The sequence below is a fragment of the Ovis canadensis genome, chromosome 3 (genome assembly GCF_042477335.2).
Source record: "Ovis canadensis isolate MfBH-ARS-UI-01 breed Bighorn chromosome 3, ARS-UI_OviCan_v2, whole genome shotgun sequence".
Lineage (NCBI taxonomy): Eukaryota > Metazoa > Chordata > Mammalia > Artiodactyla > Bovidae > Ovis > Ovis canadensis.
In genome coordinates, this window is record NC_091247.1 from 61,096,780 (window position 1) to 61,168,429 (window position 71,650).

At 49.1% G+C, this 71,650-nt stretch overlaps 1 protein-coding gene and 1 non-coding gene across 3 annotated transcripts; both read right to left on the reverse strand.

Annotated features, from left to right (window-relative positions):
• Positions 1 to 3,678: 3,678 nt before the first annotated feature.
• Positions 3,679 to 3,790, reverse strand: LOC138438536 (U5 spliceosomal RNA). The gene has a single exon (XR_011256448.1). It is a non-coding gene; the product is annotated as a U5 spliceosomal RNA (small nuclear RNA).
• A 380-nt stretch (positions 3,791 to 4,170) lies between these two features.
• UXS1 (UDP-glucuronate decarboxylase 1) lies at positions 4,171 to 60,502 on the reverse strand. 2 transcript variants are annotated; one of them, XM_069580382.1, is made up of 15 exons: positions 60,282 to 60,502; positions 47,184 to 47,211; positions 45,928 to 45,976; positions 44,873 to 44,916; positions 40,870 to 40,930; positions 27,739 to 27,919; positions 21,201 to 21,305; positions 18,908 to 18,967; positions 17,208 to 17,329; positions 14,013 to 14,132; positions 13,503 to 13,546; positions 10,062 to 10,122; positions 8,411 to 8,468; positions 6,720 to 6,823; positions 4,171 to 4,616 (listed from the first exon to the last, which is right to left on the reverse strand). In XM_069580382.1, the coding sequence occupies exons 1-15, from the start codon at positions 60,373 to 60,375 to the stop codon at positions 4,485 to 4,487; spliced, it is 1,263 nt and encodes a 420-aa protein (XP_069436483.1). In that variant the 5' UTR covers positions 60,376 to 60,502; the 3' UTR covers positions 4,171 to 4,484. The 2 variants fall into 2 exon arrangements, with proteins under 2 accessions (XP_069436483.1, XP_069436482.1); XM_069580381.1 differs by having other exon boundaries at positions 45,928 to 45,991; positions 60,282 to 60,451.
• Positions 60,503 to 71,650: the final 11,148 nt, after the last annotated feature.

A 71,650-nucleotide genomic window follows, 5' to 3' on the forward strand; every position in this document is an offset into this window, starting at 1 on the left:
CAGCCGTACATATACATATATCAATTCTCCTGCAAACTCACCCCCAATCCAGGATGCCACATAACATTGAGCTGAGTTCCCTGTGCTGTACAGTAGATCCTTGTTGGTTATCCATTTTAAGTACAGCATTGTGCACATGTCCATCTCAAACTCCCTATCTCTTTCCCTACCCTTCCCCTGCAGCAACCGTAAGTTCCGAGTCTATAAGTCTGTTTTTACAGTAAGTTCATTTGAATCACCTCTAGGTTCTAAATATGAGATGTCATACGATACTCTTCCTTCTGTACTGACTTCACTCGGTATGACCCTCTCTAGGTCCATCCATGTTGCTGCAAACAGCACTGTTTCATTCTTTGAACGGCTGAGTAGTGTTCCGCTGTGTATGTGTACCACATTTTTATCCATCGCTCTGTTGATGGACACTTAGGCTGCTTCCAGGTCCCGGCTAAACAGTGCTGTAACGAACACTGGGGTATGTGTATCCTTTCGGATCATGTTTCTCTCTGGATATATCCCAGGAGTGGAACTGCAGGGTATGTTAGCTCGACTTTCAGTTTTCTACAGAACCGCCATACTGTTCTCTATAGTGGCTGCACCTATTTGCACTCTCAACAGTGTAGGGGGGGCTCCCTTCTTCTCCAGCATTTGTTTGTGGCTTTTTTGATGACAGCCATCCTGGCTGGTGTGAGGTGCTATCTTATTGCAGTTATGTTTGCATTTCTCCAGTAATTAGCGATGTCAACACCTTTTCATGTGCCTCATGGCCATCTGTATGTCTGTCCTCTTTGGAGAAATGCCTCTTTAGGTTTTCTGTCCATTTTTGAGAGGGTTGTTTTGATGATGTTAAGCATCATGAGCTGTTTGTAAATTCTGGAGACTAATCCTTTTTCAGTCACATCATTTGCAAATATTTTCTCCCGATCTGTGGACGTTTTATTATTTCCTTTGCTGGGCAAAAGCATTTAAGTCCCATTTGTTTTATTTTTCTATGAGATGGACTGAAAATGATGTTGCTGTGATTAATGTCAGGGTGTTCTGCCTATATTTTCCTCTAGAAGTTTTAGTGTTTGGTCTCACATTTAGGTTTTTAATAATTCTGAGCTTATTTTTGTGTGTGGAGTTCATATTATTTGCAGACTTTTTCATGACAGCCATTCTGAGTGATGTGAGGTGATTATAGTTTTTATTCACATTTCTCTAATAATTAGCAGGGTTGGGCATCTTTTCATGTGCCTCTTGGCTTTAAGTATGTCTTCTTAGAAAAATGTCTCCTCAGGTCTTTTGCCTCTTTTTTGATGGTGCTTCTCTGGTGGCTCAGACAGTAATTTACCTACAGTGTGGGAGACCTGGGTTGGGAAGATCCCCTGGAGAAGGAAATGGCAACCCACTCCAGGATTCTGACCTGGAGAATTCCATGGACAGAAGAGGCTGGTGGCAACAGTCCATGAGGGTGCAAAGAGATGGACATGACTGAGCAACTTTCAAGTCTTGCCTAAATCTTTATTTTTTTGAGCCATATGAGCTGTTTGTAAATTTTGGAGATTAATCCTTTGTCAGTTACATCATTTGCAAATAGTCTCTGGCATTCTGTTGGATGGCTTTTCGTCTTGTTTATAGTTTCCTTTGCTGTGCAGAGCTTTTGAATTTAATTAGGTTCCATTTATTTAGTTTTGTTATTTCTATCACTCTAGAAGAGGGATCAAAAAAGATACCGTTGCAATTTACATCAGAGTGTTCTGCCTATGTTTTCCTCTAAGAGTTTTATCAATACCCAGTGTCACATTTAGATCTTTAATCCATTTTATTTTTGTTAGAGTATTCTAATTTCATTTTTTACATATAGCTGTCCAGTTTTTCCAGCACCGTTTATTGAAGAGACTCTTCATTGTATATTCTTGCCTCATTCGTCATAGATTAATTGACCATGGGTGCATGGGTTTATTTCTGGGCTTTTTATCCTGTTCCATTGATCTATATTTCTGCTTTTGTGCCAGTACCATACTGTTTTGATTACTTTGTAGCTTTGTAGTATAGTGCGAAGTCAGAGTGCCTGGTTCCTCCAACTTCATTTTTCTTTCTCAAGACTGCTCTGGCTATTTGGGGTCTTTCGTATCTCCATACACTGAAAACCACAAAACTGTCACCATTTTTGCTTCAACCATCAAAGGTAACCCAGAAAACTTGAGAAGAGAAAGAAAAGCTATTCCATTTACCCATGTTTTTACTTTCCATGCTCTTCCTTTCCGATGTCTCAAGGTTCCATTTTATTGTTTCCTTCTTGTTTAGAGAGCTTTTCTTTAGTCATACTTCTAGGGCAGGTCTGCTGGTGAAAACTTGTTTTACTTCTGAGAATGTCTCATTTCCCCTCCCTTTCTAAAGGATATTTTCACTAGAACTCTGGAATGACAGTTCTTTCAGTCCACGAGAAACGTGCCACTCACTTCCAGGTCCCCTGGTTTCTGAGGAACTTGCTGCCATTCTGTGTTAAGACATCACCACCTGGAGGAAACGAGTGTTCTCTCTGGCCCATTTTTAGGTTCTTTTCCTCCAGCTCTAGTTTTGAGTCTTACTGTGAGGTCTTGGTGTAGACTCTTTTGGTTTTATCTTATGTTCATCAGCATTTTGAATCTGAGCCTTTACGTGGCTTTGCCAAAGTCAGGAAACTCTCAGCCCTTTTTCTTGGAACATTTTTTTCAGCTCCCCCTTTCTGTCCCTTGTTCTTTGAACATATTCCATGAAAATCATGGGGAAGAAAGTTGAAGGAATTAATCTCAGAAGAGTTCTAGATATTAGCCATAAACAAGGTGAGAGAATTCTGGAGCCTGGGGCTTTGGGGTTCTCCCAAACGCACTACACAGCCGAGCACCATGGAGCTCCATGTCTGTGTGCTTTCCTTGGTGACCCCGGGCACTACCAGTAGTTCCCCAAAAAAGGTGTGTCACTCAGTTCAGGCCAAAATAATGACAACTGAATATAAGAAGCTATCCTCAGTCCTCTCCCTCTCACACCATAACACTCCTACTCTGCATGACAAATACAACAATACCACAGCCCCTCTGTGAGCCCAGAGATTCTGACTGGAAAAACAGGTCTGATTAAAACATACATCCCCAGGAGATTCTGAAGGACAGACAAGCCGAGGTCACCCTGGTAAGTATGGAAACAAGCACAGTGCCTCGAGTCGTGCTTTGATCCCTTTGATGTCCGTGCAGGATATGCCACCACCACGCAGCACCAACTGACTCAAAACTGTGTCGCTTTAACTGTCTACGTGTCCTTCCATTTGTTATAACAGGAACTGAGAAAAACCGAACACGAAACTTTGAAAGAATTCTTAGTGAAAGTGGAAGTTCTCAGTTTCTACAGCACAGGTCGGTAATGGCACTTCCTTTTCTCCATCTGGTCTGTGCTCCCAGAGGATACACAGTGATGCTAACCTTGGTACACACAGCAGAGAACACTGTATGCATAGTTTCAGCCCACATCCATGCATCACCTTACATATTATACCAACCTGGATGTTTACAGGACTTTCTTTAAAATCAAATCCACCATTATTTTTTGTAGCCATTCAATCTTAACATTAAATTCTCTAATATTTTTCTTAACATTCAAAGATGCACCATGCAAAGTAGAAAACCAACTGTTAAAGTGAGCTTACATTTCTTTTTTTTTTTTAGCCTTGCAAGAGCAAGGCCTCAAAAAATTGGGTACACACTCAGAATTGTTCCTCTTAGAAAAATTAGTAAAAGGCAGAAGATTTATATGGTCTGAAGAGAAACCAGAGTATGAGTTTCAATATTTTATTAAAATAGCATATTTAACAACTGTTAACCAAGAATATTAATTTTGTCCCACCCACCCCAACCCCATATGCAGCACAACACAGTAGTGATTTCAAATATCCTTGATCGTGGTAACAAACAGAAACATTTCAAAGTCAAGTTTGCAACTAAAAACTAGACCTTGGAAAAATTCTGCATTAGAAGAAACATCACAAGGCTCTCGAGCAGAATTCTTTTCTCTGCCTGAGAATTAATGCAGTATGCCACCCACCTGACATTACTGCTGGTCTGCTTTTTCTCCTCTATGCATAGAATAACGTCTCATTTATAAGTACCCACTTCATAAATAAATCGGCATTTTCACCTCATTTAATGTTCCTTTTCAGCTTCACAAAGAAACCAGTAAATAAAACTGTCGACGACAGTCACGACATAGGCTCTCACAGCAAGATAAAAAACTTGAAAATATGCAGAGATGCATCGACGCTATTTTACATAAAAAGATTTTAAAAAGTGCAAGGCAAAATCTGCAGTTTTTTAGGGGAGTTTTTAGGCACATCCATTTCTTAAAGCAAGCTTCAGTATGAATTCCAGTTTTTTTCTTCATGACACCTGTTTTAGTTAGTCTTTCTTTAAAAAAAAAAAATACATCCTGTCAAGTGTGAAACAGGGCATCTACGGTCCCGAAAGGCGAGGTTTTCAGTTATGGCGTGTCCGTCCTTTTTTTATCCTTGCCGGCTTTGGTTTGGGGATGTACTGGTTATTTGCCTGGTACTCAAGTTCTTTCCGGAAGTAGTGGATGGCTTTGTTTAACCCTTCCTCCAGCGGGACCTGTTTAAAGAGAGGGTGAGGATGAGGGGCAGCCCCGCCTGCATGGTGCACTGGACCACCAGGTGTGCCCTTCTCCTTCTCAGGAGTCTCCACGGAGGAAGATGCTCAGGAAGGCAGCCAGGTAAGAGCCACACGCCTGACTCTCCTGGGGACACCCACCCTCTGGACCTTCACCCCTGGGGACCTGACACCTTCTGCTCTGTCACCACCCCCATGGGACCCGAAAGCCTCTGCATCATCACCCACCCCTCCGGGGACCTGACACCCTCTTCTCTGTCACAGCCCCACCCCACCCCCTCACCCCAGAAACTGACACCCTCTGCTCTGTCACTCCCAGGGAATCGAAACCATATGCACCTTCACCCCTGGGGACTCTTTACCCTCCGCACAGGGACCCGGGACAACCACTGGGCAGCCTCATAATGTGGAGGCCGCCAGAGCAAACACGGAGCAGGAATCACAGCAGGTGCCCACGCTGTGCAGACACCACGAAGGACAGGGAAGCAGCAGCCCAAGGGCAGCCCACCTGGAGAACCTGGGGGACAGTCAGCCCGGGGAACGGGGGACCCTCACCCCAGGAGGAGGGCAGTCTGCTCAAGGGGCAAGGGACCCACACCCAGGGAGGGGGGGCAACCAACCCAGTGGGGACAGATGAACACACGCTCCGGGTGGAGGGGGGGGCGGGGGGGCGGGGGGGGGCAGGAGGGGTGGGGGGGGAGGGGGGGTGGGGGGGGAGGGGGGGTGGGGGGGGAGGGGGGGTGGGGGGGGAGGGGGGGTGGGGGGGGCAGGGGGGGTGGGGGGGGCGGGGGGGGCAGTGAGCCTCGGGAGAACCCAGACCCCAAGGAGAGGACCAGTCAGCCCAGAGAGGACTCACAGCCCAGGAGGCGGGCAGTCAACTGGGGGGAAAGGGGGTGGGGAGGGGGACCCAGGCCCAGAAAGGAGAGCAGTGAGCCCTGGAAGGACAGTCAGCCTGGGGGATAGAGGGACCACAACCCTAAGGGGGCCAGTCAGCTCAGGGGGAGAAGGGGACCCAAACCCCAGGTGGACTCAGTGAACCCCGGGGAGATGAGGGGCCCATGCCCCAAGAGAGGGGCAGTCAGCGTGGGAGGACATGGGGACCTTCACCCGAGGAGGGAGGCAGTCAGCCTGGGGGTATGCACTCCTCAGAGATGGGGCACTGAGTCCCGGGGGGACAACCCATGTCCCAGGGAGGGGGGCAGCCTACCAGGAGGAGACAAGGAGAGCTTTGCCCTGGGGCGGGAAGGAGACCTTTGCCCAAGGTGGGGAGCAGTCATGCCCAAGAGGGGTGGGGGACCCAGGTCTCAGGACGGGGTCAGTCATTCCCAGGGTCGGGGGACAGGGGATTCTCATCCCAGGAAGGGGCAGTCAGCCCGGGGAGGACCCAGGCTGCAAGGTGGTGGGCCGTCAGCCTGGCGACTGTGGGACCTTCATCACAGGAAGGGGTATTTAGCCCACAGGGTGTAGTCAGTCCGGTTGGGCCAGTCAGCCAGTGGGATAGGGGATCCACATCCCAGGAGGTAGGCAGTCAGCCTGGGGGACCCTTGCCCCAGGGGGGCAGTCATTCTGGTTGAGGGGGGCCCATGCCATGGGGGGTGGGAGTCAGCCTCTGGAACCTGGGGACACCAGGTCAAGGGCACAGCACTCCTGGCTTGGGGAGCCACACTGGGAGGCCGAAGGCCTTTAAGAGGGCAGGAAAAGCTGGGAGGTCTGCAGTTTGCAGGCTTTGGCTTCTCATTTGCCCACCCTGCTTGACCTTGGATGAGGTCAGACAGGTAACGGACACCAAGTTGGCCCCCCTCACCCATGATACCCTGGCTGAATGGACGGCCAGACCCTGCAGGGCTACTCAGTTCTAAGGCTGCACTGTCGCCCCCTCAGTGAGGCTTTTCAAGTGGAGCCAGCGAAATGAGACCCTCGATGGCAGATGCCCCAAGAGTCCAGGTCACAACCCGTAACGGAGGAGGAAGGACACAGGCCTGGAGAGGACCCTGCCAGGGCCACCCCACTCGGCAGTGCCCGTAAAGGATTAACATGGGGAAAGGCCTTCTCCAGGGGGCAGCGATAGCCCCGACCCCATCTTACCACTGGCTCCCACCCCAGCATCAGCTTTGCTTTCTTGATGTCTGGTTTCCTTTTCTGGGGGTCATCCTGGGCTTCAGAAAGAAACTGAATTTCACTCCCACTGCCTGAATTTAAGAAGAAAAAAAAAACAGAATCAGGAACCACTGAGGTGTGATTCTTATACACCTGCACAGGAACACAGATGCAAGTCAAGTCCCACCTGCATGGGAACACAGATGCAGACGGTGTGATGTGTCCAAGTCTTCTCACTCTGACTCCACAGGCCTGAGCCACCCTGAGGTGGGTGAGTGGGCAGGCCCCACACTGACCACCACCCTCAGCCAATATGGCCCACTGCCCACACTCCAGATGTGCCGACGAGCCATCCTCCAGGCATGAACACCCTACCAGAGCCCCTCGCCTGCAGTCAGGCTGCCTAATGAGCAGCATGCAGAGGAGTGAACGTGGGCCAGCCCTGGCCAACACCTTACATGGGCCTGCCCACTGACACCCTACAAGAGCCACCCTGAGCCTACACAAAGATGTCCAGCCACCCTGGACAGACCACATGCAGAAGGACGGGAGCCTGGCCGGTCCAGCTTCCTTGCTGGGCCCACACCCTGCCAGCCAGCGGAATGAAGCCATCCCAGCGACCGTTGGCCAGGCCTGCAGAGGGAGTTCCCACTCCAGAATCTGGAGTGAATAAAACAGCTGCTATCTGGAGCCACTGGTGTTTGGGGCTGGGTGTCACACAGCCGTCCTCCTGGGATTTAGACAAACTTCTCCACTTCAGCGTGAGCACGACTCTGAAGATCTGGGCACGTGCAGGCTCTGCTCCGGGACATGTGGGCAGGTCTGTGGGTCTGCGTTTCTCACAAGATGGTGATGAAGCTGCTGGCTGAAGGGCCTCACTCAGGGTGCCAGGGCCCGGGGTCCAAGGTGAGCTTCCCCACTGGGGAAGGGTGGACAGACCCCCAGTGGAGACGCCAGGGAAGGATGTACACAGAGGCTACTGAGATTTCTGTCTTAGGAAGACTATCCCGTCCTGTCCGACTGTCCAGGCCCACATCTTGCTCACGCAGTTTAGCCAAACCCATTCCAATCTGGTTGTGTCTGAAACTCTGATTTCCTGATCGACCGTGGGAAGCAGACTCTCCTGAGACAGGCTCCTGGGAGCCCCAGGATACCTGTGACAAAGGGCACAGCCCGTGGACACCAGCAGCCCACGGACAGCTGGAAATACACAAACTGCTCGTGGCTTAAGAGCACACCCTCTCTGGAGCCACTCCCAGCATCCACACCGCCTGCCCGCTCGGCCAGGCCTGCACACGGGACCTAAAGCTGGCCACCAGACTCTGTCAGGAGCACACAGGCCAGCGCTGCCCTCCTGCTCCCTGCAGTCCTGTGCTCGTCATGGCCAGCATGTGGCACCAGTCAGCGGTCACCAGTGCAGAAATGCTGACCACGTCACATCTCAGGCACCGGGGACAACTGGACATTCCCTCTACACAAAGACCTGATGTCACCATAGGGACCCAAGCCAGCCCCTTCCCCTTCATCGTTCCATTACTTAAAGCATCTCAAAACAGTGGGGCGCTCCTGACCCAGTTCTGCTTCCCATCCAATTCAGTCAGCGAGTGTTAACCATGCACTGTCCAGACAAGGTGTTACTGACAGGCCAGCTTCACTCAGGGAGGCCCCGTTCTACTCACCAACGAGGTTTTTGATGAGCTGAGCAAATTCTAGGATGGTGTGTTCTTCTGGGTTCCCCTGAGGAGGAGAGGGTCTCTGGTTAGCAGTGTCGATGCAACAGGACGCCACCACCCACGTCCTCCGGGGTGCCTGCAGGCTCACGAAGTCACTGGACTCCCACCTCCGTGAGGGTTCCGCAGGAGGCACAGCACAGCTGGGGGCTACACTATGCCTGTCCCCGCCTTGGCCTTGGTCGGGGCCAGCTAATGGGGACACGTTCCCTGGTCCAGGTACATGATGGTGTCCAGGAGCAAAGGTTCCGTAACAGCAGTGTTGCTAGGCAGGAAAGCCTGGTTCTGCCAGCAGGTTCCCCCGGGACACTCGATACCCTGATGGGGCACCATGCTCACCACCTCGGTAGTGAAGACCCCTGAGCTCAGACACAAAGCCCAGAAACAAAAGGTATTCAGAGATGTGGGCTTCGGGCAGCCAGCAGGAGAGACAGGACGTGGCTGAAGGTGAGCTGACTTCTGGGGGGTTTGAGGAAAATCATTTTCTCCTTCTCTTCCTCCCCTATACCTTCTAGCAGCCTTAGCTCCTTCCGTTCCTAGTACTGCTCATCCCATCATGACAGACCACCATGAAGTCTGGCAATTGAATGTCCTAAGTACTCTTTGTTCTCAATCTCCTAATTTCCTCTGAAGCAAGACGATGACAGAGGCAGGCACGGGTTTTTTTGTTTAACTGCTAACTCATGTCCGACTCTTTGCGAATCCTGGACTGCAGCCCACCAGGCTCCTCTGTCCACGGGATTTTGCAAGCAAGAATGCTGGAGTGGGTGGTTATTTCCTTCTCTAGGGGACATTCCCAAATCAGGGATTGAACCAGCATCTCCTGAATTAGCAGGCAGGTTCTTTACCACTGAGCCACTGGGGAAGCCCCTCGTACCATAAATACATGGAGATTTTCTGCCAGCAAGAACCAAACACGAGCTGCTCTGTAGAGAAGCATATCCTCTGGCATAAGGGGTGAAAGGCTGGAGGAGACAGCAGGATAAACCACCTCCCAATCCTTCCAGGAGTGTCTGGGGCTACAGGAAGCCAGACATAAAGCTGTCTAAGGCGGGTCTGGGCCACCTGCAGCCCTGACAAGAGAGGGAAACCATCCTAATCCTTCACTTTCTATGTCCCTGGAAAGCGAGCTTTATAAAGACTAGCTGCGGGAAAAGAAGGGGATGACAGAGGACATGGTTGGATGACATCACTGACTCACATGAGTTTGAGCGAACTCTGGGAGACAGTGAATGACAGGGAAGCCTGGCATGTACAGTCCACTGGGTCACAAAGAGTCAGACATGACTGAACTACTGGACAACAAAACTGCACGATACATGATGGAGAAAAGATATACTAACACCCCCACAACCAGAAGAGGCTTTGTGAGCTCCAAGACCTGGCCTCCAGGTGGATGGAGTCAGGTTAGTGTTTATTATGCGGTTCATCCATCTGTTGCAGACACCTTACATCTTGGCAAACTCCTGTTTCATTCTGTTCTGTGATTTTTCCTCTAGTGCTGGTTAAGTGGCAAACAGGCGCATGGGCTAAGCTTGCTGACAGCAAGTGAACCACAGCAGGAACTGGACTGCTAAGTGGGCAGTGGGGATGGACTCACCAGGTTGACGGGGCTGCTGACGTTGCTGTTCATGAGTGCCACAAGGCCATTTACCAGGTCACTGGAAAAGAGGGGAGGCCACTCAGGCGCCCGCTGATGCCCACAGGTGTGGTGCATCAGACACAGGCCACCTCCCGGGAGGAGAGATGGGACATCAGAGTAAAATCCTGCACGACAGAGGGCGTGGAGGATACTCAAGTATTCTAGGAGACAAGGTAGTGTTAGGGAGCTGCCTTCTGTGGGCAGGTGTAGGCAGACGACTGGACAGGATGGGTGCTGAGAGATGGGGCTGAGTCCCCTACGCTGTGTATTTCTGAAACTGTTTAACGATTAAAAAGCAAAAGTAGACACACATCCAAAAGAGATGGTGTTTATGCAAGTTTCTGAGGAAAGACGATGTTTAACATGAACCTAGGTAGTTGGCCCATACGGAAAAGCAGATGATTTAAAAAAAAAACAAAAAACAACAAGCTCCCCTGCAAAAAAAAAAAAAAAAAAAAAACCCCAAAAACTCCAGTATGTGAGTCCTATACTGACAAGTCAGATAAAGCAGACAACCCTGAGCATTAAAACGAGTTCCCTAGCGCTCTGGGCCTCACCTCCACCCCAGAGCCCTCAGCTCCCAGAGGGGACGGTCGGGGTGTCTAGATGCTGCCAATGGACCGTGAGCGACTGGGCCATGATGCGGACTGTGAGGAGGCAAACTTCCCCTTACCAAGGTTTGCTTCTTATTTATAGAACCATTAAAGAGTGGTTTTGTCAAAAAAAAAAAAAAAAAAAAAAGTGCCTTTGTAAAAATGACACCTCAGTGCTACGTAAGCACAGGCTAGGGCACTCCCCAAGCTGTGTTTCCGATGAGGCTGTGGGGGTTCTGCACACGCAGCCACTGGGAGCCTCTCCTTCCTCCTCCATCACAACCAGTAAGGAGCACGTTACTGTGCTCACCTCCGAAAGAACATCTTCATTTCCCCCTCTCCTTTAAATCAAGGGGAAAAAAAATCGGGGGGAGGGGGTTGCTATTTAGCAAACACGATTTTCTAGGATCTTGTTTACAACCAGTGGGTGTTTTGGGAACATGCCTGAAGTCCACTCTGCTCTTGCAGATCAAGCACAGATGCAGATAGACACTCGGTGACCCAGGATGTTTCCTCTCTGCTAGAAACGAACACAGGCCCCTCCATCACTATGGCGGTAGTGACCACATCCCAACTCCCCCTCTGATGACACACGTCTCTGCCTATTTGGAATGAAATTGAAAGCTGCTGTTCAGTAGCATCCATGGGTTTTTAACACTGAAATGGAGGGGGAGTGGTCCCCATACTAAGCTGGAAGGTGATAGCATCATGTAATCATTCGGTGGAGGTAGAGATGAGGCATGCATCTTTTATGCAACAAACCATCCACTTCTAAGGTCAGAGTTGCATAGATCATATCCATTTAACCTGAAGTTCTTTTAAAGTGTCATTTTGACAAAGCTACTTTCTAAGACAACACTGCATTGCCTCTGTGATGGGGTGAGGATGCAATCTGCCTACGAGAGCACCAGGCACAGACAGGACAGGACATCGGCGCACAGGCCACCCTGAGACCCCAACAGTCACTCAGAGACTGTGCCATGCTGCTTCAAGGCAATCGTGGATTTTGGAAATGGGTAACTTAGTTCAGCAATGCAAGGTCCCGACACTGTGCCTTTTGATTAGTAACTGTGAAGTAGAAGAGTCTCAGTTTCTATAAACTAGCTTATTTAAAACAGCCTAGCCCTGGTGAGCTGACCATCTTGGCCAAGCCTTGAACAAGGTAGAGTGGAGGCCAGGGAAGCTCATTCCCCAAGTTTGGGGAGGTCGGGGAAGCCTCATGTATCAGGGCCCAGTGACCCCAGAAGCAAGACCAGCAGACAGCAAAGCCCCATGAAGAGATATTCTGCCCAGAAGGTCCCCAGCAACACTCCAGTGACCGCATCAAGGTCTCTAAAACACCAGACACTGGTGTCTGGTCAGTAAGGGGCACATGGGCTGTGCAGGGTGGGCAGCAAGGCGTGTCCTGTCCTGGCTGGGACAGAATGCAACCCACGTATCACATGATGCTTAAAAGACTTTAACCATCAGCAAAAAAAAGCATCTGAGAGGCCACTTTAAATGACTTCATATCTGATTGATGCCTTTGAAATAAGAATGTGTTTTGATTGATGTCTTGTTTACTGTACAGACTCTGGAATATTCCACGAGGTGGTATGGCTGGAGGAGTCTGGGAGCCTTGATGAGGCTGTTGGAGGAGATTCAATGTGACTAAGATGCCAAGATCCCTGAGAAGTGCGCAGAGGGGTGGGGGGGTGGGATGGAGATGTTTCACTAAAGCAGGTGGTATCTGATGCAGACACACCCCTCCCCCCAGCAGTCCCCACACTGACACAGACCTCACCCATTCCCTCAGCGTGCATGGCTCTGGGGTCAAGTGCCCTGACCTGGAAACAGGCTGCTAGGTTGTGCTCAAATCCCTTCTTAGAATATTTGGGCAACAAAGTGGGCCAGTGACAAGATGGTCTCAGGCACTTTGCCCTCCTGGCCAACATACTAACAGGTGTGAGAAAAAAACACTGCTCATTATATACATTTACTCACAACGTTCCTCTGGACTAAATGTGAAAACTCACAAACACTTGCATGGAAAAAAAAAAATCTATAGTGGTTACATGTTTAATTTTTTCTCTCTTTTAAGCCAGGCAAAAGTTAGGGTGACTCCCTGGGCCGGGGTGGGGCTGGTGGCTACCTGCCTCCACTTCCCCTGACAGCACCCCCGGGGTGGCCACAGGGCACCAGGAATGGCGTTTCCTAGTGCACAAGGTACCAAAACACACAACTAGCATGTGCCCAGTGATTCAGGACACCACAGAACGATGCAGGACTCACCACCTCCTGGCACGTGGGAGAACAGTCTGGAAGATGTAACTGCTCACACAGTAACTCTTAGATCCTAGACTGCACTGTAAAACTTGTCACCAACCAAACTGGCTGACAAAAAAGCTAGATTTAGGAGGATGACCGAGAAAATGTAAATATTACCTGCGAGATAATTCAACAAAGTTATTAAAAATGCCTTTAACTGCGTGTAGTTTTGACACCACACTCCTTGACAATACGACACTCGGCCTTATCTTTCCCTCAATGATGACGATCTCGTCCACCCAGGAGGCCGTGTCCACAGGGTCTGATTCCAGCATCTGCGAGCCAGCTGGATGCAGAGGCCAGCGCCTCACCAGGCTGACCTGGAGCCCCCGGGGGGCCGGCAGGGCCGGTGGGTCTGCCGACCAGACACTAGGGGGCAGCAAGGGACCAGCATGTCTGACCTCCGCTCACAGAGATCCCAGGCACCCACGGAGGAGCAGAGCAGTCAGTCCAGCCCGAGGCGGAGTAGCTCACATGGGAGCTGCGCCCGGAGTCTTACCTGACGTACTGGAAGGCCCTCGTCTGCGATCCAGATCCGTACACCTGCGGGGAGATGACAGTGAGGGTCCTGAAACCGCAGACAGGGACCTCAACCCTGATGCCCTCGGGATCCAGAGGCTGCGGCTCCAGGCCCTGCCAGGTCACGTGGGAGGGTCCAGCCCCCATGGATGACACCCCAGGGTCCTACTGTGGGAAGGCGGCCACCAGACCTGGAACCTCCCCCAGAGGCACCTTGAGGGGCCCTGAGTTCAGAGACACCCCTCCCAGGGGGAGGGGACAAAAGCATGTAGAGGGGTCTTCACAGGCAGACCCTGTGCCCAAGGCACCAGGGTGTCTGTGGCTGGGGACAGGGTGACCTAAGCCCGTCCTCAGTCACAGCTCCCAAAGGCTCCCTCCCTCCCTCAAGGGCAGCAGGGACATGGGACTCAGGGCCAGCTCCCCTGGATGGGACGCCCTTACTCCGAGCCCCCCCAGACAACATCCCCACGCCCGCCTGCTGGCCACGCACTGTGAGCGGCTCCCCCTGCAGAGCCTGCAGGATGAAGTTGCTGACCACCCGGCCATCATTCATGTGCATTCGGGGCCCGAAGGTGTTGAAGATCCTGGCCACACGCACTTCCACGCCCTCCTGCAACAGAGAGAATGTGAGCCCCATGCCTCGTGGCTGCTCCTTCTGGATACAGGGGTCTTGCCCTGCACACATGGGATGTGTGTGCTCTGTAATTAAGCCTGGAGTCTGCAGAGTCACCCCAAACTCACAGGAGCCCCTGGTGTGAACACACTGCAGAAACCCGAGGCAGTTAATCGGGGCAAGAGGAAATGATGGGTGTACATTTTTTGCCCCAGGAAATAAGTATCTATTTTCTCAACAAGCATCATGCTATGCATCTCTTTCCCAATCTCTTTCACATAGTTTTGTGTAAATTCATCACTCAACAGAGATTTAAATGTCAGTGAATGTTTAATAGCTGATTTGAAGGAAAGTAAGACAGCACTTTGCCCTGGGAAAGGACCACATTGTACCTACATCCCCTCTGTTCTGCTGAAAAACTCATCTGTTTAGTGAAAAAACAGACCACCTAGCACCTGATACAGGCGATCAGCTCAATGCCTGGGAAGATACACGCTTAACACTGATCACAGCAATGGGAGTCCCACGTGGTGAGATTGTACAACTTTCACTCTCTTCTGCACGTTATTTCCAACGTTCCTATTTTCATTACAATCAACATCTATTACTTCTGTAATTGGGGAAAACACACTTTCAAACATGTAATCAGGAAAGTATGTATTTTTTAAACCCCCAAAGCCTTCTGCAAACTATTAATTTCACAGGCTGCTTTGTCAGTGATAACTGTTTCTATCACCTACTCTGAAACAGTGAACTCTTAGAGCAACCCACCAGACAACAGACATGTGTCTCCTGGACTGAAGGGCCCCCCCACCAGGAGCAGGTGAGGGCTGTGGAGAGTGGGGACCCACACATGCTCCCAAGCCCACAGGGCAGGCCTTGCGGGGGGGGGGGGCACTTCCAGACAGCTGGGACGCACTGCTCACCTGGGCAGACACAAGTCCTGGGGCAAGTGTGCTGACCAGAACCCACAAGTTACTTGGCACTGTTGGCCCAGACCCCAGTGTCACAAAAACTGCTGAGCCTGTGTCCACGGGCAACTCCTAGACCGGACACCAAGACAGGGATCAGTCTGCACACTGTCCCCAGGGGGATGCCCACTGTCACCCTGCCTGCCATGTGACTTCTGCACACAGGCACCATCATCTGCTCGGGTTCTCGGTGGGCAGCCCTGGCAGGCAGCATCTGCAGCAGATGCGTTGGGCAGTGAGTGACACCTTCTGAGGGCCACCACCCAAAGGACTCCCAGTGGGTACATTACTGTACAGATTTTCAAGAGAGTGTGACTCTCTCAAGACCTGTGTGTGGGCCACAGGTCCTGGCATACAGTCAGTGCTCAATAAATGCTGGCTATGCTACTACTAAATACCCTCAGTTATTATGAGCTCATCTCTTAATATGTACACTTACAACATTAAGTTACACTACTAATTTTTTAACAAAAACTGAAAGTTCAACAAAAATGACCTATTTGTGCACCATCTTTATTTAGCTCCGAAATGCCAAGAAATACTCCCACAGACTGAACACAAAAGAAAACAGCCTACAGTCTACAAACTTACCACCCAATAAAGTGTAATTATGTCCCCTCACGCACTTGAGTTAGTGTTCTTAGGCACCAATACACAGAGGCTGTTCCTGGGAGAGACCGGTTTAACTTTTGGTGTCAAAATACTCAGGGCTCAAAAATGATACAGGTAGCACTGACATAACTACACTACCCTGTAAAACAGACGGCCAGCGGGGAGCTGCTGTCCAGCACAGGGGGCTCAGCTCGGTGCTCTGCGATGGCCTGGAGGGGTGGGGTGGGTGGTGAGGTGAGGTGAGAGAGCCTCAAGAGGGAGGGGATATATGTACACGTAAGGCTGATTCACGTTACTGTACAGCAGAAACCAACACAAGACTGTAATGCAATTATACTCCAATTTTAAAAAAAGATGATATAGGTATGTCTTTTCTAAAACTGATTAAAATAAATGAATAATACAAGAGAAACTTTGAAAGTGATTAGTTCTGCCAAGAAATATGAAATATGCAGAAAAATGTAAATACCTACATCAGCACAAGGTTGTTCTGTGGGTCTTCAACACTTGTAAACGTTAAAAATATAAGGGAAAAAAGGCTCTGGTAATTGCACCCCCCTCAAAAAGAAACAAGTGTTCAGGGCCTCCCAGCCCAGCCCTGAGTTCTTGGCACTGGGTACCCAGGAAGCGCCCACCCCACTTTGCACAAAGCCCATGGCCAACTGAGCTCCAAATGGGCCAGGATGATGAACCCTCAATCCAAGGCCGCTCCCAGGATGGATGCCTGCTAGTCTCTCAGTCCTCAGAGCTCTCAGTCTCAGAGGTCTTGTCTCTCAGTCCGAGAGAGAGAGGCCTCTCTGTCACAGAGGCCTGCCCTGAAAACACCCGGCCACAGTCATCTACCTACATGTCCCTCCAGTAAAGAGTATGTCAGTAAGGACCCCAGAGCTGATCAAGCACAACGGATGGCCTGGACATCTCTTTGGTGTCTGCACAGCCTTCAGGTGGGTGGGACACGGCCTGTGAGCAACAGCTCACGGCCCAGGGCAGACAGCGGGAAGCCAGGTGGGAACCCAGACCCCTACTCCTCAGCTGGGAGTGAGCAAATCCATAACACGGAAAGATCCATGGGCAGGCCGCAGCACGGGGTGACTAAGGAGGCAGGGACTCAGAGGGTGAATAACAATCCCTGAAGATGCCCACGTAAAAGCAAAAATGAAGTATACCCACTAGATAACAGAAAGAGAAGTAAAAAGTTAAAAAAAAAAAAAAGTGTCCACTGACCCAGAGGCCTTGGGAAAAGCGAAGCACTTATTATTAACTGCTGATGGGCGGTTAGTCATAAAGCTCATCCAGCCACGCTGGGGTCTTCAAAACCCAAGGCTTCATCCCCAGAAATCATTTTTTAAGAGAGACATGGGAAAGCCTGCTGACAGCACCGTTAATTTACGACAGTGGGGAACCGGGGAATCCGTCCCTGGACAGGGTCAACCACGGTCAACTGTACTCAATCCAACAGTGACCTGTCTACACCACCAGCCCCTGATACCTGCTTCATGTAGGCATAGCACATGGTCTCGGCGACTCGCTTCCCTTCGTCATAGCAGGCTCGGGGGCCTATGGGATTCACGTGGCCCCAGTAATCCTCGGTTTGTGGGTGGACTTCAGGGTCTGCGGGAGAGCGGGGGATGGCGGTGGAAGAGGAAGTGCTTTCAGAACCTCCCTTTGTTCAAGCTCACATGTTTTACAGACAATGGATAATGATGATGCAAAAGGGAGTTTGGGAAAGACCAGGATAAGCATCTCACCTGGAAAGACACCTATCAGAGGGGATTTGGGATTTCTGCTAAGGGCGTGGCAGGCTGGACACCCACAGAGAGGCCCTGAATGCCGCAGAGGACCAACAGAAAAGGGTGGGCACAGACACCTGCTCCTCGGCTGGCACCAGTGGAGAGGAAATGCCAGAGGTTCAGAGGGGGTGCCAGCTTCACCCCCTCACAAAGCCACTTTGCTACTACAACAGTGAGGGTGCAGGGACACATCATCTCAAACCTGTCCCCCCTCCAGCATGGGGGGCCGGCAGACCAGACGGGGTTGCCTGCAGGCACCACTGCTGGAGCAGACCCGGGGACCTCTGAGAGTCACCCTAACATCACTCACAAGCTGACGTCAGAGGCGAGATGCTAAGTGAGGGTAGTAGAGGGTGGTGGAAAAGACGTCCAGGGCAGGATAGGGACCATCAGGGCACTGAGACAGGAACAAGGACACAGCCTTGCTGCCTCTGGGACACATGCTACAAAGGGCCTCCTGGTACCGTGTGGGGACCTGCCAAGCTCTGCAGAGTCCAGAGGCGGGAAGCACAGGGACACAAGGTCCCCACCTCTCAATGCCCCTTCCTGGAGCTGGTGGGAGGAGGGCGCTGCCTGGACGTCAGAGTTGTGAGGGTGTTCTGCCTTGCCAGTGGAGGCAAAGAGCAGAGCTGCGTCATCAGAACTGCAGCTTCTATGATTTTTTTCACTTGGTTCCCTTATTTATTTTTTTAAAAGGCATCTCTTCCCACATTGCCCTCTTACTTCCTGGCAGTGACAGCAACGCCTGGAGGAAATCACACTGCATTAGCATCTGGCTTCTGCTGCATCCACTAACTGGTTCTCCAGAACCCTGTGCCTGTGGGCAAGGGTGGGCAGGAGCCCCTGAGTGGACGGGGCCCTCAGCCCCGTCTGAACACTTATATCCTCAAGGTTTAGGGCGGGGAGGGCAAAGCAGGCGCCAGGGTTTTCTAGCTCCGCCTACTTAAGGCTCTCTCATAAGCTACCCTAAAACAGCGGAGGCAACCAGCACACATTTGTCTCCCCACCATCTGTCTCCTAATCCCTGAGCTTTCAGGGTTTGGAGAGCGGAGGGGGTGGGGGGTGAGGCTGCTTTCACTGAAGAGCAAACCCTCTGGCTGAACCAGCAAAACCTCCGTGATCTGACTCCTGAGGTGCCTCTGGAGCAAAGACACTTCTGCGGATTTTTAAGTGGCTGCTGCTTGTTGGCAAGGTGACATAACCCAGTCCTGGTTGGGGAGGTCCTGCAGCAGAAGAAGAAGGCTCATCCCACCCGGAGGAGGGAACCCCCTGGTCACTGCCCTCTGGAGAGGAACAGCCGGGAGGGCCTTTTGGAAACAAGTCTAGACTCACTGGTCCCTTTTCCCTCCTGCTGTGACAGAAGCCAGCTGTCCAGGGGGCTGGCCTGATGCCCACTCACCTCCGTACACCTCTGAGGTGGAGGCCAGGAGTAGACGGGCTCCAACTCGCTTTGCCAGCCCTGCAGAAACATGACAGGACACCGTCAGCTTCAAGGATCAAAGAAAACACAAACGCACAGGCAATTCAAGGCATGTTTTCATACAAATGGTATCTGGTCATCCGTGCATTGTACGTTATCCACTCTTACTGCATCTACTTTGGAATCTAAATTCAAACTGTAAGAAAAGCACAAATGAACTCCCAAAAACAGCAGTTAGCTGGACACATGTAACTGTAAACAGGGCCAAATGCATGGTCTGTGGGCTTTATTATAAGGTATGACTTGGGGAATTTTATAAAGATCCCTTCATCTGAACGTAGCAACCAGCACTCCATCAGGTAACTACCCCCACCCGTGTAGGCAGAGGGCAAGGTCCTTCGAACCCTGGCTGCCACTCTCTCCCTGATGGTCAGCCTTCTATCCTCTGCTCCCCACGTACCCTGGGCACCTCCCACTGTGCCCAAGACCATCTCCTGTTCAGGCACCTCTGCCCCACTCCCTCCTTCCTCTGAGGTCCAGCTTCCACAGTATCTTCTCCAAAGCAACTGGCCATGTCCGTGTCTAGCTCTGACCCCTTTTCGCCTTCACCCCTCCCAGCAAGAATGGACTAGAGCATTGTCACCTGCCATGCTCAGGTCAAGCTCTAAGACAGCAGTCCCCAGCCTTTTTGGCACCAGGGGCCGGTTTAATGGAAGACAATTATTCCAAAGATGCGGCGGGGGTGGGGGGATGGTCTGGGGACAATTCAAGCACATCACATTTATTGTGTACTTTATTTCTATTATTATTACACTGTGATATACAGTAAAATGATGACACACTCCGCCAGGTGCAGCTTAGCTGTCACTTGCTACTCACTGGCAGGGTTCTGACATGAGTCTGCAGCTGATTTATTTGGGTCTCTGCAGTCACTCCTCTCTGCTAGTGATACTCTATAACTGCAGCCACTCCCTGGCACTAGCATCACCGCCTCAGCTCCACCTGAGATCAATAGGCAGTAGAGTCTCGTAAGGGGCTCTCAACCTAGGCTCCTTGCATGTGCCGTTCACACTGGGGTTCATGATCCTACGAGAATCTAATGCTGCCCCTGACCTGACAGGAGGCAGAGCTCAAGCAGAAATGAGAGTGATGGGGAGCGGCTGTAAATACAGATGAAGCTTCACTCACTGCTCACCTCCTGCTGTGCAGCCCGGTTCCTAACAGGTCATGGACCAGTACCTGGGGCCCCTGCTCTAAGGGCCTTTCAAGGCATCAGCTTTGGGAACCTCTCCATCCGCCGTGGTTGCCAAGCCCCCGACTGTAAGCCTCATCTGACCTACCCCCCGTCAGCGGACAGGAGGGAGCATCCTGTAACAGGTGGGAGGACGGTCATCTTTCTAAATATCGTGAGCATGGTGGCTGTTTCTGCACTGCCTCCAGCTCCACGTGGAGGCAGGGTGGGGGGCTGGAGAGAGTTGGGGGCAGGTGCGTGCAGTGCTAAGAACAGGGGCGTTTCCAGCAGGTGACCTCAGTCAGGACAGCAGTGCCCTGAGTTAGAGAAAGCATCCTCCACCTTCTGCAGAGCCTGCTGCCCCGAAGGTTTTGTCTAACAGACCGTGCTCCCCTCCCTGCTGCCCTTTTATCAAATTGAAATGCAGGGCTATTTCCCAAACCCAGTTACAGAATCTGCTTTAAATATTCCATAATTAAATCTACTTTTCACTTGACATTTAAAGAAGTGGTTCCTGTCTTCACTTTGCACCTAATCAAAACCCTTGGTTCTTAAAGCCATGGAAACAGAAGCGGCTCTGACCTCAGCCACCCATGTGCGTGTGGCCCACTCTCTGGGTTTGTCTGTGGGCTCACACGCAGCCACCCGGGGCAGTGCTCACGCCCACCTTCCACTTTCAGGGAGAGGCCTGCAGTTAGTCTGGAGCTCAGTTTCCTCAACCCCACGAGGAGGCTCCTCCACCCTCAACTGTGTGGGCCCAGCCCATGCCCACCTCACATCAGAATCTATAGCCCCCCTTCTAGCCCCGAGGCATACGTGCCACAAGTGCAGGAGGGGCAGGAGGCCACTTGGAAGGCAGGGGATGTCACTGAGGCAACGTAGACCGATTCCCACAGTGACGGACCCCCATGTCGAGTTGTGACGGCAAATCCAGTCACCCTGAGAGCACGCATGGGGAAGGGGGACTGAAGAACACAACTGTCAGGATCCAACACCTGGGCCCGACACCCTGACCGTCTGCAGGACGAGGGGCAGACTCACCCAGCATGTTCAGGGTCCCGATGGTGTTGGTCTTCAGTGTCTTGATGGGGTTGTACATGTAGTTGGGAGGAGAGGCAGGAGAAGCCAGGTGGTAGATCTGGTCCACTGTGGGGGATGGCAGGAGGCAAAACACACCTGTTACTTCCAGGGAACACACTGGAAAATGCTGACCTCCCAGAACTGGACCGTGTGAAAACAGCGCTCATGTATCTTTCAGCGAAATTCTACTTTTATTCTTCTTAGAAACTAGCTTACTTATGCGGCTGGAAGAACTTTAAACAGAAACAAAGTCTGATCATCTGGAACAAGAGTGTGCCGGGGCCCCTCACGTGGCCTGTTCCCCTCTACCTAGAATCAGTCTGATTGCCGAGTGGACTGTTCTCTGAGAAGATCTATCTGGATGAAGTGCTCAGATTGGAAGGCAGACTGAGTTCTCAGACACAGAGAGAAGTGTGACTATCAAGATGAACGACATTCTAAGTTTATAAAAACAAATCTGACACAAAGGGTAGGAAAGTGTGGGAGATGAGAGCTTTTGTTCTGTTTCTACTTATCCTGCATATAAACACCAGATCTGGAGGTGGTTTTAGAGCCAGGAACAGCAAAATGTCTGTATCCCACATGACTCCCCTGGTGGAGGTAACGCTTTAATGTCTGTGCCCTCGACCTCAAAAAGGAATGAATGCATAAAAATCTAAAACAACATTCACACAGAAACTCAAAGGTGTCCAAATAGCTAAGGCAAGTTTGAAAAAGCGCAAAGTTGAAGGACTCACATTTCCTGATTTCAAAACACAATACCAAGCTACGGTAACAAAAAGGTGTGTTACCGGCATAAAGACATAGAAACCAAAGGATCAGAGAGGACAGCTCACAAATAAATGCTCTGTGTATGATCACACGATCTCTGATAAGGGTGCTGAGCCATGCAGTGGAGAAAGGACAGTCTCTTTGACAAATGGTGTTGGGAAAACTGCACATCCACATGCAAAAGAACAAGACTGGACCCTGATCTTACACCACACACAGAAACCAACTCGAAACAGACTAACAGCCTAAATACAAGACTTAAAGGAATAAAACTCCCAGAAGAAAACACAGGGGGAAAGCTGCATGACACTGAATTTAGGCAAGATTTCTTGACTCTGACACCAAAAGTAAAGGAAACAGAGCAAAAATAGACAAATGAAACTACATCAAACATTCTGCCAGGATCAAAGGACACATCAACAAAGTGAAAAAAACAGCCTACAGAATGGGAGAAAATACTCGCTAATTATATGTGATAAGCTCATATTCAGAATATATAAAGAACTCCTAAAATGAACAACAACACAAAATCAACCAACTTAAAAGATGGCTAACACTGAATATATTGAACTTATCATCCAAAGATGATACACAAATGGCTAATAAGTGTATGAAAAAATGCTCAATGTCACTTATCAGAACCACCCAAATCAAGACCACACTGAGGTACTGCCTTACATGGATCAGGATGTCTACTACCAAAAAACCCCCAAAAAAGTAACAAATGCTGTCTTCAAGGATGTGGAGAAACTGGAGCCCCTGTGCACTGCTGGTGGGAAGGCAACACTGCAGCCACCATGGGAGCAGTGGGGCATTCCCTCAGAATATTAGAAATGGAATCGGCATAGGAGAAGACATTTCACTCCAGGGATTACAGCCAAGGGAATGAAAAAGCAGAGTCTCAAAGAGATGCTTGCTCTCCCACATGCCCAGCGGCATTACTTACAGTAGCCAAGAGGTGAGAGCCACGCAGTGTCCCTGGACAGATGACCCAACGGGCAAATGACTGCCCCCTTCGCCCCTCGTAGGAGGGCCAAGGCACGCCCTGTAACACTAGACCTCACGTTGCCCGTGTCTCCGTCCTACAGGGACACATCCTGCCTGTAACAGTAAGGCCCCAGTGCCCTCGCCAGTCACTGACAGTCTCGGAAGGAATTACGGGCAGGACAGCAGGGGAAACTTCAGAACAAGCATAAAAAATCAGTCATGAGAGGTGCTAGGAAGATACCACGAAGCAGTAATAACCAAGGTGAACTCTCACCACCCAGGAAAAAATGCTCAGAGCCTGCCCACTGCAGGGCACACTGCACCCAAAACAAGCATGATGTTCAAACCCGAGTCGGGGGAGGGCGATTGGCGTGGCGATCCGTCCGTGCTGGCTGCCAGCCACCAAGCGACTCTCCCGCCACTCTGTCTCATGAACAAGGCTGCATGCCGGAACCGCAGCTGGGAAAACAGGAGCCTTGAGAAATGAGCCCGAAAGAGCTCAAGTTAAAGAGTGATTAAAACAGTAAGTTCTCGAGTTCTCCTTTCTCACATAATTAACTTAAATAGGTTCAAAGCAGTGTTCTTGGCAGGCTGTGGGCATGTTATTTTTATGCTGGGAGGAAGACGGGCCCAGGGTGGGGTGGCCACAGTGCACTGGCCCTCCTGTGAATTCTGAAAACCCAGGCAGTCTAACCCCAAATGAATGAATTCAGCACACATGGGACACAGATACAGAAAGAAAAAGCGCTGAAAACTAACAGCCCTTGAGATAATTAAAAATTACTGCTCAGAATCCATACCCCCCCCAAAAAAATCAAGTGCTATCTCCTACCAAAAGGGAAATCTACAGAAAGACAGACGGAATATTTATATCTTCCTGCAGTATTTTTCTTTATACCATGTTTTTTTAACTAAGTTCCCCACGTGACCTGTGTCAAACCTCTGCCGTGTCACGGCCACTCACGGCCACATGGCACACACAGCCTGACCACTGCTCCCCGACACCAGCATCTGTGACGTAAAACAGGGCTTAAGAAGATACAGAGCTTTTCAAGGTGTAAAGACCAAATTTCTCTTGGCACGGAAAATTAAGAGTGGGATTGTGCCTTGACTTCGTCTCAAATAATACTGACTTAATGCCAAGGGGAGGCTGCCTGCTTGAGGTCTGGCCCAGCCCCGGATCAGCCACCAGCTGGCATGCCTGCCCCGCCCCCCACCACGATAACAGGTGGCAACCAACGTGCTGGCTCCCCTGGAGGAACTGCATGCTGCATGGAGGGTCTCTGGGCCCCACGGACTCTGCGCTCAATGCTCACACTTGCGCCATCACTGTAAGTAAGGAAGCTTCTAAGCTGTCGAACGTGACTCTACAGAGACAGTCCAATCTGAGGGGCACTCTTCAAATGACCACAGAAGCGTGGACCCGAAGCTCTCAGCAAATGCCGTTTTCAGTCCCACCTCTTACCATCACCTGGCAGGGTTGCAGCGGGGCGGCGGGTGGGGGGGGCAGTCGGCAACTCCCCCCTCCCAGGTCTCCCCTTGGATTCCTCTGCCTGGTACAAGGCACTAACAGAAAGGGCCCAGCACCCAGGGCTAACAGCCCACCCGACCCACACGTTCAGAGAACTAACTGTGTCCACCAGAGAGGTGGCAACAGTGCCCGGGACATGGCAGAGCACAGCGGGGTCGCTACTGTCCCCTGCCCGTGGCTCTGCGCTCCTGGATGTCCTCCCAGGGCACCGTAGGTCCAGGACCCAGCTCCCCAGACACGAGGGCCTCTCTGCTTGTTTCCTTCTCTGCAGACACGCTGCCCATGAAGCGGGGGGACAAGCTCTCAGGGAAGCTCTGGGGAGTCACAGGCTACACACATCAGGAACCCAGACACAGGCCACAGGTGACGACAGCAGTGACCTCACATCTGTCTGGGCACTCCCAAGCCACGCCCACTTCCTGGAAGGCCAGCACACAAGCCCCGCCCCCAGCAGCATGGGGTAACGAAGCTGCGCTATGTTCACGGCATGGGGGAGACATGTCTGCAAAAAGACCTGGTGCAGCCGCACAACAGAACACGACTATTTTGCCAAAAAGCAAAATAATGATAAAATAATAATGAAGCAGCACTGCATGAATGATACAGAAAGATCACCAGGATACAAAAAGCAAGAGGGAAGATATTCAGAGCAACACAAAAAATGCTACTTTCTCTACTGTGGGGAAGAATCATGAATACTTGCTTGTCTTAACTGGGTCACAGAAGGAAACTGCAGATGAGCGAACGTTAAGCGCACTCTCCTGGAGTGAGGTGGCAGACAGAGGCAAGAGGAAGACTTTTTAAGGAATTTTTTTTTTTTTTTTTAATTGAACCATATAGTTTATATTGCCTATTAACCATACATTTAATCTAAAAAGATCACATTTAAAGAAATTATTAGATGTTAACAAGAACAGAGAGAGCATTTTTGGATAAGAGGATTAATTTTCTATTTTCTTTTTTTATACTTTTCCAAATGTTCTTTAGCATCTGTGCATTACTTTTATCACTAGCAAAGAATCATCTTTTGAAAGGAGAGAAAAAAATTAAGATTCTCTTCTATGTAACTTTTAAAATTTTTGTTTATTTTTTATTATTTCTGGCTTTTTAGTTAGTTAATTATTTCTGGTCTTTGTGGCTGCTCGAACTTAGCTGCTGTGCAGCATGTGGGAGCTCCCCAGATCAGGGATCAAACCTGTATCCACTGCACAGAAAGCCAGACTCTTAACCCGTGACCACAACATTCTATCTCTCAGCCCCCGTGACCCTCCCATCTCTGCAGACTCCACTTTACCCATCTGTGCCCTCTGCACATGGGTCAGAGGTATATAGACAGCCATTCTGGTAACTCCGTGCCCCTGCTACATCTGCCCCAGGTCTGACGTTGGCTCTGCCTCTTCAGGCTGAGTCTGCACTGTGGGCGCGCACCATGCACCAGGCACAGCGGGGACAAACAGGCTGGACACAAGCTGCGCTCGCTGCCCTGTGCCCTCGGGGTCAGCCTCTGGCCTCGGTGTGGTCTCCCTGGTTGTCCCTGGGTTTCCCTAGAGACTTCCTTACCCGGGGCCCTGGGATTCCTTTGGTGCACCTGTTGTCCTCGGAGCCTCCACTGAGAGGAGGGGGGAGTGAGGTGGGGGGAGGGAGGTCCCAGGATGGGGTCCCCTCGTTGTGAACCTGGGCTGGAGGCATCCCTCCATGTTGGTCAGGCTGTGGGAAGGCTCCCTGAGGAGGCTTCAGGGGAGAACTGGGTGCTCTGGGTGGATTTTTAGGAGGGCTCATTCCCCCCGCCCCCTTGCCCCTTGCTGGAAACCTGTCACTGAGAATCCCCTTCATGGGGCTCCTGGAAGGGAAACTTAACACAAGGGCGCCCGACCTCCAGAGCTGAGGCTGGGACTTACAGCCTGTCCACACTGTCCCAGCCCCTGGGCAGCTCCCACTCATTTCCACCCAGCTGGGGTTCTGGGTCCAGCACCATCTCGGGATCCTGGGGGCAGTGTGCCCTGGGCACCCCGTCCCCTGCAGGAGCAGAGAAGGCGGCCAGCCATCAGTCTGCTCACCTCCCAGCTGTGAGGACAGGAGGGGCTACTCCAGGCTCCCAATCGGTCAGACCAGAAACCTGAAGTCCGCCCGCCCATGAAGACAGCTCCTTCCTCTCCCAGCTCATCTTCCGAGGGGCTCCCCCTCCCTTCAGGAGCATTTGATCAGCTCTGAGAACCTGGTCACCGCCCGCTGTCTTGTTCCTAGGGCCCTCTCCTGGGACAGACACCTGCCTGGGTCCAAGGAGCTGTCCCGGGCCACAGCTCAGCGACCACCATTGCGGCAGCCTGGTGTCCACCCCACAAACCACACACCCTCCACTGGCCCTGGCTTCTCAGAAACCTCCCATGTCCTGAATGGGTTGGGGGGTGCGGAGAATAATTCACTTTACTGCTTCCAGAGCCAGTCTGCAGGGTAGATTCAACATCAGAAACTTAACGCTGTGGTGGGTAAAATCCAGAATTGTTTTAAAGCCATAGACAATCCGATTAAGTTATTTCAGTGATTACAATTCCTTCCAAAGCAACAACTTTATTTCCCAATCCTCTAACCCCGACAATGCAGAGGCCTCTGTCGCAACCCCTGTGATTACAATAAGGCTTCCTGTCTGACCATTTCATAATTCATCACCACAAGGGGGCCCTGAGGCCACTGCGCCCGCCCAGACCCGAGCCACCCCAGTTATTAGCTCCTCCTCCACACGGACCACCCCGTCCTGAGTCCGGACAACATCTACTTTCCCACTGGAAATAGGAAATCAGAATAAACCACAGTGGTCACACTTTGAAAACAACAAGATGTGTGCCAAGAAGACGCTGGTAGAGCTCTGCTGGGGAGATGAAAATCAAGTGGTACCACTGGGACCCTGTTAAAACCCACACAGCATGCCAGCCCGGGAGACAAACAGACCAACCCAGCCCCACAAGATGCTTGTCAAAGCAGGAGAACATTGCTTCCCTGCTATAAATATGAGATCAACAGCCATGTAACAGTGAATCCAGACTGTTCCCCAATCCAGTCTCCATCACAGAGGCCAGGGTAGTGCCCGAGATGTGGTGAGACTGTTTCCAAAACCAGACAGGGACTCAGCAGGACCAAGTCAGCCACCCATCCGGGGGCCCTGTCGAGCCCACCACCCACCAGGCACCAACCAGCACAGCAGCCCTCGCTCACCTTCGATGTACAGTGGCTCCACCACGTCGTGGTTGATCAGTTCAAAGTTCTCGTGGCCGATCCAGTGCTCCACGTTCCTCTTCCTGCCGGTGAAGAAGTTGTCCACCACAGTCACTTCATGACCGTCCATCATGAGTTTGTCTGTGAGGTGGGAACCCACAAAGCCTGCGCCCCCAGTTACCTGCATGGGGACAGCAGGGGAGAGCATGGTGATCACTCTGTACAAGGGATGTGTACCAGTGTATCCCCTACTGAACAGGGGAGGTGTGTGTGGGCAGGGAAGCTTGTGTGTGTGTGTGGGGGGGGGCGTGTTGTGTGTGCAGGCAGGGGTGTATGTGTGTGTGGGCAGGGGAGGGTGCATGTATGGGCAGGGGTGTGTGTATGCAGGCGGGGGCATGTGTGTGCGGGCAGGGGTATGTGTGCAGGTAGAGGACGGTGTGTGAGGACAGGGGAGGGTATGTGCGGGGAGGGGTTTGTGTGTGTGGACAGAGGGGTGCGTGCAGGCAAGGGAGGGTGTATGAGTCCAAGGGGTTGTGTGTGCGGGCAGGGGAAGGTGTATGAGAGCAAGGGTGTGTGTGTGCAGGTGGGGGAGGGTGTGTGCGGGCAGGGGAGGGTGTGTGAGAGCAAGGGGGTGTATGTGTGGGCAGGGGAGGGTGTGTGCAGGCAGGCTGTGGAGGTGCAGGTCCTCTGACTTCAGAGCAGGGAGTTGGACCTGTATATGTCTAGGCAGCCTGGATAGTTTAGTCGCTCAGTCGTGTCCGACTCGCAAACTAAAATGGACTGGAATGGGTAAATTTAACTCAGATGACCATTATATCTACTACTGTGGGCAAGAATCCCTCAGAAGAAATGGAGTAGCCATCATGGTCAACAAAAGAGTCCGAAATGCAGTACTTGGATGCATTCTCAAAAACGACAGAATGATCTCTGTTCATCTCCAAGGCAAACCAGTCAATATCACGGTTATCCAAGTCTATGCCCCAACCAGTAACGCTGAAGAAACTGAAGTTGAAAGGTTCTATGAAGACCTACAAGACCTTTTAAAACTAACACCCACAAAAGATGTCCTTTTCATTATAGGGGACTGGAATGCAAAAGTAGGAAGTCAAGAAACACCTGGAGTAACAGGCAGAATTCCTGGCCTTGGAATGCGGAATGAAGCAGGGCAAAGACTAATAGAGTTTTGCCAAGAAAATGCACTGGTCATAGCAAACACCCTCTTCCAACAACACAAGAGAAGACTCTACACATGGACATCACCAGATGGTCAACACTGAAATCAGACTGATTATATTCTTTGCAGCCAAAGATGGAGCAGCTCTATACAGTCAAGAAAAACAAGATCAGGAGCTGACTGTGGCTCAGATCATGAACTCCTTATTACCAAATTCAGACTCAAATTGAAGAAAGTAGGGAAAACAGCTAGACCATTCAGGTATGACCTAAATCAAATCCCTTATGACTATACAGTGGAAGTGAAAAATAGATTTAAGGGCCTAGATCTGATAGAGTGCCTGATGAACTATGGAATGAGGTTCGTGACGTTGTGCAGGAGACAGGGATCAAGACCATCCCCGTGGAAAAGAAATGCAAAAAAGCAAAAATGGCTGTCTGGGAAGGCTTTACAAATAGCTGTGACAGGAAGAAAAGTGAAAAGCAAAGGAGAAAAGGAAAGATATAAGCATCTGAATGCAGAGTTCCAAAGAATAGCAAGAAGAGATAAGAAAGCCTTCTTCCGCGATCAATGCAAAGAAATAGAGGAAAACAACAGAATGGGAAAGACTAGAGATCTCTTCAAGAAAATTAGAGATACCAAGGCAGCCTGGATAAGTGATATAGAAAGTAGCAATTATGAGTTCAAAGTGCACTCTTCGATGGAGAGCCTGACATTACTAAAAGATCCTTGTTCTATATGGGTGGGACGCTGAGCATCACTAAGGGGATTCTAATTCTTTTAGAATCACTTTTGTAAAAAGTGACCAGAACCTGCGTCTATTTGGTGAACTACCAAAAAGAAAGGACGTCATGTTTAAACTAGACTCAGAAACCTCATAAAAAGCTACGATCTTTCAAGCTGTTCAAGAACCAAATAAGAAGCAGTGGACACTGTGCAGATCAAGGCCCCGAGTGAGTAGCTGCACTGTTCGGTTGTGCCCAGTCAGAGATCCAGCCGAACAGGAGTGGGCAGCTTTGAATGACCACCAGGGGCCAGAGATCACCAGGAACGTGCTTCTAAAACAGACACCCAGCAAATGTGAAACGGCAATTATGACTGAAAAATATTTCAACTAATAAAAAGACTTGATCCAGATAATGTAAGTAGAGGGGGCTAGATAAAGTGCATTTTGTTTTTGGAGGGTAGGAGCAAAAATAATAAACCGATGGAAGATACATCCTCTACTCATCCTGGCGACCCATCTCATCTTCTCCTCCTTCAAAATTCACATTCCTGTCTCCCTCCTGTTCCAAAGTGAAAGAATTAACAGTAGAGAAAACACGCACTCTTTTTACCTAAGGAGAAAGCATCGTAACCTCTAGGTCTATGGTTGTAAAACATTTACTCTGCATGAAGTCCTCTGTTCATAGAAAACCTGATGTGTCTTTCCAGTGTTTATCCCAGGTGTGAGCAAAGCTGCCTGGGGAGCAGGGGAGAAGGCTGACTGTGGCAGGGGCAGGGGGCACGGGGGAACGACACACCAGCCTAAGAACCACCTGCCCACCACTGGAGGATGTGGTCAGATGAAAATACAAATATGAAGGTTTAGAACATGCACAGCCAAGAAGCCCTGATGCCCCTCAGTCTCCCATCAGCTGCATCTGTTCTCTGTCGGGAACCCTGTTATTCTACTCCCCTTTACTTCAGGGATGAGAACCGACATCTCGGGGCTGGGGTTTTGGGCCAGGATCCCTGAGAAAGACACATGAGCCTGTCCTGCTGATTCCACAGTCTGTCCGCCACCTGTCCACTTGTCTGGGGTGCGTTTTATCTTCAGTGCTCCTACATTTTCATCTATACACCTGCACAGTGATTTGAAAGAATAATTCTCCGGAAAAATAACTAACTTCCAATCTGGCTCACCTCTAGTGCTTGACTCAGGTGAGATTTCATTGTGTCTTACCTTTGTTTAATTGCGTTTTCCCACAGTTTCTACATCAGTAAAATTACATCTTTTCAGAAGAAATTTAATACCTCTTAATGTAACTCTATATTGATATGCAAACACTTCCTAAAATAAGATATCCCATAACATGCCAACTTTATCTCTGCACCTAAAATAACTGGGTGAGACCTGGGAGCCAGCAGAAAGACAGGGTGTTAAGTCATACAGGACAGCCACCAACATTTCACTAGTCTCAGTGGCGACAAAAAACTGCCTGAAGCACCATTGTTACTGTTTAGTTGCTAAGTCATGTCCGACTCTTTGCAACCACATGGACTGTAGCCCACCGTACTCCCTTGTGCGTGGGATTTCCCAGGCAAGAATATAGTTACAGTTCAGTTGCTCAGTCCGGTCTGACTCTTTGCAACTCTATGGACTGCAGCAAGCCGGCAACCCTGTCCATCACCAACTCCCGGAGCCTGCTCAAACTCACGTCCATCGAGTTGGTGATGCCATCCAACCATCTCATACTCTGTCGTCCCCTTCTCCTCCAGCCTTCAATCTTTCCCAGTATCAAGGTCTTTTCCAGTGAGTCAGTTCTTCACATCAGGTAGCCAAAATATTAGAGCTTCAGCTTCAGTCCTTCCAATGAATATTCAGGACTGATTTTCTTTAGGATAGACTGGTTTGACCTCCTTGCTATCCAAGAGATTCTCAAGAGTCTTCTCCAACACTACAGGTCAAAACAATCAATTCTTCGGTGCTCTGCTTTCTTTATGGTCCAACATATATACATGACTACTGGAAAAACCATAGCTTTGACTAGATGGACCTTTGTTGGTAATATCTCTGCTTTTTTAATATGCTGTCTAGGTTGGTCATAGCTTTTCTTCCAAGGAACAAGTGATAATTTCATGGCTTCAGGAGTGGTAAAGAAAATGCCTGGAGATGTGGGTTCAGTCCCTGGATCAGGAAGATCCCCTGGGGAAGGAAGTACCTTAGCCTTTCTTAAAATAGGTTAAAGATTTTTTCTGGAATAATTCCTTTCCATCTAAAGTATTTGTTTATGTAACACAGCTACATGTGTGCATGCTAGGTCGCTTCAGTCATGTCTGATACTTTGTGATCCCATGGACTGTAGCCTGCCATGCTCCCCTGTCTATGGGATTCTCCAGGCAAGAATACTGGAGTGGGTTGCCATTTCCTTCTTCAGGGGATCTTCCCAACCCAGGGACTAAATCCACGTCTCTTACATCTCCTAAATTGGCAGGCAGATTCTTTACCACTAGTGCCACCATGTAACATAGCTGGGTGGTTATAAAATGTTTCTTCTACTCAGCTTCATCCCCTCAGGCAAGCAATTCAAATAGAAACAGAATGGGCAGAAGCTTGGCACTCAGACAGCTTCCTGAGGCCTCGCCCATGGAACACATCAGGCCCTGCGCAGCTCCGCTTGCCTCTGCGGTCCATGATCTCAGTCCCACATGCTCCTGAGGGAGCCAGCAGGGTCCAGCTCAGGTCAGCACCCAAACTTATGCCTCATAGTTCATCAGCAAGAAGAAAAAAATATCTGTTGGAGCAAATCTCTTCTTTGTGCTGAGGCTTCAACAATTACTGAGAAGGCTTTAAGTTTCAGCAGCCATATGCCAGCCTTGGGCTCCAAATGACTCTGAAATGAGACTTAACCAATGAGGTGGTAAAGAGTGGAAAACACTAAGCCTATTGACTGTAACTGTACAGAAAGTGAAATTAATTCCACAGGGCTCAGCATTAACAGGAAAACCATCCCCCCTGGCAGTGACAGGAACCCTCGAGAGGCTATGCAGGTCTCATATATCAGCACGGAGTGTCAGATTTTCTGATTACTGTGATGCTTGGTAGCAGGAAGATTAGGAAAATCAGCTTTTCGCTGATGTGCGTGTAGCTAAGTCACTTATGTTATATCTTTGCGACCCCATGGACTGTAGCCTGCTAGGCTCCTCTGTCCATGGGATTCTCCAGACAAGAATACTGGAGTGGGTTGCCATGCTCTTCCCTTCAGGGGACCTTCCCGACCCAGGGACTGGACCCTCTTATTGTCTTAGATCAAACATCTCTTATGTCTAACCTGAATTGGCAGGTGGGTTCTTTACCACTAGCACCACCTGGGAAGCCCTCTTCACTGATGTCTCTCCCGATCTGTGCCTAAAGGCTTGCATGTTTTTGATATGACAGAAAATATCCAGAACACAAGGGTACACAGGCTTCAGAGTCTGCTCGTGGTGAGATTTATGGAGCCACTCGAACAGGCAGGGACCTTCTGTAACTTCTAAAAGAAAAGGGAGGTTGTGTGCGGGAAGCAGTTTAACTCTGAGTCACAAGTGTCAACTCTGGTGTCTGGCACTCATGGTCCCTCAACAGAGATGCTGGCTATCAACAGACTCCTCCGGCATCCTAAACTTTCATACATCAAGGTCACAGGTCAATCAGGTGCTCCACATATCTGGTGAAACTAGACAACCACAACTGGTGAAAACTAACTCCAGAACCCAATATTTAAGTCTTTGGATTTTGTCCTAAGGTAAATGACAGATGAAGAAACCTTCACCCAAGAAAATCCACTAAAGTGCAGTCTGGACACAGGAGCCCCAGCCTGCTCACTGCCTCACCTTCCACCACCCCGCCATCCCCGCGTCCACCAGTTCACAGCAGGTGAGAAGGTGAGATTCTCAGGGATGGCCAAAAACAAGGGCTCCCAGTGACAAGATTTGGCATCTCACTGGGAAGGGCAAACCCTGTCCCCAGCATTTCTCATTTTTGGTCCCCTCTGGCCTGGACTCCTGACCCCTGAGCCTGGTAGCCAAGTGCCCCCTTTCCCCACCCAGCTCCCACCTGCGCCCTAGAGCAGAAGCTCCTCCCCACCCTCATGAAAGGCTGTGACTCTGGGGCCCTGGTGACCCCGGCTCAGCCCCCATGTGGCCAAGGGCGAGGCAAGAAGATCAGGGGCTACTCCTCCTGCCCCACCCCTTGCCTGTAAGCAGGGTTCACGCCCTCCTCCAGCTCCAGAGGTTTCCCGTCAGGTGGCTCAGAGACTGCTCCCTGGGGACAGAAGAAGTCAATAAAAAAAGAGAACAAAGCTGTCCCTTAAGGAGCTGACTTTATTTGGAATAAAGGGGGAAAAGTTCAAGCATAAGGGGGACGGGGATGGAGAGCAGCGAAGAGGGGCTGGTGCCCCACAAGGATAGCTGGTTCAGCAGGCAGACCCGGGAGACCCTGGAGCCCCCAGGGTCAGGACAAACCTCCACAGCTTGGCTCAAAGCGCCCTCTGCAAAGGGGAGAGAATTTAACTGGGTAGGACCAAGGGACAATTTAGTAGGTCCTGATGAAAGGACGGACCACAGCACAGGCCAGTTATAGGAGCCTAACAATTGCTGTGACCCCACACAAGGGGATCGGCTCAAGAGGGCCATCAGGGAAAGAAACAGTGACAAAGACTGCGCTGGGACCACCTTCCAGGGTGACCGTGTCCACGCCCGCGGCTGCAGCCTCTGAGGAGCAGCCACCACTCTCACACTCCAGGGGAAACTTGTCAGCAACACAGACCAGCCAGGCCACTGAACAAACACAAACACACCAACAAACCAAAACACAACAGGCCTGGTGGGGAGGGGTGAACAGGATCCAGAGCTGCCGCAGGTCCCAGCCAAAGTGGCCAGTTTTCTGTCAAAAATGTTGAGATGCACAAAGAAACAGCTGTGTGGGATTCACGCACAGGACAGCAACCAGGCGGCACACCTGCCCGCGGGACCCGGACGTCAGATTCAGTGGTCGCCGACGCAGCCACCACAAGTATACGCAAAGAACTGGAGGAAGCCAGCTGAAGACCCGGAGAGAGACTAAAGAGAAGAAAGCTGTAAGACAGAAATGGATGGAGATTCTGCCATCGAGTGCAGTAACCAGAGAGGAAAAGGCACCAGAGAGTCAACAATCTGGATCCAGCAGAAGAACAAACATGCAAACGTGAGGCCAGACCAGAGGGGGTTTATGCAACATGCAGAACAGACAGAACTTGAAAGGGAACGTGAGCAGAGCTTCCAACAAACATGAGGTGCCGAGGACCACCCCAACATGCAGGTAATGGGAAAATACTAAGGAAAGAATAGCTGCAGCTCCCCAAAACTGATGAAACATGGTAATCCACACATTCAAGAAGCTCCACAAGCTCCAAGCAGGAAAACGTAAACATGGGTAGACGCGTCACAGGCAGATATGTCACGCTAAAAATGATGACATCCAGAGACAAAGGTGAAGTCTGAAAGCAGCTGCGTTGGGCTGAATACTGTCCAGCCTCAGGACGTGACGTCATTTGGAAACAGGGTCACTGCGGGTGTGATTAGCTAAAGTGAGGTCACTATGGAGGAGGTCATGAGTCCAGCATGAGACACAGGGCGGGCAACATGTGACAGTGGAGGCAGAGACTGGGGTGAAGCCCCATAGAGCAGAGGGCTCAGGGGCTCCTAGCCAAAGTGCAGTGGAGAGAAAGGCCTGGAACGATCCCCCGCAGAGCCATCAGACAGGACAGCCCTGCCAACAGTGTGGGTATAGACATCCAGCTTCCAGAACTGGGAGTGTCTGCTGGTGTAAGTTACAGGGTCGGTGGAAATGTTACTGCAGCCACAGGAAACTGAACAGGAGGAAAAGAAAATGACCCCTGACGTGCAGGGAACCCCGTGACCCGCTGCTGACGTTTCTTAACAAATGACAGAGGAAGCAGTAGAGAGAAACTGCAGCCAAGACTTACAAACACCGAAGATAACTTCTAGAGATAAAAAACAAAAACAAGATAAGAAACGAGTGAATTCATTGCTAGCAGACCTGCCATACAAGAAACACTAAATTCTTCAGGCTGAAGGCAAATGATTCTAGGAAGCAGGGGGAGAGCAAAGTAATTGAGTAACTAACTATAAAAGGTAATATAATCACATTTTTTCTTCTCTTCTGAAATACTTTCAATTTAATACCAAACTACTTGGCACAGCATTGTGGACACACTTATGGCCAAAGAACTAAACACTTACTGGTTAAAATAAAAATTTTATATGTTTTAGCACTACAACAAAAAAGAAAAAGCCAGTTGAAAACAATATGTATATAATTGTATTATGTATCCCTATAAAAATGTATTATCCTTAAAAAACTGTGCTATTTATCCTTATAGAAACATATTTGACAACAATAAAACAAAGAAAGTAGGTGAGAGCAAAGTCGTTTGCAGTAAAGAAATGACACCAAAGTTAATTCAAATCAGGAACAAAAAAAGCAAAGTGGACTTGGTGATAAAAAGATTAACATTCTGTAAAGAAATGGCAACCCATGCCAGTACTCTTGCCTGGGAAATCCCATGGACAGAGAAGCCTGGCAGACTACAGTCCATGGGGTCACAAAGAGTTGGATACAACTAGCAAGTGAGCAGCAGCAGCACACATGGTCTAAAGGGGTCACTGGAGACTCAAAGGTATAACACACTGAATGTAAAAATGTAAAATACAGTATCACAGAAATAGCAATAAGAAAGAGGGAGTGGCTGTAATGCTACCAGACAAATAAAGTTAAAACAAAAAATGTTCACAGACAAAGAGGGGGCACTGTGTAAGGATAAAAGAGTCAATCTATCAAGTGAATACAATAGGTATAAACATTTACACACCTAACAACAGAGATACAAAATATGTAAAGCAGAGCTGAAAGAGCTGAAGAGAGAAACAGAATTCAATAGTAACCGGAAACATCAGCATCTCATTCTCAACACTGCACAGAACTACGCAGCAGAAATAAAGGAAATCAACGCTCAAAAAGTACAAGCCCGCGGGACGTGCCAGATGCCTCTGCAACACTCCATTCAACAGCAGTATAATACACAGTTCTTCTAACACATTATTGACCAGGGGATCTTTGTAGAAACCAACACCTGTGTCAGTAATTTGTTATATAAGTGAATATTGATACATCTCAGATCAATACCATTTGGGTAACAAAAGGCATATTAATACATCTCTGGTCAAGTTGTTAAGAGAACAGGAAATATTCTCTAAGACAGACCATATTCTAGGCCACTAAACAAGCCTCAATAAATTTAAAGGGATTCAAATCATACAAAGCATGTTCTCTGAGAATAAGGGAATGAAATATAAGGCTACAGTCTTACATTTGTTGTTTAGTCACTAAGTTGTGCCCAACTCTTTTGCCAGCCCCATGGACTGTAGCCCACCAGGCTCCTCTGTCCATGGGGTTTCCCAGGCAAGAATACTGAGGCAGGTTGCCCATTTCCTTCTCCAAGGGATCTTCCTGACTCAGGAATCAAACCCATATCTCCTACACTGGCTGGTGGATTCTTTACCCCTGAGCCACCTGGTAAGTCAAGTACTGTAGTGTGTATCTACTGAAAAAAAAATCCACCAGTGCAGCTCAAACCCATGTTGTTCAAAGGTCAATTTAACATGAAATCTACACAAAGTCTTCCCAAAAAGTAGAAGAGGAAGAAACACTACTCCACTTATACAAGGCCATTACACCTCTGAGGCAAAAACTAGGAAGAGACATCACAAGAAAGTAAAGTTACAGACCAATAGCTCTTGTAAACACAGACATAAGAATTATCAAAATACTAGCAAATGGAATACAGCAAGATATGAAAAAGGATTATACGTGGTAATCAGCTGAGATTTATCCTGGGTATGCAAGATGGGTTGCAAAATGAATAAACTAGGAAGAGACGGGAAATTCCTTAGTCTGATAAAGGCACCTCTGAAAACCCACAGGTAACACCATATTCAATGGTGAAAGGCTGTAACCTCTCCCCTGAGATCAGGAACAAGACAAGGAGGTCTGCTCTTCTCACTTCTATTCAGGATCAAGTGTTAGAAATTCCAGCAAGGACAATTAGGCAAGAAAGTGAAATACAATGCATCTATATTGAAAAGGAGGAAGCTAAACCACCTGTATTTACAGGTAACATGACCTGCATGAAAATACTAAGGAATCCACTTAAAACTATTAGAACTCATCAGTGAATTCAGCATGGCTGCAATACATTAAGAAAATACAAAAATTAATTGTGTTTCTATTTACCAAGAGAATTTCTTTTTTGGTTTCTTTAGTCACTAAGTTGTGTCCAACTCTTTGTAAACCAATGGACTGTAGCCTACCAGGCTCTTCTGTCCATGGGCTTTTCCATGCAAAAACTGGAGTGAACTGCCATTTCCTTTTCCATGGGATTTTTCCGACCCAGGAATGGAATCCACGTCCCTGCATGACAGGTGGATTTTTCACCACTGAGCCACCAGGAAAGCAACAAGAAAAAATGAAACTGACAATTCAATTTATACTAGCACCAAAAAGGATAAGACACTTTAGAATAAATTCAATGAAGGAAGTACAAAATTTATATTCTGAAAACCACAAAAGAAAAAATTAAAAGAAAGTAATGAAGACCTACATAAATATAAAGACACCCCATGTTCAAGAACTAGAACACTATTAACATGGCTATATGTCCCAAACTGACCTACAGATTGAATTCACCTCTATCAGAATCTCAGCCAGCTTCTTTGTGGAAAATGACAGGCTGATCTTAGAATTCACAAGGAACTGTAAGGGGTCCAGAACAGTCAAAACTATCTTGAAAAAGAAGAACAAAGTTGAAGAACTCACAACTCCCAATTTTAAAACTTACTACAAAGCTACAGTAATCAAGACCGTGTGGTCCTGGCACAAAGACAGACATCAGTCAATGGACAGAATTGAGAGTTCAGAAATAAACATTCGGGTTTATGGACAGTTCATTTTTTATAAGGGTGGCAAGACAATTTGATGGGTACTGGACCACTGGGCAGTCAGATGCAAAAGGATGGGAGACCCTTATCTAAATCCACATATAAAAATGAACACAAAATACCTAAATGTCAGAACTAAACCTATAAAACTCTTAGCAAAAAGCATGGCAAATCAGTGACCTTGGATTAGACTATGTCTGCTTCAATGTGACATCAAAGCACAAGGAACAAAAGAAAAAATAAACTTCATCAATATTTAAATCTTTTGAGCTTCAAAGAATACCATCAACAAAAGACAACAAACAGAATGGCAAAAACAAGATATCTGCATATCATGTATCTGATAAGAAACTTGTATCTAGGATAAAGAACTCTTATAACACAAAAATGAAAAGAAAAAGAATCCAACTTTAAAATGGGCTAAGGGTCTGAAAAGACATTTCTCCATGGAGATAGAAGAAATGGCCAACAGGCCCATTAAAAGACGCTCGACATCATCAGCCACTGAGAAACTCAAATCAGAACCACAATGAGAGGACGTCCCTGGTGGTGTGGTGGTTCAGACTGCGCTCCCAATGCAAGGGGCCCCGGTTTGATTTCTGGGTGGGGAACTAAGATCTTGCGTGCTGCACAGAGAGCCAATATAAATAAATGAAGAGACATTATCTGAAACAGACACACAATTAGACACCATGTGACACCATGAGGAGGGCTACCGACAAGAGACATATGATGACAAACGCTGGCAGGGGCAAGGAAAGATGGACCCCGCACACACTGAAGTTTGTAATGGGATGTGAAACGGTGCAGTCACTTCACCAAAAGGTCTGGCAGTTCCTCTAAAGGTTAAACAGAGCTGCCATGTGACTCATAGGATAAATGGATAAAGTGTGGCCTATCCATACAATGAAACATTACTTGTAATAAAAAGATATGAAGTACAGATAAATACTGCAATGTCCGCAGATGCTCCGTCGTGTCTGACCCTTTGCGGCCCCATGGGCTATAGCCCACCATGCTCCTCTGTCCATGGGATTTCTGAGACAAGAACACTGGGTTGCCATTTCCTTCTCCAGGGGATCTTTCCAATCAACCTGGGGATTGAACCTGTGTCTCCTGCACTGGCAGGCAGAGTCTTTAAAACTGAGCCAGCTCAGAGGCCCATTGCAACATGAATAAATCTTAAAAAATCACTAAGTGAAAGAAGTCAGTCACAAAAGGCCAAATTGTGCATTATTCCACCTGTATAAGCACCCAGAGTTGACCCATGTCCACAGACAGAAAGTAACCCCATGGTTGCCTCAGGGTGGCAGGGCTGGGGGAACGGGGAGTGACTGCTCATAGGCTTGGGGTGTCTTTGGGGACAAGATGTTCGGAAGCTGGTGATGGCTGCACAACTGTGGACATGCTAGAACTAACGAAATATACACCTCAGGGCATATCACATCTCAACACAGCTGGCACCCGCTCAAAACGCAAAGGTGCCAGTCTCTGGGAACACACTTTCCTACACAACACCCACATGGGGTTGAATTTGTGGCTCATGCGGTGAATTTGTGTTCATGTTTAACAAGGCAACCACTAGCCGGGAAAGCCCTCGACATATTCATCAAGGTGGTCTGTGAACCAGAAAAGGTTTTTTAAGACCACTGTTCTGGGAACCGTTTCACATTTCTTCAAAAAGTTAAACACAGGGTCACCACATGACCTGGTAAATCCTTTCCCAGGTATATATATGCCTAGAGGAACAAGAAAACTATGTTCACAGAGCCTTTATCTTATGTTCACAGTAACCTCAAAGCAGAAACCACCCTAAATGCCCATCAAATGATGACTGGATAACCAAAACATGGCCCAGTCTCATGATGGAATACTATTCAGCCAGAAAGAGGAATGGAGCCTGGATTATCTGCAGCATGGATGAACCCCAGAAACATTACTCAGCTTAAGAAAAAGACCACATATTACAACATTTGAAATACACAAAACAGACAAATCCATAGACAGAAAGTCATTCCTGCGTTTGCTAGGAGCTTTGGGGACAGAGGGGTGGGTTAGGAGATGACTACTGATGGGCATGGGGTTTCTCTGAAATCAGGATGTGAACAAACCATAAATCACTGAACTGTACCAGTGACTTTTATGGGTTGCAAATTACATTTCCATTTAAAAAGCAAATTCCTTGATATCGCCAACATAAATCAGATGTGTAAACTTACCAAAATTCTTTTACGGTCCTTTTCTGATAAAAATTTTACTGGCGGGTATTTCTGGGTGAAGCTGTAGAGCATAAAGAGGTTATAAAAGAAAAAGTCAAACATCTATGTGAGTCTTTTCTCCACCTGGCCCCAAAACAAACGCGGACGTGAGAGCTGCTACTGTTTGGTCCCCTCTCCTTTCCAAATGAGTGCTGTAGGAACCAAGCTCTCACTGGCTAACTTGAGTTCAAGATGAACCTGCTCCCTGCCTAGGATCAACAGGTGTGACTAGAGATGTTATCCCTGGGTGGGGAAAATTGAAGGATGGATCAGCCACTGGCAGCCAGAGCTAAACGCAAACCAGAGATCACGGCATTGAGATGCTGGGCCCGGGCCGGGGAGGGAGACGCCGGCTGTGTGGGGTCACAGACCCAGCCCGGCCAACTATGCCTCTGAGAGTGAGAGAGGAAGGTGCTGACCACAACTCTGTCTGCCTATCCCCTGACTAGGCAGCTTCACGATTCCAGCCTCCCCTGCCCAGAGGTCCCGGGACAAAGTGACTGGGAATCAGTCCTTCCCACTCCCCAGAGTCCATCTGATCTGGTCTTGAGTCTCGTCTTCTTTCAATGCCTCCCACCCCTGTGAAGGCACTACCAGTCCCCCAGCCCATATGGATGTCCCAGGACCTGTACAGCACAAACAGCACACAAGTATCAAATGAGACTCGATAAATGCAGATTGGAAATATCCCCTTAAAGTGACTCAGTCAGAAACAAAACTGCTTTAAAGAAACGTGGAGAGACCAGCTCTGGAGTCATTATTTTAATTGGAGAGATGCTGGGCGGGGGCCCAGTCTCCATCCTGTCCACCTCCCCAGCACACCCAAGATATGGAACACATCCTCTCTGTGCTGGTGGAATTGGACAGAGTAGGACAGGTCCTCGGACAGACACCGGGGCTGGGAGCTGGGCATGGGGGGGGTGGGGGTCCTCTGACCGGGCACATGATTCCCCCATAAGCACTTCCAGACTCTCAAGACGTCAGTTCCCTTTGCAAACATCAAACACAGGCAGACAAGTGGGAGATGCCCAGGGGGTGGATGAGAATTCCACACTCACTGTTAGTTCTGTGACCCCCACTCCCCCTCCAGGAGAAAGACCCCCCAGGTGCTCCAGGCACACGGGGACTCCCTGCTCTGTGGAGCCAGGGGCACCCACAGGCCACCTGAGCTCTGGCTGCCATGTAACTGCTTGATGCAGTGGAGGTGGGAGGACAGCAGAGCAAAGCCCGGCACTGGCCAGGGCACCTCACACCTGCCCGGCCCCCTTCTGCGTGTGAGGACCCCACACCCCTGGCTCAAGTCTCAGTCTGAGCTCCCAGCGGCTTCACGCACAGCCGACCCGGCTCCGTCCCACCTCCCAGGCCTGCCAGTCTGCGCCTTCTCCCGATCCTCCTGGCGCCTCCCTTCCTTCACCCACTGAGGTTCATCCCCTGCAGTGTTTATAGACAGTGTCACCGGGAGCGGACCAGGGCTGCACTTGGGACAGAAGGGGCGGGAGGAACAGTGGGTGAGGCAGGGGTGGGGCCCAAATGTGGACACTGAAATCCACGTTCATCCAAGTGATGAGCTTAGAACAGTACCTGAGCAAAAACTTAACATAGAATTAGATATGCTATCTATACATGGGGCTTCCTTGGTGGCTCAGTTGTAAACAAATTTCAAATCCTGCCAATGCAGGAGACACAGAAGATGTGGGTTCGATCCCTGGGCTTGGAAGATGTCCTAGATGAGGAAACAGCAACCCACTCCAGTATTCTTGCCTGGAGAATCCCACGGGCAGATAAGCCTGGTGGGCTACAGTCCATGGGGGTTACAAAGAGTCGGACAGAACTGAGCAACAATTTAACCCAGGCAGAAACAGCAAACATTTTCTTGCAGGAAATAAACTTAAAAGAAAACTGCTTCAAAGAGTGTGTGCTACGCCTCTGGTTTACAAAACACGAAAACACAACACTAGCTGGGTTTCGCGCCTTGTTTCTCTTCCATGTGTAGCGACTGAGTTTCAGACCCCACATATGTGACTGTGTTACTAAACTTTGAAAAAATGATCTCACTGCCCTCATTTCTTGCTTTGAGAACCCAGAGCACAGAGGTCCAGGAGCCAAGCAATGGCCCGCCCAGGCCACAGTGACAGAGCTGGGTGACCAAGGTAGCCAGGCCCGGGGCCCCATGCTGGGTGAGCAGGGCAAGGACAAGGCATGGGCTTCTTCTAAGCCTGGAGCCCCTTTAAAACTCTGCTCAGGTGTCGGCTCAGCCACGTATCTGTGTATTCAAGCACCTTCTCCTGAGCACCTATTCTAGGCCACACTCTGTCCTGGGGACACACTGGCCACAGGGCAGACGTGGGAGCCCACCCACCAGAGCCTATGTTTCTGAGTGAGAAGCAGCGAGAAGACAGGAGGAGTTGTGAATTCAGTAATAATGGACCTTCCTTCACCCCCAAATCAATCCTGCAGTCATTACTTACCCTATTTCAGACTCGAACCTTCCTGTTTATTAGCACAGCCTCAATACTTAGAATTTTTTTTTTTATCAAAGGTTTTATTTTTTTGGCCGTGCTGCATAGCATGTGGGATCTTAGTTCTTCAACCAGGGATCAAACCCATGTCTCCTGCAGCAGATGCTCTGAGTCTTAACCACTGGACCACCAGGCAAGTCCCTAGAATTTTAATTAGCATTGAAAGTGAAAGTGTTAGTTGCTCAGCCGTTGACTCTTTACAGCTCCACAGACTGTAGCCCACCAGGCACCTCTGTCCATGGCAAAAATGTTGGAGTGGGTTGCCATTTCCTTCTCCAGGGTATCTTATCGACCCAGGGATTGAACCCAGGTCTTCTGCACTGTAGATGGATTCTTTATCGTTTGAGCTACCAGGGAAGCCCTAATTATCTTTATTACCTGCTATCTATCCAAAGAATATTAAAAGATGGGGAGATGGAATCAAGCACATAATCAAGTTATTAGGGCGTGTGATCAAGAAGACAGAAAGACTGCAGAGTCACAACACTGTGGATCAACTATACTTCAGGAAAATTTTAAAAAGAAATCAAACTTGCCTGCATATGAGAACAACTTGGGGAAATTTGCAAATCCCCAAAGCCCAGTCTGCATGCTCAGTTACATCATAACTTCACGGAGTACGGCCCAGGGGGTCAGTACTCTTTTCTTAAAAAAAAAAAAAAACGGTCCATAGCGTCCACAACCCAGGCTCCTGAGATAGCACTGATCCCCGAGTCTTCCTGTGTAAACGGGCCCTGACCTCTCAAATGCATCCTTCCTTCTTGTGGGCCCAGGGCCCCCACGTAATGAGTTCACGTTCCCTTCAGGGCCGTTCTTATGCTGCCAGGGTCAGGACGGCTGTGTGGACATCCCTAACACAAAGGCAGGAAACATGAAACGAGACAGAGCTCCATCGGTTTCCAGCACAAGGTCACATCCACATCTGCCTTTCTAACTCCACCAGCAACCTGGTCAGCCAGAGGGCACCTGCCTGGCTCAACTACCTGGGGGACAGAACTCTTCAGGATGAGTCACCAGGGAAGCAGCCCCAAGTTACAGGTAACTCTCCTGTTTGACGGGAATGAGTTACCAGAAAATTCTTCAGGACGATGGTCATACGTGTGGCACCGAAAGGAGTCACGCAATTCTCATATTTCAAGAGATCCTGTGTGCAAAGCCACTGTCTTAGAAAAGTTACCCAAATGATTCACTTTCTTTTCAAAAAAGTTAATGTGAAAATGATCACTGGTGGGCAGATTTTTTTTCTCTTTCCGCCAACCTAAAACTTGTGGTGGGTTTCTTCTTAAACTGTTTATTTTAAAGCTTCAATTAAAATTGCTCAAACTATGGCAGTCCTGTCAAAGGTAGAATTTCTGAATCCCATCCACTGAAATGTTATAGGCAGTATAACTTCAGCACCAAATGGTGGCAAGAAAGATTAAACCATAAATAACAGGTACACATACCTCTTTTCCAAATCTCTGATTTTCTCCCTTAGTGGTTCAATGATCTGAAACAAAAATAACCAGAATCAGTTCTGAAGCAGAAACACAGTCCTCCAGCACTTCCACCCACTCTGATGTTCCAGGAGGATGGGACATGACACAAACCCGATTTCCAATTACTTCTACGATCCACCTCCAGCTTGAAATTAAGTCAGAGCCCCTAAGTCACAATTCCAGAACCAAGATGCTGAACTGCATGCTGGAATCTCTGACTCCAGAGATGCCTGAACTCTGAGGAAATTCACCTTCTTCCTTCCAGACCACACGGGCATTGTTCGATGTGGTGCAGGCTCACAAAAGCAGGTGAATCTCCACCCCTGCCTCTCTTCATGTGAGACAGAGAACCGCCAGGAGCTGCCTGTGTGTCACCTGCCGTCAGCCCAGCACACACGTCCACCGCAGGCTGTGTGTCCACCGCACCCACATGTCAGGGCTGGGGCTGTGTGGAACAACCAGCACTTGGCTTCCAATCCCAGTGAGCGACCCCCCAACCAAGTCGTGTTAAAACAGTCTGTCTACACAGACACTGGACTAAAACACAAGCAACTGTTCTAAACAGAAGGTGTGGAGCAGGCCAGACTTCCCGGCTCTGGTCGAGGCTCCCCCGACCCGCGTGCCCCCGCTGCCCTGTGAGCTCCCAGGGTCCTGGCATCTGAGCCCAGCCATGTTTCCATCTACACCGGCTCAGGCGAGCAGAGGCGGACCCCTGTCTCCATCCAGGTAAAGATCCTCACTGCCCTTTCTCTTCGGAACCCTGGAAAGGCTCTCCTGAAAAGTCACATAAAAGCGTGAATCCATCTTGCCTGTGGGGCAGAATTTAACATATCGCACCATTATAAATGGGCAAAGCTGACACAGAGGTGCATCCACAGCCTCACAGACAGCAAGTCTCCTCTTAAATAAGGTAGGGGATCACGGTTGGCATGATGTGGCCACAATAAAGGTACCGGCACAGACAAAGGAACTAAGTGGAGAGACAGCAGACAGAGCGGGAACAAAACAGAGAGGAGACTCACCTCTTCGATCCTGCTCTCAATTCTGAGCTCCCCGTTTTCCTGGATGGACCTGTTGAGTAGAACACTGCAAGACTGAGACAGACTGAAAGATCTGTGGCCACGAGGTCTACTTCTGAACAAATCACCGCAGCATGCAGCACAGCAGTGCAGAGCATCGCCTCCTCCCAAGCAATCAGCTCAGCCCAGCCCCACCCCGAGGGGAGGCCAGGGGACTGGAAAACTGGGGGGTGGGGCTCCAGGGATCGCAGCCACCTCCAGGGGGTTTCTGCTAAACTAAGATGCCGCACTTTCCTGTGATGCCCAATGTGTGATTTTAAATCAGAGGCAGGAAGTGTGTCTACAGGAGCACAAGTTCCTGCTGGGCTGTCCTGGGATTTAAGGCAAAGTGGAATTTTTCCAACTGAAAAGACTGAGCTCCTTTAATGGGACCTGAGCAGCCCTCCAGCCACACACAGAGGCCTCTGTTGGCAGACACACACCAGCCAAGGGGGAGGAGTCGGTCCCCGCAGCCCCAGCCGCCCTGCAAACCCCACTGGGCATGCCGAGCGGGTGGGGCAGAGCTACCCTCCCCACAGCCCTGTAGCCCCCGCTGTCACCACAATGTGACTGCTGTTCTTTGACTGTCACACAAGAAATACGAAGTGGAGAGGGATGGTCTTTAAATGTGAAGTTGTACTCATGGCACCAAATCTGGTTTTACAGTGAATGCCTATTACTTTGACTGGTCTTTTTTAAGAAACAACAGTTGACACAGGATTTGACTTTTACAGGGGCCCCTCGTTCTCTGTTGAGCAACACAAACGATGCCCACCCAGAGTGGAAGGTCCTCGGGCCTCTCCTCCCTCGTGATGGAAGGTGGTCTTAGCATCCACTGGTCTGCTCTTCGGGCTATGGGCGGTCTCGGTTTCCCTAATGGGCTTAGGAAAGGCACCCCAGGACTCGGTCTAACCACCCAGAAATGCCATTTACATCTCAGGAGCCCGAAAGCCAGGAAGACGGGTGTGGACAACATCAAGGAGCCACCACTGCTGCCCAGAGACCCCTCTTCTCATCTGGGCTGACCTGGGGCAGCATGAACATTTGCTACGTCCTCCGGAGCATCCAGGAGGGAGATGCACACGGGTGTGTGAGCATCGAGGAGCTCAGTTCCACTTTTACACTGTCCTCAAATCGGCCTGTGCCACCGAGCTATGTGTGTGACAGTGGTGTGTCATTTCAGCCCAAACAGAACAGTCAAGTTATTAAAAATCAATTACCTCATGTTAATCAAGTTGCCCCAAACAGCTGTAAGAGAAAGAAAAAGGAAAAGTCAATATTTAAGTTTACAACATTCAAGGACTCCAACTAATACAACATTAATTTTTAACCTATATCTAAAAGTACACTAAGGAAACTATAGCTCAGGAAGACAGTAAAATGCACACTTTTACAATAATAAGCCCTACTAAACTTAAGTGGGAAGATGATCCTATATATCTCCTAATTTAGAATAACATTTTGGGATCTGGAGTGCAATGGTGCATATGTTTTTTTTTTGGTTTTTTAATAGTTCTTATTTTGGGGGGAAGGGGTATCTGGACCATTTTTAAAGTCTTTTTGAAATTTGAATGTTATAATATTGGTTTTGTTTTGTTTTTTTTTGGCCACAAGCCATGTGGGATCCTAGCTCCCTGACCAGGGAATCAAACTCACACCCCCTGCATTGGAAGGCGAAGTCTCAACCACTGGACCAGCAGGGAAGACCCAGGGCAGGCATTGTGATACACAGTATGTCCAGCCTTTGGGGATGAGCCAGTCACAGAAGTTAATGAACCACGTGAATAAAAGAGATGCCAGGGCTCAGTCCCACAGCTTCCATCAAACGTCAATGAGACCCAGAGAAGCTACAGGTGGCCTGACTCTGTGGTTGGCCCTCACTCATCTCCCCTACATCAGTTTCCCCTGCAGGGCTACCTCCTGGATGACAGACACCTGAATAACTGTGAACCAGTTATAAATATTTCACCAGGGGTGACCACCGACACAGGAGACCGTGACATTCACTTGAAGCTCCCAGTCAGAGGGTTACTTCGCAAAGAAACCTTCACAGAGAATGGTGTGGCTCCTGCTCTGTCCACATCCCAACGCAGGCCCCATATGGCTGCTCCCCTAGTGCTGCTCACCTTCAGGGACCAGGTGCCGGGAGAGGCACAGAGCAAACACACACACCCTGGAGTCCAGAACTGGCGATTCTGTGAGTTTGGGCGGGGGGCGAGGTGAGGGGTGACCCCAGGCATGCTCTCACTGCATCTTCAGGTACACAGCAGGGATAACATGTTCACTGGATAGCTTTCAGGGTCCAAAATCACAATCCCCAGATCACACCCCCCAACAAGAAATTCCCACTGTTAACAAAGGAGTGTTGAAAGCATAAAAGCACAGCCCTTGTTCAAACAGAAGAAACTATGACAGCAAAAGATCAGCAATAACTAACTAAAAAGTGGCAAGTAAGCATGAAATGGGAGGCTTTTAAAATAGAGTTGAACTATATTCACTATTTGGGCTTCCCTGGTGGCTCAGATCTGGTAAAGAACCCACCTGCAGCGCGGGAGACCTGGGTTTGATCCCTGATTCAGGAAGATCCCCTGGAGGAGGGCACAGCAACCCACTCCAGTATATTCTTGCCTGGAATATTCAATGGACAGAGAAGCCTACAGCCCATGGTGTTGCAAAGAGTCAGACACGACTGAGCACACAGCATATATTTTTCACTATTCACTAAAAGAAAAATATATATATATAGACACATACACACATACACACACACACACACACTTTTGGACCATGTAACCTTACTTTTGAGTATTATCCTCAGGAAATAAGTATACACACAAGAAAGCTATCTTCACAAATGACAGCCTTATTTATAATTTAAAAAATGGCATAAATCACAGTATCTAACAAATTGGAGAACTACCATATAAAGTATGATATCAGTTCATCTCAGTTTAGTCACTCAGTCATGTATGACTCTTTGTGACCTCATGACTGCAGCACGCCAGGCTTCCCTGTCCATCACCAACTCCCGGGGCTTACTCAAACTCATGTCCATTGAGTCGGTGATGCCATCCAACCATCTCATCCTCTGTCGTCCTCTTTTCCTCCCACCTTCAATCTTTCCCAGCATCAGGGGCTTTTCAAATAAGTCAGTTCTTCACATCAGGTGGCCAAAGTATTGGAGCTTCAGCTTCAACATCAGCCCTTCCAATGAATATTCAGGACTGATTTCCTTTAAGACAGACTGGTTGGATCTCCTTGCAGTCCAAGGGACTTGCAAGAGTCTTCTCCAAGACCACAGTTCAAAAGCATCAATTCTTCGGTGCTCTGTTTTCTTTATAGTCCAACTCTCACATCCATATATGACTACTGGAAAAACCACACCTTTGATTAATAGACAGACCTTTGCTGGAACAGTAATGTCTCTGCTTTTTAATATGCTGTCTAGGTTGGTCATAACTTTTTTTCCAAGGAGCGTTTTTTAATTTCATAGCTGCAGTCACCATCTGCAGTGATTTTGGAGCCCAAAAAAATAAAGTCTGTCACTGTTTCTATTGTTTCCCCACTATTTTCCATGAAGTGATGGGACCAGATACCGTGATCTTAGTTTTCTGAATGTTGGGTTTTAAGCCAACTTTTTCACTCTCCTCTTTCACTTTCATCAAGAGATTCTAGTTCTTCTTCAGTTTCTGCCATAAGGGTGGTGTCATCTGCATATCTGAGGTTATTGATATTTCTCCCAGCAATCTTGATTCCAGCTTGTGCTTCATCCAGTCCAGTGTTTCTCATGATGTACTCTGCATAGAAGTTAAATAAGCAGGGTGACAATATACAGGCTTGACATACTCCTTTCCCAATTTGGAACCAGTCCGTTGTTCCACATCCAGTTCTAACTGTTGTTTTTTGACCTGTACACAGATTTCTCAGGAGGCAGGTAAGGTGGTCTGGTATTCCCATCTCTTGAAGAATTTTCCACAGTGTGTTATGATCCACACAGTCAAAGGCTTTGGCAAAGTCAATAAAGCAGAAATACATATTTTTTTGGAACTCTCTTTTTTGATGATTCAAGGGATGTTGGCAATTTGATCTCTGGTTCCTCTGCCTTTTCTAAATCCAGCTTGAACATCTGGAAGTTCACGGTTCACATACTGTTGAAGCCTGGCTTGGAGGATTTTGAGCATTACTTTGTTAGTGTGTGAGATGAGTGCAATTGTGCAGTAGTTTGAACATCCTTTGGCATTGCCTTTCTTTGGGACTGGAATGAAAACTGACCTTTTCCAGTCCTGTGGCCACCACTGAGTTTTCCAAAGTTGCTGGCATATTGAGTGCAGCATTTTCACAGCATTATCTTTTAGGATTTGAAATAGCTCAACTGGAATTCCATCACCTCCACTAGCTTTGTTCAGAGTGATGCTTTCTAAGGCCCTCTTGACTTTGCACTCCAGGATGTCTGGCTCTAGGTGAGTGATCACACCATTGTGGTTACCTGGGTCATGAAGATCTTTTTTGTATTGTTCTTCTGTATATTCTTGCCACCTCTTCTTAATATCTTCTGCTTCTGTTAGGTCCATACCATTTCTGTCCTTTATTGTGCCCATCTTTGCAGGAAACGTTCCCTTGGTATTTCAGAATGAAATGAAGAGTACAGAATGAAGCAGGGCAAAGGCTAACAGAGTTTTGCCAAGAGAACGCACTGGTCATAGCAAACACCCTCTTCCATCAACACAAGACAAGACTCTACACATGGACATCACCAGATGGTCAATACCGAAATCAGATGGAGAAGCTCTATACTGTCAGCAAAAACAAGACCAGGAGCTGACTGTGGCTCAGATCATGAACTCCTTATTGCCAAATTCAGACTGAAATTGAAGAAAGTAGAGAAAATCACTAGACCATTCAGGTATGACCTAAATCAAATCCCTTATGATTATACAGTGGAAGTGACTAATAGATTCAAGGGATTAGATCTGATAGACAGAGTGCCTGAACAACTATGGACAGAGGTTCATGACATTGTACAGGAAGCAGTAATTACGACCATCACCAAGAAAAAGAAACGCAAAAAGGCAAAATGGTTGTCTGAGTTGACCTTACAAATAGCTGAGAATATGATATAGCCATTCATTTAATGAAATCATAAAGTCATTAAGTATGACTGTAACTATTATCAAAAAGATAAGAGATAACAAGTGTTGGCGAGGATGTAGAGGAAAGGAAACCCTAGTTCACTCACCATGGATGGGAATACAAAGTGGTGTACTATGGAAAACAGTATGGAGGTTCCTCAAAAAATTAAATATAGGACTACCATACAACCCAGGAATTCCAATTCTGGGCATTTATCCAAAGGCAATGAAAACACTAATTCAAAAGGATACATGCAACTCCATGCTCTTCACTATACAATAGCCAGGACATGGAAGCAACCTGAGTGTTCAAGAAATAAGGGTGGACAAGGAATATATGTGGTGAATATATACAATGGAATAGGTTTCAGCCGTCACAAGAAGGAAATCCTGACAACTGCAGTAACATGGATGGATCTTCAGGACACTGCGCTAAGTGAAATAAGTCCGGGAAAGACAAATGTACGATCTCACTTATGTGCGTGCATAGTAAGTCGCACAGTTGTGTACAATTCTTTGCATCCCCATGGACTGTGGCCTGCCAGGCTCCTCTGTTCCTGGGATTCTCCAGGCAATCATACTGGAGAGGGCTGCCATGCCCTCCTCCAGGGGGTCTCACTTACATGTAGAATCTAAAGACAAACAACAAAAACCTAAGCTCACAGATACAGAGAACAGACTACTGGCTGCCAGAGGTGGAGGTGGGTGAAGTGGGTGAAATAGGTGAATGCAGTTAAGATGAATCCTAGGAACTGACACACACACTCCTGTATACAAAACAGAGCACAGGGAAGTCTACTCAATACTTTGTAAGACCTGTATGGGAAGAGAAGGTCAAGGCAGACCTGCTTGCAGGGCCTCTGGAAGTGGACCCTCCAGTCCCGCTGTCTGAGTCCCAGCCATCATCCCAGATAACACCAAAAAGAGAACAGACTCTTCAAACTCCCACCCTCACAGAGCTGTAAGCATGGTGAACCACTGCCGCTCCATCCCACCAGGTCCTGAGGTGGTCACTTATGCAGCACAACCACCAGAACCAGAGCACAGACAGGAACCTAGCCTTTAATTCCCTGTCAACCCTGGATCTGGGCTACACTCCTCCCAGTGCCCAGCACCCACGTCACAGGCCCAGGGTGCCCACCTGGGCAGAACACCTGGCTCCAGACTGAAGTTCTGGGGGACCCTGCACCCCAACCACGCAGGCTGCCTGCCTTGTGATCAAAGCATTAAGCATGCCCAGGACAGTGATGCCCCACGAACCCCGACAACCCCGGCCCCAGAGAAACAGACACCTGCCTGCCCTGAATAAACTCCACAGTGGCACAAAGCATCGTCAGTTTAACAAGAGAAGCATCAGAAGAGCTGTTTAAACAGATCAGAAGGTTCAAATCAAAGATACTCTTCTGCTAAAATTCTCCAACTACGAAATGAGGTTATCAGAGGAGGGAACCTCCCCCTCAGCTCCCCTGAAAGAATCAGGTGCTCAGGCTCAGACAGCATCACACACAGAAGAGCGGGGAGCCTTTCTGCTCCCTGACCTGGAGAGAGCTGACCCCAAACCCCACTCCTGTGTCTAGCTGGCCAGGCCTGCATTCACCCGTGTGGTTACACAGGAGGAAGCTGCCCAGGTGAGGTGACCTGGGGAGCCCAGCAGGCTGGTAAGCTAGCATCCTTCACAGGCCGCATGTGGGGCACTGTTTGTGGGGCCCTGCGCCAACCCTGCACTATCCCCGTCGCCAGGCTGGCCTCCGGGATGAGCCTCAGAACAGGCTCCCCAGTTCTCTGCTCTGTAGCCCCAGCAGTCCCCACTGGCAGGTCCGAGCTCCAGTGATAAAACACCTCTGAGTGACTCACAGACTTTCCTAAGAAAACCACACTAACATTCCCATGGGAAAATTTTTTTTGCCCGAAGATGTTCCCGTTTTTTGAACAAAATGGTTAAAAAGGCAAGAAACTGTGGGCTTTATAGATGACATCTGTTCCTTCAAAAAGTCTTCACGTGTAAAATGTCACTAAGTGAGATGGGAAACCCAGAAGGGAAACCTCCTAGAAACCATTTCTGCTGTCACACGAGACTCATGTTTAAAATGCCAAGCGGGCATAGCTGCTCAGAGATGGAGCTGGGGAACACTAGGAAGAACCTTCTGGGCTCGGGCATTACTGCAATCCCCACAGCTTGCAGTGAGAGAGCTCAAAGGATGGTCCCTCGAGGTCTGCTGAGGAGCCGAGGGGTTCTGTCCATCCAGGCAGGGGAGGGCCTCGCTTGCAAAGGACAGGGTGACCAATGAAATCCCCCAACTGGCCAGTTAGCAAACCCCAAATCCAATGGTCACTTCGAGGAATCCTGCCGGACACCTGGACGATTCTTAAGAACCACGTGGGAAAACAGGAAAACTGTGCTAAGGTCTGTTTCCACTCCCAGAACACAGCTGACTCCCAGAGTGTGGGTTTTCCACATTACCGACCAGCCCTCCAGCCCTGTGGACACTAATGACCTGCGCTGAGTGCAGACCCCACAGGCAAGGGGCCCAGGCCCACAGGACACCCCACTTCAGATGCCTGCCTCCAGGCCCAGGGCCACCTGTGCTTCTGACTAACCGACCAGCTCTGGTTTGATCATTTTCTAGAAAGGACTCAGAGAAACAGCTTCCTTACAACGACTAGTTCGTCGTGAAGGCTACAGCTCAGGAAAGAAGGTCTGGTGTGGGGGGAGGGTGGGGGCAACCTGAGCCTCACCTACTGGGAAGCCATCAGATCTCATTGTTGAGGAGTTTCTTTTATTTTTCACAAAGCTCCGCCTTCAGCTCCAACCCCTTCCTGGAGATGGGTGGGTAAGGCTGAAAGTGACCTGCCTCCATCCCAGGCCAACCTAGGGCCCACCCTGAGTCACCCCCTGGGCAAATATTCAGAGTGATCAGAGGGGGCTTCTTAGAAACAACAGAAGACGCACCTACGGCTTGGGAACCCCTGAGGGTTCTGGGAGACCTGTGCCACAAAGGGACCGAGACCACAGACATTTTTCCTCTGTTCCTCCCAAGGCGTGAGAAAACAGTTGTGATTCACTTCCCAAAGGCCAGCTGACATTCCCACTAGATGAAGAGCTCTTAAAACGAGGAGAAAGGCGACACAAAGTTCAACAGAAAAGTGGGCAAAAATGGAACAGTTTTCAGAAGAAGAGGTATTAACAGTCCTTTAATGCTTGCAAAGATGCTCAACATCACTCCTATGAAAAAGGAGGCCCCTTGAAGCAGGACGGACCATTTCTGCCTGGTATGCCATCCACAAGCTCTGATGGTGTGTGTGGTGGGGGGGCGGAGGGTGGGCACAGCTGTTCTGGGACATGGCTGGGGGACAGCGGGCACAAGCTTGCTCACTGCGGTGGTTATTTCTAAGAGCAGGGCATCTGAAATAAGGAAAGTGTCCTGCACAGGAGGTGGTCATGGAGAGTTCAGGGCATGTACGTGCAAGTGACAGAGCAAGGATGCGCTCCATACACTGATGCCAGAGCTTTCCAGGAAATACAATGCAGGGAAAAAAGAGAACAAAATGGTCCAGGTGGTTTGACACCTTCTGGGAATGATGAATAGCATGTGCTTCTACACACGCAGATGAATGCCTGCATTTGCAAAAAGAAACCTAAGATGCATAAAACGGACTAGTAACAATGGGAAAGAGGGTGGGGCCAGCAATTGCAGCAAGACATGTCTGCACATAACTTTTCATTCAGTCTGACTTCTGAACCATGTAAATGGCTTATACGTTTTAACAACTGGAAAGAAAAAAGCAAATCCTAAAGTAAACGGAACACAAACAAACAAAAAGGAACATGACTTGTATCAGGCACAGAAAAACACTTTTCACGGAGCGTTTTCGACACAGTAACAGCACACCCTGAGCAAGACAGAGTCAAAGGACAAAAGGAATGCCAGAGGAATTCTGAATTTTCTTGGTACTGGTAATGATGCAGTAATTCTGAAACTGTTTTGCCTGGTGGTACGCATCAAAAGAGTTTAGACTGATGTCAGAGACGATTTTCATTGTGGGAAGAAGGAACTAGCAAGATGGGAAGGAGGAGGAAGAACCTCGTCATGACTTAAAATTGGGGGTAGCAGCATAAACTCATGGTGGGAAAAAATCTGTACCTGGCTCCATCCACTAAGGGCACCTCAGCCAGTGCTGAGACCCTGAGTTTAAGTCCACACTCTCCACTGAAAGGAAGCAGAATGCCTTGGAAGAGTGGCTGCTCCATCCACTAAGGGCACCTCAGCCAGTGCTGAGACCCAGAGTGTTAGTCCACACTCTTCCCTGGAAGGAAGTAGGGCACCTTGGAGGAGTGGCTGATTGCAGGTGTGGGCATGGAAAACACAGGATGAGCACGGAGCATCTGCAGATCAAGGAAGTGCTCAAAGACTGGGAGAATCTCTGAGTCCTCAGTGATTAAAAAAAAAAAAAGAGGGGTGTAAAATCAATGGTGTCCTCAAAACATGTCCACAACCTAATTCCTAGAACCTGGGGATCTGATTTGGAAAAAGGGTCTCAGCAGGTGTAATTTAGCATCTTGAGACCAAAGATAACCCTAAATTATCCTGTTGGGCCCTCCATCCACTGACCCGTGTCCTTATGAAGGACAGGGAAGACAAGGCAGGCAGAAGGGGGAGGAGCCCTGGGAGCAGCACAGAAGAGTGAAGCGCCTGCAGCCTGTGGAGGGTGAGGAAGGAGCCTGCCTGGTACACCCGGACATGGGGCACCTGCCAGCTGCAGCCCTGCCCAGTCCCATCTCTGCAGAGGGTAGGATGGAGGATCTGCAGCAGGCGAGCCCCTGTCAGCCGGCGAGATGACTAGGGTACCACTCAGCCCCACAGCTCTCCCTTGGGGCCCCTGAGATGTCCAGGCAACCTAGCACTGAGTGATCCACCAACAAAGGAGGCAGCTGAGGGTCTGGGGCAGTGGGGGGCCCTCCACTCACCTAGGATCCGCTCAAATGGAGCAGATGGCCCAGGGTCCCTCCCAGGAAAACCTCCCAGGAAAAAGGAACCCCCCAAAGGAAAGAGACCCTTCATGTGAAGGAAAGAGAGCCAAGGACCACCAAGCAGAAGACTCTGAAACAAAGACCACATGCTTTAGTTTTTTAAATTAAGAGAAAAAAAGTCTCATGAGCAAAAAATAATAGCAAAAACAAACGTTTTACATCACTGGAAGAGTTCGGTTATAAAGATTACAAGTTCCCGAAAAGTTGAGCAAGAGTCTAAAATGACAGACGTGAAGAAACAAAATGGATGAGACCTGGCAACCCCAGACCTGTGGGAGAATGTTCCAGGGAGTGGGGTAGCCAAAGGGCAGTTCAGAAGTTTTCAGAACTGCAAAGCAAGGACCCTGGTGGCCAGGGCTTGGAGGTGCCTGGCACATGTCACCAGCATCCGTGGACTGGCAGGTGCCCCTGGTTCCCCCCCTGCCGCCCACCCCTGGCCCCAGCACAGAGGCCTCACTCTGGGAGGGGCTCTGCATGTGAGCACCGTGGTCCTGAAGGAGGCCAGTGATCCACCGCAGGGATACCATTCACAAGGACACACTCTGGGCACACAGGCCAAGAGAGGCCACCAGAGTGAGGAGGGACCAAGCCCAAGCCAAGGTGTGTGGTGGAAGGATGGCATCGGGGCAGAAGGGAGCACCTAGGATCTCTCAGCAGAAATCAAGTCGCAGAGAGAGAGAGGGGTGCCGGCTGGAGCCTGGACCCAGGAGGGACGGAGACTTGCCTGAGAGGCTTTGAGGGGCCTTTTCTAGAATTCTGTACCACCTGCCCATCACTTAAATGTGAAGACAGAGAAGGCACGGCCAACACCTGCCAATCCTCCTCCCTGACATCAGGTGAGGTAAGTAAAGGGACAGGCGATCTCCAGGCCAACAGAGCCGGGCAGCTGAGGCCAGGGGCCTCGCCTCGGGGAAATCTTGGGGGAGATGATACCGGTGACAAGCGCTGGAGTCCAGTGTGTTAACACAGCAGAGTCATCAGCTCCAGGAAGAGCAAAAGGTGACGGGCATACAACCTGGCTCAGTGGATTACACTTAGTCGTACTGTGAACACCGGATGCTGTACTCAGGCCCTCAGTCGTGTCTGACTCTTTGCAAAGCCATTGATGTAGCCTGCCAGGCTCCTCTGTCCACAGGACTCTCCAGGCAAGAACACTGGAGTGGGCTATCATTTCCTCCTCCAGCATTTAGTCATACGCATAAACATGAAATGCTGACCTCCTCAAAATCACACTAAGTCTATGTGGGGGTGAGCACGGGTGGGGGGAAAGTAAAGAGAATAGTCACAAGGTATACAACAGTATCTACAAATGAAAAACTGGGAAGCATAGGATGCTATGGCACAAACACCAAGATCATCAGTTCAGAGAAGAGAAGCACCTGCCCCTGGGCAGGGAAGAGATGCCCGGGGACACCAAGAAACCAGGCAAGGGCAATCTGACTTTCTAAACTGTACTCATGTCAAAAACACTACAGGTAATTCCAGCTGAGTCTCTGCCTAGGGATTCCTAGGAGCAGGTTGGTGTGACTCTCAATCAGGCCTCTGAGCTCCTCTAACCAGTGACCAGCACTGACCTGAGGGCTACAAGGACTGGAAGTCCATAGGAGAAAACACGTGCAGGCAAAGAACCCAGGGCAGCATAAGCTGGCCGTGCTCAGGCCCTGGGCCCTAGACTGAAGAGTTACGTGCCAGCAGGGAGGAGGATGGGCCCCCACGGGCTCAAGAAACAGAGGAAGATGGGAGAGAGCCTGAGAGGACCAGGGAGAGACTTTCCAGAAGGGGCTGTGTCATTTGGCAGCCAGGACAGTTTTCTCAAACAAGGAGACAAGATTATTACATTAACCAAGGAGAGCCAAGACTAGAAATCACCGCTCTTGGACACTGTCAGGAGTCACCATCTCGCTTTTCCTATAAAGCATCTTGGAGTTACCATCCCACGCCCATTACAGACACTGCCTGCACACCTATCTTAAACCTCACAGTTAAATTCACCCATACAGTGAGCTGGCACAAGGCCCGCCTGTCCCAGCCTGTCAGCCAAGGCAGCCTCATCACCACTTCATGTTTACGCTCCAACCCCCCCCCACTTCCCGCCCCCCGCCATTCTCTGCATTCCTAGAACACGCCCTGCTCTGGATGCCACAGGGCGTCCCACTCTTTGCGACCCTATGGACTGCAGCCTGCCAGGCTCCTCTGTCCATGGGATTCTCCAGGCAAGGATACTGGAGTGGGTTGCCATGGCGTCCTCCAGGGAATCTTCCTGACCCAGGGATGGAAGCCAAGTCTCCAGCAGTGGCAGGTGGGTTCATTACCACTAGCGCCACCTCGGAAGCCCATTAACTCCCACACATGCCTCACTTCTCAGCTCAAGCCTCACTTCCACGAGAAAATGTGCAGGTTCCCCTTGTCACGAGTCCTCGTGCATTCCTTCCCTTCCTTCCTACCAGTTTGTAATTTCACCCTCATTTAGGTGAGAATCTAATTTGTGGCCAACTCACCATCTAAGCCAGTGGTTCTCAAGTGCAGGGTCCCCCAGAACACACCAACAGTATGTGAGGTGAAACTATTAGTTGGGCCACAGCCCAGACCTACTGAATCAGAAGCTTGAGCTGGGAGGCAGCAGCCTGTGTTTGGAAAGCCCTCCAGGTGATTCCGATGCACACAGCAGGTTGAGAAACACTGCCCAGGTGTTCTGCACGCCTTGGGGATCCCTGGGACCTAGCACAGGGACAAAGACAAGGGCTTGGCAGACAAAAGTAAGGACCCAGGAGGATTTCCTGATCTGCAGAATGGTGAACGACATTCCACGACCTCTGACCTGCAGAAGCCTCAAAATCAACATGGAACCTGCGGGCAGACCTGGGTTCCAGTCCCAGGTCCCCAGCCCTTCTGGGTTCAAATTCTTGGTCTTTGTAGCTTCTCACCTGTGTGATCATCATTTGCCTAATTTCTCTTGGTCTTAAAAGATTCACCTCTAGAATGCCAATAACTAGGAACTATTTCCCAGGACTGCTGATACTTAAATGAGACAAAGAAACAGACTCACCACACATGGGGAAACTGGAAGCAAGTTTGAACATTGTTCCTATAGTCCTAACAGGAATTACGCAACTTGAGGCAGTCTTCCCCCTGGGGTCTCCGCTTCCTGACTCAAGACTGGCATACACTTCAGAAGCCATCTTCCTCCTCGGCAGACACTTGCATCTAACAGCCCCCCGCTGGGCTGTAGACAGGCCAAGTCTCAATGACTGCGCATCTGCCTAGAGCTCAACTGAAGCCACGTCCGGAGGCCCCCCTTAACTCCGGAGTCAGACCTCGGTAACTCAACCGGTGAGCAGGTGTTTCGTCTCAGCGTGGATCAGCCTCGTGGCTAGGATTCAAACGAGCTCACACTTGGTCCAATTTTGGTACTTGGGGAAATATTTATAGCATCAAGGAAAACACATTCCCATCCAATAGTTTTTTTTTTTTTTTAAGGGACGGCTTCTGCCTCTAAGACACAGGGTGTACCACCTGTCAGCAAAGTGTCCCCTCCTGCCCTCTGTCCCGCAGCCTCCGGAGTGATGACAGGGGAACCACACAAAATGGAGCGGCGCCGAGACACCCTGCCCCCGCGCTGCGCCTCAGCTCTGGGTCGACCCGCACCCTCAGAACACAGGCGCGGGGAACCCCTGGGGCGTGCGGAGACCTGGGCTCGGTGACCCCCAGCCTTGGCGCCAGTACCCCTGGAGCGGACAACTGGGCGCGGGGATGCCCCTAGGCGCCAGGATTCCCCCCGCCCCTAGGTGCAGATACCTGGGGGCAGAGAGCCCCCCTGGGCGTACAGACACTTGGGCGCCAGGACCCCCGGGCGTCAGACCCGTGGGCTCCAGGACCCCTGGGCTCGGCCGCGGGCCGGCGGGGTCGGGCGAGACACTGGGCTCCCAGCAGCCAAACGCTCAGTAATTTTCCTGGGAGCAGACAGCCGCGATGGGGGCTCTGCCAGCAGACAGCCTTCGCAGCCCCGCGTCCCACCCGGCGGCGCCGCACGCTCGGGAGCCGTGGACCACAGCCCGATGTGCTGCGGGGCCGAGGGCCGAGGGTCCGCTGTTCGGCTGCCGGCCGCACGCGGAGCGGGAGGGAGCAGGCCGCGGGCGGGAATGAATGGCCGAAGCACTCACAGGCCACGTAGGCGAGCAACGCGATGCCCAGCAGCAGCTTCATCCTCCTGCGGCTGACAGCGGACGCTAGGCGAAGCAGCGGCTGGCTCAGCATCCCGGGCCGCGCGCTGCGGCCGCCCGACTCCGAGCGCGGCGGCGGGGGCGGCCCGGAGGCCCCGCCCCGCCCCGCGCGCGCTTCCTGCCGGCGGGGTCCGCGCGCATGCTCCGCGTTCGCCCCGCCCCACTCCGCAGGCGCAGTGCGGCGGCCCCAGCGGGCTCCGTGTGCGCATGCGCGAGCGAAAGCGTGGACGCCGCGGTGGGCGGTGCGCCCCAGACCCGGGTACCAGCGCACCAGGCGGTCGCCGGGCTGGTTTGTGCTATATTTGGGCAGGTGTTTGGAGTTCTTTACCCGCTCACTCTGAAAGTTACCTGTTCTCCCGACTTCTTTAGTTGAAACAGCGGCAACGATTAGTCCCCTACATATCACTGATGTCCAGATTCCGTGCGTTTTCCCCTCTGATCGGCTAGGACGTCTTCCTTCTAAAAATAAGGCGTTTATTATTATTATTTTTAAAAGTAGTGCTAGTGATGTAGAGTGAGGATAGACTAGGAAGGAAAGGGTGGACCGCGCTGTTTGCCTGCAGAAAAACGGATGCCTCATTGCAGGAGAGTGAGTGCACTAGCCGTAGCTATGCGTCGAGAGCACACGGATGCACCCGCTGTCCTGGCTCATTTCTTCCGTAAGCGGGTATTGCATGCCTGCTCTCAGCGAGGAGCTGTGCCCAGGGACGCACAGATGCCGAAGCAGTCCTGGACCCGCGGGGAGCTGGGTCCCTGGCGGGGGAAGACAGGGGCTCCGGACCTTAGCCAAACCTGAGGTGGAGCGACCCGGAGGGAGACCCAAAGTGCAGGGGCTGCAGGCTGACCTTGTAGACCCTGCAGAGCGGCCCGCAGCGCCTCTAACCTCTGTGGACGCCGGGCTCTTTTGCTAAACAGTCGAATGCCCTTCTTCAACTTTGTTATAAACCTCCGAGAAAAATAACCATCACAATTAGCAATAAATCAAAGCAGTAATTGGTTACATCCTTCTAGCTACTCAGCACAAATGCCATGACTCTGTGATTGTAAGACAGCCTTCCCCGTTCCAGGCCTCTCCATTAACCTTGAGAACTGTGGAACAAGAGGAAAATCTCTAAGCCCTTTCCCGGACATGACTGAGCGACTACACTTTGACTTTTCACTTTCATGCATTGGAGAAGGAAATGGCAACCCACTCCAGTATTCTTGCCTAGAGAATCCCAGGGATGGGGGAGCCTGGTGGGCTGCCATCTCTGGGGTCGCACAGAGTCAGACACAACTGAAGCGACTTAGCAGCAGCAGCAGCAGAGGACGATACTCACATCTGAAGTGGCCTCCTGTCAGGACGGCCATTCCTCAACACGCTCTCAATCCATTCCAGTATCCAAGAAGGCTGCCAGGTGACACTTCATTTGGAGGCAGAGAGAGACCCCCCTGGGTGGGCTTCCAGATGAGCACACCAGCAAGGACAAGTTTCTCATTGTCCGGGAGTCTTTTTTCCTTGCTGACTCCATAATATCTTCCAAGTAGAGAACTCCAATTCCGTCCCTTAGTGGGGAAGATCCCCTGGAGAAGGAAATGGCAACCCACTCCAGTGTTCTTGCCTGGGAAATCCCATGAACAGAGGACCTGGCAGGCTACATTCCATGGGGTCAAAAGAGTACAACACAACTTAGTACCTAAACAACAACAACAGCAACTTTATTTCCTCATTGTTAACATTTTAAGTTTGAGTTAAACCTCTAATTTTTGAAAAGATATATCTAGAGCATGTAGTGCCCTGAACTCCTCTGATCCTATGATTTCATGATTTTTATTTTACTTTTTTATTTACTATGATCACTTTATTCTTCTAATTTTTGTATTTTATATTGGAGTATAGTTGACTGTTTTAGTTTCAGGTGTAAGCCAAGATTTAGCTATTCAGTTCAGTTCAGTTCAGTCGCTCAGTCGTGTCCGACTCTTTGCGACCCCATGAATCGCAGCACACCAGGCCTCCCTGTCCATCACCAACTCCCGGAGTTCACTCAGATTCACGTCCATCGAGTCAGTGATGCCATCCAGCCATCTTATCCTCTGTCGTCCCCTTCTCCTCCTGCCCCCAATCCCTCCCAGCATCAGAGTCTTTTCCAGTGAATCAATTCTTCACATGAGGTGACCAAAGTACTGGAGTTTCAGCTTTAGCATCATTCCCTCCAAAGAAATCCCAGGGCTCATCTCCTTCAGAATGGACTGGTTGGATCTCCTTGCAGTCCCTGGGACTCTCAAGAGTCTTCTCCAACACCACAGTTCAAAAGCATCAATTCTTTGGCGCTCAGCTTTCTTCACAGTCCAACTCTCACATCCATACATGACCACAGGAAAAAACATAGCCTTGACTAGACGGACCTTTGTTGGCAAAGGAATGTCTCTGCTTTTAAATATGCTATCTAGGTTGGTCATAACTTTTCTTCCAAGGAGTTAGCGTCTTTTAATTTCATGGCTGCAGTCACCGTCTGCAGTGATTTTAGAGCCCCAAAAAATAAAGTCTGACACTGTTTCCACCGTTTCCCTATCTATTTCCCATGAAGTGATGGGACCAGATGCCATGATCTTCCTTTTCTGAATGTTGAGCTTTAAGCCAACTTTTTCACTCTCCATTTTCACTGTCATCAAGAGACTTTTTAGTTCCTCTTCACTTTCTGCCATAAGGGTGATGTCATCTACAGACTTAGCTATACATAGACATATATCTTGGACTTCCTGGTGGCTCAGTGGTAAAAAATACGCTTGCAATGCAGCAGACATGGATTCAATCCCTGGGTCAGGAGAATCTCCTGGAGGAGGAAATGGCAACCCACTCCAGTATTCTTGCCTGGAAAACCCCATAGACAGAGAAGCCTGGCAAGGTACAGTCCATGGGGTCACAGAGTCAGACACGACTAAGTGACTAAACCACCACCAGACATATATCCATTCTTTTTCAGATTCGTTTCCCATTTATGTTATTAAGAAGAGTATTGAGTAGATTTCCCTGTCCTAAGCAGTAGGAATTCCATGGTTTTTGGATAAAAGATGAGCAGCAGAGATACAGTGTCAGACTTTATTTTTTTGGGCTCCAAAATCACTGCAGATGGTGACTGCACCCATGAAATTAAAAGACGCTTACTCCTTGGAAGAAAAGTTATGACCAACCTAGATAGCATATTCAAAAGCAGAGACATTACTTTGCCGACTAAGGTCCTCCTAGTCAAGGCTATGGTTTTTCCTGTGGTCATGTATGGATGTGAGAGTTAGACTGTGAAGAAGGCTGAGCGCCAAAGAATTGATGCTTTTGAACTGTGGTGTTGGAGAAGACTCTTGAGAGTCCCAGGGACTGCAAGGAGATCCAACCAGTCCATTCTGAAGGAGATGAGCCCTGGGATTTCTTTGGAAGGAATGATGCTAAAGCTGAAGCTCCAGTACTTTGGACACCTCATGGGAAGAGTTGACTCACTGGAAAAGACTCTGATGCTGGGAGGGATTGGGGGCAGGAGGAGAAAGGGACGACCCAGGATGAGATGGCTGGATGGCATCATGGACTCGATGGATGTGAGTCTGAGTGAACTCCAGGAGATAGTGATGGACAGGGAGGCCTGGCGTGCTGCGATTCATGGGGTCGCAAAGAGTCGGACACGACTGAGCGACCAGAACTGAACTGCAGAGATATAAGAAAAGATTAACATTTGCCCTAAGGCAAAATCAGATAGAAGCTGTAAGTGGATTCCAAGCTTTTTGGGTGTAGGTGGTATTTCATTGATATATATTTATCTGTTCAAGCAGGCCAGAGATTGTGAAACAGGTGCTGCCTATGCACAAAAGTCCCTAGATCCAGCTTTCCTACCCGAGCCTCCATTCCACCACCAGACACTGCTGCCAAGGTCTCGGGCCCCAAGGGATGAAGTGTATGGGAACACCATCAACAACTACATGTAGATTAGCCACTGCTATCCTTATGACCCCCTCAGGAGGTTGTGGGTGGCCCTGACCCTGACTTTCAGCTCAACCAAAGCCAGAATTTGGCAGTAAGCAGCAGTATGTGTTTGCCCAGCAGAGATGAGAAGGCCCAGGGAAGGAGGTGCCACCTCGGGTTCTTCAGGGGAAGAACAGGGCTTGGGCAGGTCACTTCCCTGAGCTTCTCTTCCCTCTTCTGACTGCCCACGCCCTCTGCCCCAGTGAGTTCTGTGCTCAGGTCCCCTTCCTGCCTCAACCTTGCTATCAGCTACTCCTTATTTTCAGTGGATACATCAACAAGAATATTTCGACAGTGACTACTTAGTTACAAGGCAGTGTTCTTGACACTTGGGATGATTAAAAAATGAATCATAACAGGACTCCTGCCCAAAGAGTGTTAAAGGCCTGAGAAGAGGGGACTTCCTTGGTGGCTCAGTGGTAAAGGATCTGCCTGCCAAGGTGGGTGCATGCATTTGATTCCTTTTGCAGGAAGATTAAACATGCCTCAGAGCAGCTCAGCCCATGCACCACAACTCCTGAGCCTACGTACCTAGAGCTGGTGATGCTCAAAATGAGAAGCCTGCACACTGCAACTAGAGAGTGACCCCTGCTCACTGCAATCAGAGAAAGCCTGTACAAAGCAAGGAAGATCCAGTGCGGCCAAAAAAAAAAAAAAAAAAACTGAGAAGAGTAGGGCTTCCCTGGTGGCTCAGACAGTAAAAAATCTGCCTGCAATGCAGGATGGATCCCTGCATTGATCCCAGGTTTGACCCCTGAGTTGAGAAGAAACCCTGGAGAAGGGAATGGCTACCCACTCTAGTATTCTTGCCTGGGAAATCCATGGACAGAGGAAAGTGGTGGGATACAGCTCATGGGATTGCAAAGTCAGACATGACTGAGTAACACTTTTCAAGAAGAGTAGAAAACCTCTGTCTATTCAGTGTCCACCAGGAGCCAGGCAGGAACTGTGATGTGAGATGCTCGCACGTGTCACCTCACCCGAGTTCTGTAACAGCCCCAAGACAGTTGCTGATGGGACTGTGCTTAATAGACAGAAAACAAGCTCTGAAAGTTGTCAGTGTCCACACAGCTGGGGTGGGAGGGGGGCGGAGGAATGCTTTTGGGGAGGAGAGCGAAGGCATGCAGAAGCCACCATACTTCATGGTAGGAAGTGGTGAGGACCAGGACAATGCAGATGGGTGGCCAAGGCATTCACAAGAAAGAGACATCACTCCCTGGGACTTCGGTTTGCCCAATTAGTTGGCTGAACAGCTTCCTGGCTCCGAAAGCTGAGTGTTCACAGCTCTTCCTGGGGGGTGCTCATTCCCATGTGAATGAGCAATTGCTGCAGATCAGGGCTTTTTCTGTTTCTTGACCAGCGCACCTCCCCTTCCAGGTGAGAACAGCAAGAGGGAGGCTGTGCAGAGCCAGGGCTATGTGGGCTGAATGTGAAATCACATGTAAGGTTTTTGCTCACACACATCGGACAGGCGCGGTGGGGAAGGAGAAGACCCTATGGGACACAGTGGAACCTGTTTGGCTGGAGGAGCAGGAAAAAAAGGTGTAGATAATGTTGGATAAGAAAGCCTCTAGCAATGTATCAGAGAATGCAGACGCGAGGCCTCCAACCCCTGCGCATTTTACTTACTTTTCTTCCTGCTACTTTTCTTATTAAGCCAATGCTTCCCTGATGGCTCAATGAGTGGTGAAGAACCCGCCTGCCAATGCAGGAGATGCGGGTTCCATCCCTGGGTTGGGAAGATCCCCTGGAGTAGGAAATAGCAACCGACTGCAGTTGGTTTTCCACTTACCTGGGAAATTCCATGGACAAAGGAGCCTGGTAGGCTACAGTCCATGGGGTGGCAGAGTCAGACACAACTGAGCGACTAACACTTATTTTTTTTTTAATACAAAGGGTTGGTTGTTGCAAACAGATACAAAGGTTAAGGTAAAACAGATCTGAGAGGGAGTCAGACGTGTTCTTCCTGTTACAATGTGACAGCTTTTCCCCTCTGCACCTCCCTGGTCCACCCGGCTTATGTGCCCCAGATCATCTGAGCAGAGGGTTTTACCGGCAATCAGCCAAGATCAGGTTGAGAAGTAGATCATGCTGCTGGGACTAGTCATTTTTAAAGTGCCTAATTCTAAACTTCTGTAGAACTTGAAAGGTCTGCTAAAGGACCTATTGAGCTCTTGTTGCTGAGGAGTGGAGGGGAGAAAAAGATGCTGCCTTTGGGGTCTCCTTAAGGCTCTCCCTCTGTGTCCTTTGGGAAACATAAACTGTGATTAGTATATCCGACTGGCAATATCGTCTCTCCACTAGAGCCAGGTTTCTGATGAGCAAGTAATAAATTCCAGTTGTTAATGTGTGTGCCAGCTGTAGTGTGAATGCCTAGTGAATACTTACCAACCAATGGACTTGGGGGAAGTGCCAGATACAGGCAAATGACGTTTTCGACTTGTTATTTTCTGAAGTTTGCATTGGCTGTTAAAGAAGATGATTTCTCTGGGGTGTGTTGAGTAATTAACTTCCCATCAGTGAAGACAGAAAGCAGTCATCAGACATACATCACAATTCACAAAGTCCGCTTTTGACGATTATTATGTGCAGTTGAGAGGCAGATGCCTTGCCTTTACAACAGGCACTTTATCTACTGTGAATCTGTTCACTATTAGAAGTCCAACTAATTTTTAAGCACTCTAACTACATGGTTATGTAGTGATACCAGATGATTTTGAGTGAAAACTCAAAAGCCTTGCAAAAAAAGGGTGGGATTTAATAACCCATCTTTGTTTTTTTCTTTCCCAGGAGAAGAGTCGAAACCGGTTTGAAATGGAAAGGTCTCCCTAACTGTTTGGAAAAGATGATCCATTCCGAACTGCTTAATTAGTATCTAAGTCACAAATTAGTATCCTATATCACCCTTTACGGGGTAGGACAGCCTTGTAAAATATGCTTGGTCAAGTGGGTTTGCGTAGTATCCACCTCTCTTCATTCCTTTGGCTGAATACCAACGATGTTCTGAGTGGGTTGCTGAAAATGTACCATGGGACGTCACTTTGGCTCACCCAGACATAAGTTTGCGCTCTAAATTATAAACAAGTTTTCAAACAGAAAAGCAGTTGGGAAGTTTCCTGTGCATAGTGCAACACTTTCAATGCTTCCCTCAGGAGTAGGTGAAAAGGACACTGTGGTTTTCTTCAATGATCCTCTTAGCATTTTAAAATAAGACAGAGCACTTTGATAAGCCATCAGAGATCACACATCCGTAAGCAGACTGCTTAAAGTGGAATGTGAATGGTCCCCACTTGCCCATGATCGTGCAGGAACTGGCATCAGAACGGCTTTCCTGTTGTGTCCTACTTAACCTATCCTGGTCGCCCTGGAGTGATGCAGAGAAAGCAGCCTCCTATCCAGGAAAACCTGCACTCACTGGGCAGGCCCACCTGGAAAAAGGACAAAGCCTCAATACGAGGAAATGTATCCTGGAAACTAGGCATCTGAGAACTGGAGGGGGTCATCTTCAAGTAGGGATTAACCTGGAAGGACCAATCCTATAAGGTTTCTTTAGGAGATGAGTTTTGAGTTGAAATTTTTAAAAAAAATTACAGGACACAGTCTGACTGAAAGAACAAGGGGAGGAAAGAAGAGGCACTTTAACTTTTTTGTTTTGTTCTGTTCAGTTGAGTCACTCAGTCACATCCGAGTCTTTGCGACCCCATGAATTGCAGCACGCCAGGCCCCCCATCCATCACCAACTCCCGGAGTTCACTCAAACTCACGTCCATCGAGTCAGTGATGCCATCCAGCCATTTCATCCTCTGTCGTCCCCTTCTCCTCCTGCCCCCAATCCGTCCCAGCATCAGAGTCCTTTTGTTTGGTTGGTTAGTTATTTTGGCTGAGCAGTGCTGCTTTCAGGATCCCAGTTCCCCAACCAGCGTTTGAACCTGGACCCTCGGCAGTGAAAGCGTGGAGTCCTAACCACCAGGCCACTAGGAAGTTCCATGGAGGGACCTTAGGGATGCAATGCATGCTAGATATGCACACACGTTAAGTCGCTTCAGTTGTGTCTGACTTTTGCGACCCCATGGACTGTAGCCCGCCAGGCTGCTCTGTCCATGGGATTTTCCAGGCAAGAATACTGGAGTGGGTTGCCCTCCTCCAGAGGATCTTCCCTACCCAAGGATCGAACCCGTGCCTCTTTCGTCTCCAGCATTGACAGGAGGGTTCTATACCACTAGCCCAATACAAAGCTACACAGAGCTGGAATGCAGGCTGGCTTTTATTTGCCTAGGACCTCTGTTAAAGAACATTTGCAAATAATGTGAGACCTTTAAACCAAATCCTTTGAAACAATTCTGTTCGGGAGTCATCCATCAACTCCCAGGAGGACCCCTTTACTTGTTCTGTCAGGTTCTTTCTCAGTTCTCCTGCACGGATGTTTGTATCTTGGGGTACGCAGAGGTGCCTTGTCTCCTGGTTTTGTTGTAAATGTTTTCTGTGGGTTTCTCATTTTGATGTCTAGTTGTTCTGTGTCCGGGAGCACCACTGATCTTCCCCCACCCTCCCTCCACTTAAGGAATCAGCTCACCACTGCACCGGTACTCCATTTAAGGGAGTAGGTAGGGTTAGGGTTAGTTGTTAACTTGTCACTTGTTTTTGCTCCCTCCTCCTGCTCCAGCACAAGTCCCAATAAAGCCTAAATTTCTCATCTGGCCTCAATTTTGATGGATCAAAGGGTCCAAGAACCCACGTCGGTAATACTTGCTTTGTATTGAGAAATGTAAGTCCTCCTACTTTGTTCTTCTTTTGAAAGATTGTTTTGACTATTCTGGATCCATTGCAATTTTGTAAGAATTTTAAAATCAGTTTATCAATTTCTACAGAGAAGTTGGCCAAGATTCTGATTGTTGTTGTTCAGTTGCTCAGTCATGTCTGACTCTTTGTGACCCCATGGACTGCAGCACGCCAGCCTTCCCTGTCCTTCACTTTCTCCTGGAGTTATGTCTAACTCATGTCCATTGACCCACTCCAGTACTCTTGCCTGGAAAATCCCATGGACAGAGGAGCCTGGTAGGCTGCAGTCCATGAGGTCGCTAAGAGTCGGACATGACTGAGCGACTTCAATTTCGCTTTCACTTTCATGCATTGGGGAAAGAAATGGCAACCCACTCCAGCGTTCTTGCCTGGAGAATCCCAGGGATGGGGGAGCTTGGTGGGCTGCCGTCTATGGGGTTGCACAGAGTCGGACATGACTGACGCGACTTAGCAGCAGCATGTCCATTGAGTCAGTGATGCCATCCAACCAATAGGAATTGATTTAATCTGTAAATCAGTCTGGGGAATATTGCCATCATAGCAGTAAATCTTTAGATCCGTGATCATGGGATCCTTCCCCAGTTATGTAGATGAAATTGTTTCGTAGTTTTGTGGTTTAAGTTTGTACTTCTTGTAAAAACTTTACTCCTAGGTATTCTTTCTGTTGTTTTTTTTTTTATGTTATTGCAGATGAAAATGTATTTTAAAATTTTATTTTTGGATTGTCCTGAAAGTTTTCAAAAGTACTTTTTGTTATTGAAAATTTCAAACATATGAAAAAGTTCATCGGCATCAGCTTCATTAATTATCAAGTCACAGCTGATCTGATTTCATTTTTATTCCACCCACTGTTTCCACCCTGAATTTTAGAACAAATTTCAGACACTAGCATTTCACTTATAAATATTTCAGAAATTAACTTCAAAAGATAAAGGTCTTAAAAAATCACTGCAATATTATTATTGCATGCATGCTAAGTCAGTTCAGTCATGCCTGACTCTTTGTGATCTCATGGACTATAGCCCACCAGGCTGCTCTATGGGATTCTCCAGACAAAAATAGTAGAGTGGGGTGCCATGCCCTCCTCCAAGAGATCCTCCCAATCCAGGGATTGAACCCCCATCTCTTTCATCTCCTGCATTGACAGGTGGGTTCTTTATCACTAGAGCCACCAGGGAAGCCCCATTGTTATTATGCTTACCATATTAACATGAATCTCTTTATAGCATCATAAATCTAAGTTATTTCTCTCTCCTCTAGGAAAAGTATTGTGTGATTAAATGTGTTGATAGAATGCTTTGCAGAGTTTTCATCCACTTTTGAAGATTTCTTAGAATTAACCAACAGCCAATCAACCAACACTGTTAACAGTGCTCATGCTTAGTTGCTCAGTCATGTCCAACTCTTTTGTGACTCCATGGACTGTAGCCCCCCAGAGCCTTCTGTCCATGTGATTTTTCAGGCAAGAATACTGGAGTGGGTTTCCATTTCCTTCTCCAGAGGATCTTTCCAACCCAGGGACTGAACCAGTCTCCCACACTGCAGTCAGATTCTTTACTACTGAGCCATCAGGTAAGCCCCCTATTAACAGTAGAAAGAATGAAAGAAAACAGTATTGTGATTGGTAACATCGATTTCAACTTGAAACATTTTGTGACAAATTCCATCAGATTCACTGCCCAAAATATAAAAGAAACCATGACTGTTAATAAATCAGTCTAACCTTTTCAAACAAAACTCTCACATATTTATTGCTGAAGCAGCCTATAATTGTGGAAGCATAAAAGCAAAAAAAAAATCAATAAGATCAATAAAAACTAATAAAATATGTTCATCTGTTCAAAGAGTAGCCACTTTTCCAGCTTGCTCTGGGAAGATCCTAGTGACCCAAGCATTGTAAATGTGCCCTGCCAGTCATAAGATTCCTTATGGACCCAACGTGGCTGATTTCCTGATCTCATTACCGGCTTTTATTCAAATCCATTGAGGATGGATTAAAGTTAGCAACTAGTCCTAATAAGATAGAATGGAAATATCGGTTATCACAATGATTTAATTGAGGAACAGAGCTAAGCTTATGAAGGTGGCAAGTCTAGATTTTTATGTGACCTCATACTCCCATTAAATTTCACTTCTGAGGAGAGGAAGGGGCTTCCCTGGTGGTCAGCAATAAAGAATCCCCCTGCAATGCAGGAGATGCGAGTGGCATGGATTCAGTCCTTGGGTCGGGAAAATCCCCTGGAGGAGGGCATGGCAATGCACTCCAGTATTCTTGCCTGAAGAATCCCATGGACAGAGGAGCCTGGCAGCCTACAGTCATGGGGCCGCAAAGAGTTGGACACGACTGAAGCAACTGAGCACGCGAGGATGCCCAGGGTCAAAATTAAGGATTCTAATAAGACCAGTTGCTATCAAGGAAGACAGTTTGGGATGCAAATAATCCCAGGTCCATTAATGGAAAGCAGCAGACATCAAATGTCCACTGTCCTGCAGAGAAGGGGCAAGCGCAGCACTCCATCCT

Bases quoted from the DNA above. Each gene is read 5' to 3' on its own strand.
- UXS1 (XM_069580381.1), bottom strand. From the start codon at position 60,375: ATGCTGAGCCAGCCGCTGCTTCGCCTAGCGTCCGCTGTCAGCCGCAGG. The intron at 40,931-44,872 runs GTATGTGTACCT...TATGCTCTACAG, and splicing joins ATCAGAGATTTGGAAAAGAG to CTTCACCCAGAAATACCCGC. The intron at 18,968-21,200 runs GTGAGTCTGCCC...ATGTTTCTGCAG, and splicing joins CGGGACCCTGAACATGCTGG to GGCTGGCAAAGCGAGTTGGA.